Genomic DNA, 72089 nt, shown 5'->3' on the forward strand with positions numbered 1-72089 from the left:
TAGATGTTTTAGATAACTTAATAAGATTTTTACTCGCTATAATGTAAGAATAAGAAAATAAGTCGATCAAAATTACCGCATACAAGAGTTTTTATTTTTGAATTGAAATTTTATAATATAAAATTTATTTAATTTTATCAATTTTTTATTTTTTATCAAATAAATTATAAATTTAATAAAATTTTTTGATAGAATAAAATTAACAAAACTTTCAACGGTCCGCAAAATAAAAATTAAGAAGAAAAATATACAAATATAACAAGTGTAACACCGTCAGTAATTTGGTGAAGAAAATAATTACTCAAATATAAGATAAAATTATGATAGATATAATTAATTTTTTAATAACAAAAAAAAATGTGTAAATTTTTTTTTTCCTTACAACTATCTATCCCATATAAAAAATCTTCCTTATATTCTCATTTATATACATACAAACGCATACATATACACTACCTAGCAAAATATTATTTAATTTTGCCTACATCCGTGATGACCTCAAAATGTAGGATATGGTTATTTTGGGTACTTCCAGCATTATTGGTGGAGTCCTAGAGTTTTGACTGCTGACCTTGAGGTGGCGGACGGCATATTCTACGGCAGCACCGACGCCGGTGTATTTGGTCTGCGCACGGGAGAAACAACGGTCAAAAAGGATCGACTAGTTTGGCATGCGGGCCCCACATCATCACCAATGGAATGGAGGGTGGTGATCGAGCAGAGGGATATGATATACCTTGTCGTAGGGTGGGACCATGTTGGCGATGTTGCGGACCATGAAGGCCTCCCCCGGCGCGAAATTGAACAACACCGACGGGCACACGCGCGAGTCCGCACATGCGAACACCATGAACTGTATGCATTATTCCAGCAAACAGGCCCAAGCTCCCATGTTAGTGAGGTCATAGGAAAAATATTAAACATCACCCATGTTGCGGTCTCACTAATTTATTATTATCATTATTATTATTATCATGGTAGCAGCCCATGCTTTTTAATTTTTTTGGTAACGAGCCCATGGTTTCAAACTAACAAAGTGGCTTCATTGTTGGATGTAAATAATAAAACATTAAAAATAATTATTTTTAATTTTTAGCTAGAGGAATTACTATGCCAATTATAATCGTACGAATAACGATGATGGTTAGAATGACTAAACTGCTATCAATATCTATGATAAGGAGAAAATCTAACACAGAGATGATGAATAAGCATGTAGAGGCTTCTCAAAAAAATAAGCATATGGAGGAGGAGCAGATTTTTGATTAAAAAATCATTATATTTTCAGAGAATAAAGCATACTGATAAATGTATAAAATATTTTAAAAAATAAAAAATAGTATCAGATATATTGTACAATTTTTGTTTTCTAAGCAAAAAGGGATAAAAATGCAATGCAGGTTTATTTGTTTTTATGCCGTGACAATAATAACATAGTGAAAAAAAAGGTAACATTTTTTATCATCATCTAACACATTTAATCAGTAGAAAAGGAAATATTCTAAAAATAACAAGCTAACAAGTTATATATTATCCAAGGCTACGAATTGTTTTCATACTAACCAATAGTGATCATTGATTTGTTTAAAAATAAATGTTTATATGGAAACGTAATGGGTCACAGTGCATAGCAACTACGAACACGGTTTAATTTTAGTCCAGATAATACCATTCTTACCAAAAAAGAAAAAAAATGGTGTCTCCAAGAACCCTGAGATTACCTTGGGGCTCTGGCCGTCTGCGAGGGTGCGGAAGACATCGGGCTTCTTCCTGCACGGCACAGATGTAATTTCGTTAACAATCGGGACTTTTTTGTCTTGAAAAGAGAAAATATCATCCGACAACCAAAAAAATAGATAAAAGCCATTCTCTCAAAGTTGGTAAATGAAAGTATAGAATGACTAAAACGCCCTTATCAGGTAATTAATGTCCATCTTAGTTTTTGCCCTCTCGACAAATTACAAATAGCGGTCGGATATCGATGCATGACCCATTATAAAAACTAAAGATGATACATTTTCTCAGGTTATAAAATTCATACAATAAAAATGCCATTTTCGTCAATTGAAAAATATAATAACCACTCACTCATAAGTTTCCTTCTTAAAGTGCTCGAACCCGGATTGCAACCTCTTGATGGGATCCATCTCCTCCCCCTCTTCAGATTCTGAAAATTATATAGTTACAAACCACGTACATTTTAATATAAGAAAAACAAATATGCTGCCCTCAAAATAATAATAATAATAATAATAATAATAAAACTACTTTCTCCCTGTTCAACAATGGCGGCTAAATCAGAATATTGTTTATGCATGAAACAGTTATAGAGAAAATACGAAATAAAAATACCTCAATCTACTCAACTTAACGATAACATGTCACAAAGCCAAGAGTTTTTCATTGCTGATCCATTAAAAATAGAACAACAGCTGACAAACTACGAAAAGGATGAGATGGAAAACAGAAACAGATGAAGACCAAAGTTCAGATCAAAGAGTATAGATTTATATATACAAAAATCTAGAGTAACCAAGAAATAACATGGAGGGCTTCAAGAGTCCACAGACCTCCCTACGATGCAATCTTCTTCCTCTTCTATTGTGCCGGCTGCTCCTTCTTTTCCTTCTTCCTTCTTCCTCCTCTGAAACCAAAAGAGGCCGTGGGCTGTCATCTTATATGGCGAACCGTTTCGGATGTGCCGCCGGAGCAGGATTAGGAGGGAAGCCCGCGAGTCAGGAGGAGCGGATCCGTCGTTTACGGTTTAAATCTCGGTGAATGGAGTGCTTTTAGCCGTTAAACTGGGGCTCAGATTGCCGTAATCCCCGCTACCGCAAGAGTTAATTACGACCCGGTGGGTCCCAGGCATGCGTGGCAATTGGCAAGCAGCGAAGGTGGCGAATCTCAGGGTATCAGCATATAAACACTTGCCATGTTTGCACACAAACGGGCCAAGGGTATATCTTCGGGGCTTCACTTTGTTGTGCATCAAGATTTAGAATATGCTATTCAGTCCATGAGTATTGCTACTCGGGTTAGGTGCAAAGGAGTTAATCTTGATCGAGCCCCGATTTGGTTAAGCTCAATTGAGATTAATTTCAAACTTGAATGCGCTTAATTTTTTTATGACTATTTGAAAATCACTTTAGGCCTAATTTTGAATCGAGTCTTACACAATTTAAATGAGAAGCTTGTGTATGCTTAACCAAGCCGGAAATTAATTCAAGCTCGAGTTAAGCTCGGTTGAAGCTTGATTTAAAGCTTGACTTCAAACATAGCTAATCCGAATAACATTTGATTGATTCGCATGTCAAATGTTAAAATCTCGATATAATGTAGATCGGGAAAAAAGAAAAACTAAAAATTATATTTGGACTCTATAGAAAACTGAGCTTTATTTAGACAAGCTCCAACAAGCCAGGTGTTTTAAATTTTTGGCTTGGTTGGACACTATTTTTGGGCCTGAATTGATAGTTCAAGTTCCATTAGCTTAGTTTCACATCAAGCCTATTTCTGGTCAAGCTTAAGCCAAGCTTGTGTTGTTCATATATTTTTCCATCCCTACATATGGTTCTCATAAAATGCACATAAACAATTCTCAATTTAGATGGCAAGAGAAAATTAGTACAAATTACAGACCTTGGATTGTCTGCTTGTGAAGTTGCCAAGTTAGTGGTCATGGGCCTAATAAATTTTTCATATGCAATTTACTGATGAGCTAAAGCATTTTCCTGAGCCCAGTGCAAGACATCGAGTTGTCAGGAAATACATGGTAAAGAGTAGGTGGTTACACCGATTTGTTTCACATCTATTTTATCATCAGGCGAGATAAACGGCCACAATGGACCCCACAACTTTGTAGTTAAAATGTGCACTTGTGCATTTGATTACCCAAGAAATTTTTTAATACTTATAATGTGTGCTTGTCTATGTGAACGGTGCATCCAACTTGCACCCCATGTTATGCTACTAATTGCGAGTTTTCGGGGAAGGAAACAAGGTAGCTTACTGTGGGGTAAGTGAGAAACTGCTTGACCTTGGGTGGTGTAGGTGGCAGCATCTAATTTGGTAAAGAGGTTTTATAGTTAGTTCTTTAATAGGATGGGAATGACTCTACCTATCTCTTGACTTGTTTTCTTGGTGCTTGGAATCTCATCACATCTTTTCTTGGCAAAATCATATAAAATAAAAAAAATGAGGTACGTTATACCAAAATATACTGGTCCAGTGCCAAACACGAAAATGCATTGGGCTTTACGCAATCCATTGTTATCCACATCGGGTGGAGGAGTGGGGGAAGCTTGAATGTAGGTAGTGGGCCATCGGTGGGCAAGCAAATTGAGTAATTCTTCGTGCACCGTGCATGCGGTTGAGTAAAAATACATCATCCTATTTTATTAGGTTACATAGTTATTATTTTTTTAATATATATTTAATATTTATAATTTTATTTTTTTATTTAAAATATTAAATAATAAAAATATTTTTTTTATTTTAAAAAAAATTATGTGATATATCTTGCAATCAAATTATGATTTCAAAAAATTATATATTTTTTAAAAAATTATAGAAAAAAAAATATTTTTTTATTAAAAATTTATAAAATTTTTAAATAATAAAAATATTTTTTATTTTTTATGATATTTTGTGATCAAATTATGACTTACTGTTACGTAGAAATCATAATTTGATTGCAGAATGTCATAATCTAGCTATACAATATCATAGGTTTTTAAAAAAATATATATTTTCTTCATTCAAATTTTTAAATAAAAAAATAAAATTATAAATATTAAATATGTATTAAAAAGTGATGATTATATGGTCTAATAAAATAAGATGATGCATTTTTAGTGCCGCATGCGGTGCACAAAGACTCCCTCCAAGCAAATTATGATCAATTAAGAGTAATGGTGAGAAAATTTTCTAGTTGCAATGGAATTGCTCAAAGGAATCTATGGTCCTGTAAGGTAGGACTCTTTACAAGAATTCCTTATGCGGCACATGGAAGGAGGTGATAGATCCTGCCCATCTTTTTATCTGGTAGATGGATCCTCTCAACTTCGGTGTTGGAACTTGGTAATCTATCACTATACTTGTCCGTCGATTACAAGACTGTCCATCTATACCATACATTAATAAAGAGAAATACAAAATTCCGCCGCACGCAAAAAATGTCGAGCAATCGAAAAGGCAAATCTACCCACTGGTGATACATTAAGAATCGTGTTGTACATGGCACGATGCCTCAATGATACTGGAGCTCGATGCATCACAGGTTGTTCCATAATGTATGGATTTTATCATGATTGCAAATTGGACCATTAAGTATGATTGCTGAATTTGAGAGGATTCGAACTCGTTCCAGCTTCTCTTCTTTTCATATAACACAATCGGAAAGGGAGCCAGGAGAATGTTGCTGACAAAAAAAAAAAGAAAAAATCAATCTTCAAATCACGGCCATTCGTGACAATTGCAACTTGATCCTTGCACAAACCAAGTGTGCACTATTCCATGTATTGGGTTGATGTAATCATGGGCCATCATACAATAGACACAACCTAAAACCATGCAAGGTCACGGGGAAAATAAAATCCAACAACTTTAATCATGAATTATGATCATTTTTCCCCTCTTAAGAAAGGTTGCATAAACTAATATCCATTCACCTAATAAGAAAAGGGAACAAGGGTGGACGGAGAAGCTCAAATACAATTCCCAAAGGAAACCAATCTTCAATTTCTCCACTACTTCCCTGAATCGGCGTGCCACCGGGTCTGATGTCGCCATCTTTAAAGCAAGTCCAATCCAATTCATTTCCTTTACTTGGAAGATAAAAAAATAAAAAAAATAAAAAAATAAAAAAATAAAATAACCTTTATCTCTAGTCCGGCACTCTCAGACTTTCGTCCTTTTATAGTCCTCGTGGTTGTTCTTCCATTTCTAGTCCTCCAAGTTCTCTCCTTTGTTTAGCCCCAAACGTTCCATACGGCGGTGGGAGCTGGTGGTGGCCATGGCGACCCAATCCGCGCCTCCCCCGAGCTCTCCCAACGGCGATTCCCAAAACCAAGGTGATCTCTTCTCTTCCCCAAATCCCCGTTTCCAGTATTTGTCTCAATTTAAGTTCTTGTTCCATCGATTCCATTGGGTTTCCAACCTGCAGTAGTTCAAAAAAAGGGGTTCTTTTTCGATTCCATTGGGTTTCCAGTATTTGTCTCAATTAGCATTTTTGGCTCCCTAGTGTCTATTTCATACTGGGTTCTCTTTATATCCAATCAGAATTTGTCTGCATGCTGGATGTTATCGGCTGTGGCGGTAGTGTTTTGATCGATGCATAGGGAAATTAATTATTGGATGAGGAAAAGAAATAATTGCACTGGTTGATGATGGTTTGTGTGGATATAAAGAAGTTGAATTTATAGGCAAAATTGGCACGCATTGGGTAAAAGATTTTTTTTTTTTTGGGACATGTTGGAAAGTGCTCTGCTTGCCTTTGACTGATTCTATTTATTGGCAGGGAGGAAGGAAGGAGTCTGGGTACTGATTTAATTAATTTAAAAAGAAAAAAAGTGGTAATCAGCATCCGTGGATGTCAGAAGAACATAGAAAGAAGGCAAATTTTTATTTGGGTGAAGATCGGGGCTTTATGTAAAAATTACCTTGGGTACCAATGTCCTTAATTTTTTTTTTTTTTTTTTTTTTTTTTTTTTTTTAATATATTTGGGGTTAGAATTCTTGATGCCTACTTTTGTAGACTAGAGGCTTCAGCTGTGATACCTATAAAACAAGATAAACTGGATAGCACAGAGACAGAGAATCTGCTGAACCACCCTCTTTGTTCTTTAAGGTTATGAATACCTTGCTACAGCTGGTGTAATGAAGAAATTTCTTATAGTCTCATGAGGTTACTTAGTTTTTTTCAAACATTTTGAAAGTAGACCAAGCTTGCTTATATTCCAAGATTCTTGAACTACCTCACCTTTTTCTTTCACAGAGTTATGTTGTATCATTTCTGCAAACAACTGCTTCCAATATCATAAAGAGATCAATAGTAACAAACTTGTTTGTATTATGGGTTTAGCTATGTTAGATGTGGCAAATGGTGGGATTTTTCATTGTAAGCTCGAACCCTCCAGGAAAAATGCTGGGCTTGTCAATGCATATATATGATCCATGTAAAATTATCAAGATATCAAGAGTAAACATCCTATGATATTTGGACATTAACATTGGATGCGCCATCTAAACATTAGGGCCCGAGTTATCCAAGACAATGGAGGGGAATGGTAACGATGTCAAAGATGAGACTGCCAATGAAGCTTCAAGAGAACCAGTATTTGCAATCCCCCAACCAATAAGGGAGGACCAAGTGCAGAATGCTGTTAAGTTTCTATCTCATCCAAGAGTAAGGGGTTCCCCAATCATTCACAGGCGTTCCTTTCTTGAAAGAAAGGGCCTGACAAAGGAGGAAATAGATGAAGCCTTTCGCCGTGTACCTGTAAGATTTTTTCTTTCTTTTATTCTTTTTTCCCTAGAGTTCCTTGCACATATCAACATTTTACAACTACCTTTTTTTCTCCTGGTGAGGCGTTCCTTCATGGAGGCTTTCTATAATGTTTTTCACCGTTTCTATGTTTCATATGTATTACAGGACCCTCCTCCAAATGCTACCAGTGTTGAGGCTGCCACCACAAATCAGGGTAAGCTTTTTGAATCCAGGGCATTGTTTTTGTTAACTAAAGTTGGTACTGACACCAAAATATGCAGTCATAAATGCTTCTTAGATTTTATACAATCTTACAAATAAATCTTGTGATTTCTGAACTACTGGAGACCATCACCATCTCCACCAAGTGTTAACAGAAAAGAATTTTTATGCTATTTGCTTTAAAACTTATCACTTTTGTTTTAGTTTCATAGTTTGTATTGCATTCTTTTTGTTTAGTTATATTCCAGTATTTTTTTCATACATTTTATATGTTTGTTTGTTTTACTTGAAAATGAGATTTTAAAACTTTGTTTAGATACTTTGATCCTAGGACTATGGACTTTAGATTAAGTTTGCCATCTAACAAATTTGGATGGATTGCTATAGTTGATTGATATTTGATGAAGGAATTGGTCGGACAGGCATATGTGTTTTTTAAAGTTTTGTGGGATGAAAGCTTCAAACCAGACTCCTGGTTAAAGAAGATAATCTGAAATAACGTTTTGATGTAAACTTTTGTCGAAAAGAAGTGGAATGCTCCATCAATTCATTCCTTGATGGGTGATAAAAGAAGTTTTTTTTTTAAATTTTTTTATTTTTTTTTAAGGATTCAATTCTTAATTGGTTGCTTTGCTTACACCAATGTAGAAAGGTAGTACATGTGTTATAACTAATATAGTGTGGTTCTTATTTCTTAACACACTTTGATTTGATCATCTCTTAGTATCCATGTAAATTGAATAATTTGAACTGGCATTTTAAATCTAATATGGCTGTGATTAGGAGTTTTAGTCTTGCCTAACTGATAATAGAGTCAAACAATGACTTATCAGGAAAAAATCCACCTTAAGCAATACTCCTAATTTGATGAATGCTTTTCTAAGAAAACTTTCACATGATCCAATATAAGTGGCTCCTTTTGTTTGCCTAAAGGATGAAGCCACCTCTTTAATATGATATGTCACCATCCTAACTTGCAAAAACTATTATTCCTGCATGTGTTACGTCTTGGCAGACTGGAAGAAAATAACCAAAATCTCTATAAAATGCAAATAGAAAACAATTCGTCTGTCTCTTGTCCTTAGTCAAATGGCTGATTTGTCTGGTTGTTAGCAGCTATCCAGCCAAAATCATCAACAAGCTTGCAGCCTCAAGCCTCGGTACAAACTCCCCAACCTGCTGCTGCTCCTGCTAGCGGGGTTCTTGTGGCTCCAAAATTGCAGCAATCCAAATTTCACTGGTCCCATGCACTTCTTGCTACAGGGGTTTTAGCTGCTTCAGGTGCTGGTACAGCCGTTCTTTTCAAGGTATTTTTCCATACTTTTACTCATCTTGCAGTTTACTTCAGATTTAAATTGCTGCTAACAATTGTTTCAGGTGCTCACTGGCACATACCATGCCATGCCAATGGTTGCACCTAGCACAAATTGCCACAACACCTTTCAACTCTAATTTTGATATTTTTAAACAAAAAAAGAAATTTTAAATTATTATTATTATTATTTAATTTCTTTTGTTTCATTACAGCCAGTTCATGTGCCAGTGGCACCTGCCATGCTTGCCACCAGCCAGCATGTCCAATGTCACCCAGCCATTAAATCCTTGCTGCTGATTGGCTTTTTCTTTTTTTCCTGATTCAGACTTGGGAGAGATTAAGTAAAAACTATATTTCTGTACTTACAATTTCTTTTAACAGAATGTGGTTGTTCCTAAGCTGAAATCTTGGATCAGAAAGGTTGTAGCAGAAGAAACTGAATCTGATAAGGAAGAAAAACAGAGTTCTAGGTTGGCTGAAGAAGCAGCAGAAGCTGCAAAAGCAGCTGCCTCAGCTGCTTCTGTTGTTGCTAAAGCAAGCCAAGAATTATTAAATGCAAAAAATGAAGGTTATTCACTTCTGCATGAATTTATTCCTTCTTTTGAGATTGTAAATTATTAATGTCATTTTGATCTTGGGTTCCTGACTTTGAGATCTTCTTCTGATTCTTCTTGTTAGAGAGGAAGTATTTTGAGGCTTTTATGGGAGCGCTGGATGTCCAAGTTAAAGAGATGAAATCCATGGGTGATACTATTCGGAAGCTGGAAAGCACAAGGGAAAACAGTTTCTCTCAAGAGAAGCTGATAGAAGAGTATATCCAATCTACAGTAGGGAATGGTAAGTTAATTAAATGGACATGTCATTTTCTCCAAGTATGGCTTTAATGGAATACACTTTTCTGTGAAAAAAATAGTCCACTATCTTGAAGAAGGTATGTAATACCATGCCGAACTAGGTAGTAGGGGGTGTACCTTACGGATTCGGTAATGGTACATGGTATGGGGGGTGTACCGACACTCAGCATGCTGAACTGGCCCTATATTGGGCATAGCAACACAATGATAGGGTGGCACCGGCATGGAGCCCGGTACCAAGATGGCCTACCTTGATCTTGAATATTGATGGCAATTGAAGTCGTTAGTAGTTGGTTCGCAACATTTGGTCAGTAATGATTAATATGTTCAGAAAACAAGACATTCAAAAAAATCACTAAAATTCCATGTGCATTGTTGGCTTTAGGTGAGGTGATAGCGAGCATCAAATAAATAACTTACAAGGCTAATGATAGAAATATTACATTTGATACCTTTTCATGTAGTTAACCTGGGCATAGAAAGAAAAAGTAATTCAATTGAAGAAGTTGCAAATAAGAAGAATGACTAATAATTTTTTTGAGAGATTTTGTAAACTAAAAAATTGAATAAACTGGACGATTCAAGCCAGTTAATTTAAACACTCAATAATATAGTTACAAACTTAGATCCTTGTAGACTTCAGACAAACTGAGACATGGACAAATTTGAAACAGAATAATGATCCAAGGACTCCTAGTCACCCTACAATTAAAATATTACACTCCATGTTTTACTTTGTGTCTGTGCATATATACTTCTAATCATGGTTTTTAAAAGCTGAGATTTTGGTCACCTTGTTGGGTGGTCAAGACTGAGATGAACCGAGATCTTAGTTCTATCTTGGCTAGTATGGAACGGAGGTAAATTTGGAAGGACATGATGTTTTCAGCTATCTTGGCTGATATTTTGGGACCGGAATCTCAGAATGATATGGTAAATCCATTAGCAACTTTAAAGGCATTGATTTTATAATTTGTTAGTTGAAAATCTATGAAGGAAGTAAAAAAGGTGATTAAAAAGATATCATCCAAATATGTTTATATTGTATTTGTCAAGGTTTTCAGTTCGATACTGGACCATGTATGGATAACTTCCTGGTAAAACACAGGTCAATAAGGTATACGTCCCCATACCAACACATGATATGTTGTTGGAATCCAGATGGTATCATGTGATGGTACAGGGTGAACTAAGCCCAGATACCATGCCAGGTTGGTACGGTTTGTTTCATACCAGCAGGTACAGGTGAGCATGCAATATCTTTGTATTTATTGGGTTATTCTGGTAGAGATATTACAGGCCTAAAATTGTTTATAGCTGTATCTCGAGGTTCCTAAAACTGGTGCAAACTAAGATATTGGTTGAGATGAAAAAATTGCATCTAATTGTGTGGTTTTCTAGCATTAAAACTTCTAGGTTTACTATTGCGATACAGAAAGTGTTTTTATACTTGCATTTGAGTCTTATCTGAAATCTCTCCTGTATTTGAGCATTGCTAGATAATGTGGTGACTGGCAAGATGTCCTCACACAAGATTTTTCAAACAATATTATTACTACCACAAATGATGCAATTTTCTCTTAGCTGACTGCCACTTTAAATGTTTCTGTGCAATCTTCAGGACCAGCTAACAATTCATGGAGAACTTCTCAGGTCAATCAACCAGATGCAAGTCTCCCCTCAATGTTTTCAAAGGTAAATTACAAGTTCGACTAGGTACACAGTTTCAACTTTGAACTCTTCAGCTACTTGAGTGTTGTCATTAATCAGTTTGAGTTTATCGACAAATTTCTTACTAGTTCCTTATTCTGTTTTCAGCAAGTCAAAGTAAATGGCATGCCAAATATGGACTTTGGAAGAGGTAGCCATCTGTTTCTTCTCTATTCAAAAAGGAAAAAAAAGTCTTTATGTTGCAATTCGCATTCCCTTCTGCTGCTCATCTTATTTGATGCTACTGAACAGCGAGGCCTTCATCCACACCTGCATCAGTGGAGTCTATACCTGCACCACATGCAAAGCCATTTATGGAGGTATATAATTCCATCCTCTTGTCAATATCTTCATAACTCGAAAAGACAAAGAAAGACGACATCAATCTAGCACTATAATTGCTCGCCTGAAAGAAAGTGATATTCATGTTTTTTGAATGCTGCAATCTTTCCCATTTGTCCTGCATACATGTTTTTATAGGAGACCCATTATAGTGCTTCATCAGAAAACGGTCCATTAGAATCTTTATATGCTGTCTGAGTGTAGGGCCCACTTTCTTCAAGACTTTTTTCCATGTGACCCTCCCGGGAAATTTGAATGGTATAATTTTTTTCTCATTCCCTGCACGTATGTTTCACATTGCTTTCAATCTTTTCATTTGAATTTGTGACACTGAATGCCAACTGTTTTATCTTCTGTACTGGGATCTCAAGTTAACATTTGCTTCAAAAGAAGTTACAAAATTAAATTTCATAAAGAGGATGGATACTCAATTGAGGTTATGACTGTGATGGTCATGAAATTATATGGTGCTTTTTAAACTCGACCTCATTGATGAGGTTCACTTTTGTTAGTAGATGAATAATGCTTGTATAACATGTAAATGGATCAGCAATTATTTTGGATATTTCTATCTGATTTCTGACTATTTGAAACCCTGATATAAGGCATTCTCAAATTGGATCTTCCAAGTCAATAATGGAAAACCATATTTCATATTTCCTGAATGCTCTCTGTTCATGATTTTTTGGAAAATTGTAATTAATTCCAGCACCTACCATTCAACTTTGAGTTTCATTGATGTCTGAGACCACAAATAGACTAGAAGTAACTTAACTGGCATTTCTAAAAAAATAGGATTTGATTGGCAGGTGAATTACAGAAACAGCAATCATATTTGTGCTACCCTCAGATTTCTTTCGCCCCTGGAGTTGATTTCCAGAGTTGCAATTTGAAATAAGAATTACTTAAATATGAATTGAGCCTCTTGCTGGAATTCTAGCTCAATGCTGAGGAGGAAGAATCTCCTCTACAGCATAAATTTCTTGTTGTCTCACTCTCTTGAATTTTCACTGAAGAGAAAAACCTAAAACTTAATTAAAATATATGCATATTTTATATACAGGTAGAAGAAAAGTTCTTTGACATTAATCCCACCTAAAATAGGAATTTAAAGCAATTATGAGATAAACAAAAAAATTAATCTAAAAATTTCAAGGTAAAATAATTTATTTTATGTACCTCTCCCAGGTTCTAAATGGAGGAAATCTCCTGTCAATATTGGTCTGTTAAAAACCGGTCCTCTGAGAATGAACCCCATATCATGATTAAATTGTCAAATGAGAGTCCTGAAGTAGTGAATATGCTAATTGCTGGTTTTTGTCAATTTTTCCTTTCAAGCGATGAACATAAAATGATGCAATCTTTGGAAAGAAACCTTGTTTATCCTTTTATTACGGTCATCTGTTGGATGTGCCATCTATCATGTGATATTGAATCTTAGTTCTCCATTTATGCAGGCCTAGAGCTCGAGATATATTGATGTATGTCTCTTATTCTCGCTGCCTTCTGATTAATATTCATATCCATTCAGCATATATGGATGGCCGATTTAGCAAACTGTACCTCCTTTTTTAGGGATACTGAATCATTATCTAACCTGCTTTTGAGGTTTTTTTTGTTTCACTAAATGAAATATAACCAATTAAAGATCCAGACCAACTTATGGAGTTGCATGGATTCCACACACACACACACACACACCTATCTTACGAAGTTATGTGGACTCTATACATGTACAAATATGAATCAGAGCTTTAGTTCTCTGCTATATCTCAGTTTATTTTAATTTATTTATTTATCTTTTTGGGCATGGAGGGGCATTTAAGTATATTACTTTGCATATATTTATCCTGTTCACTTTAGTAGTTACACACAACAGTTGATATTATCTGCAGACTAGAACAAAAACCTCTTACCTCACCCATTATTTGGGAATTGAGATTGCTTTAATAAGTTTCAATATATTCTCCTGATCATGGGTATTGCTCAGAGAAAGAGAGTTTTTGGGGTGGGGGGAAACCGTTAATTCCACTAGTTTTCTGCAGTGGATTATGGTTGACCTTTATTACAAAATAATTTTAATCCATTTGACCTTTTATTCTAATGTCCAGGATATCAATGACATGCATCCAATCCCTGATCAACCACCAGCAAAACCTGTTTCAGCTCCTAGACCAAAGGTTTGTGCAAAACCTTTTGTGCTTCTAATTATCTAGCATAATATCCTTATCTGTTAAAATATAATTATGCAGCTTTTCATTTTAATATCCTTGGTCATTTTCTTGATATGCAATTGTTTAGCCTTGTTCGAATTATCTGTTATTTGTATGATTAGGATTTTCAAGTATTAGGCTTGTTTTTTTTTTATCCAAAGAAAATGCATGAAAATCGCCACCTTCAGTTTCTTTGACATAATTACCTTTTCTAATTTTGTAGTCATGTTTGTGTATGTGTGTTTGTGTCTCTCTTCTTATATCGTAGCTTCTGAGCATTGTTGTGTATGTGATTATATCAAACAGCCATATTGGGAGGTGCGTCAGCAACCTCAGCAAAAGCCCAGCTATGACCTCCGATCCCAAACAAGCGATGAAGGGTTGAGTTCTGAAGTACAAGAGAGCATCGACCCCTCCTTTCATATGAATGAGAAGACTCATGAGACTTCGGAGGCTTGGTGGAGAAGGAAGACTTCAAAAATAACTGAAACAATGCCCAAAATGGAGGAACCAAAGCAGTTCCCTTATGGAATTGGAGCCAGTGAAGGTCCTAGCCAGCGGAGATGGGTCCCACCTCAGCCACCAACAGTTGCTATCCCAGAAGCTGCTGCTGCCATCAGACACCCAAAACCATCTGCTCAAAAGCCGCAGTCAGGGGATGAGCAGTCGGTGGCGAGCTCTGATGACGGAGAAGAGAGGGGGGTGAAAGCACCTGACTCTGCTGTTCAGGTGGACACCTCCAGTGTTAAAGAAACGAAGCAGACTGAAATACAAGAAGAACAGGCAGATGGTATCGAAGTAAACTGATAGCTCAAACTAAGAGTTTCAAATACTTTACACTGTTTAATCATACTCTTTTAAGGGGAATGACGGGGTAGCCGATAATAATAGTTCTTGTCCCTTGTTTACCATGCATCATTGAGCTGATGCATACTTCATATGCATTTTCTTTTAAACTACCTTCTGAGCTTTATGTAAGAGAAAGGGAGAAAATGGTCTATTTGTTGTTTTTGATGCTTATGTGTCATGTTTCATGGAAATTACCGGATTTAACCAAGGAAACCTGAGGGACATTAGCTGCTGGTTTGCCTCGTTCATTTTAGTAGATGTCAGGGTTATAAGATGAACAAGCAGCGGTTGGTCCATCCTCGCGCTGCATGCGAACTGCAAGGATGTCTTTTGACAGAGCAAAAAAAAAAAAAAACTAAAAGCCATGTTTAAATTGTCGGTGGTGAAGATACTTATAGATGATGAAGTTGTGCAATTTGGCTATAAAAAGTTGTTCTTGGTGATAAAATAGAGCGTAAGTTTGCAGATTTTTCCATAAAGCTTGGCACGCCTGAGGTACTTTGATAAGATGATAGTTGTACAAAATGTTTTTCGGTAGATCTTTTAAGAATAGTTGGAGTTCGCAATGGTGAGGAGAAGAGTAACTATACTATTCGTTGATTTGCGACCGCTTATAGTGATCAATCATAAATGGTCTGGTTTATTTTCCCAGCAGTGGGGTTTGAAGTGATGCGTGTAATTTGATATGGGGTGGAAATTTGACAGCCTCGTAGCACTAAAACAATAATTAGCTCCGAAGCCAATTAAGTGGGCCTGAAAAATAAATGGCTTTAATTCTCTTTTCTCTGCTATTACTTGTCCTTGTTGAATAACTATTTATTTGTGGGATGTTCAGTATCTCTTGACAAATCTATAAGAAAGTAAACTATGGTGGGGAAATTGTTTTTTGACCATACTGTTATGTAAGCGTTACATGAATAAACAACCACAGCAACGAATCAAAAGACCCATCAAACAAAAGTCATAATAAGTATTAGTAAAAGCCTTGTCAGATTATTAATGCAAAACTCCAAACTAGCAGTATTACTAGCTAGACTTAGCTATGACTCTGGGACACATCGTCCAACTCGTTGAATAAGAGCTTCTAATTTTTTTCAAAAGCATGGGAAGCAGAAAATTCAAGTCCATAAAACGTGCTTCCAGGTCTTCCCGAAAACATAAAATGGAAGGGTCACCGTTCTTGCCTTTCTAATTTAAAAGTTATAGGAACATGAACATGATACCTAACTGGATAGACATAAAATGATTATATAACTATGTATAGGGCTTTCCATGTTATGTGGCAATAGGATACGGGGTGACTTTTGGCCACCCTCCACTAAGACCTTGAAGCTTCGAAGTCTCATTGAAGTGCCGGGCAACTTTGGATTAGCCCCCACTAGTAGCAGAGCTTTTGTGGAGCGGCAACTCCGTCAAAATCCTATTATTCTATTGCATGGTCGGCATAGAATCCTTTCCAAGGGAGTAGAGTCTTCATGTAATTAACGATATCATGATGGAATCCAACATGTTGTCTCCCACAAGAGCAAGTCTTCATGTGTTCTAATGGGAACGTTTCGGTGGCATCTCAGGGAGGGTGTAACTTTGCTTTTTGGTCTCTTTTGGTAAGGTATAACTACGCTATTGGAATAGTTTGCTTCATATTTCATCTATTTATTGTTTTTTTTTTTTTTTTCTCCTGTTGTTGTCTTAATGTAGGCCTTATAAGTGACCTTTGCTTAGCAAAATGGTAATTGGCCCTTCTAGAGTGATGACTTGTCACGAATATGTTAATTAGCCTCACTGCTACGTGAAACTTGAATGCAGTGGCAAGACAAATGCTGGATCTAGCATAAAATAAGGCACCCTTAAGCTGAATTTAGGACTTGGATCTCATTTCCTTTTCCCTTACTGAAGGCTAACACTAGTCGTATGGACCACAGTAGATCATATAGAAAGTCATGTTAGCATGTTGCAGCTGGTCTGTTGGATGTGCAAGTCAATTTTTCAAAAAAACTGATCCATGTATAGCTAATACGTTTTCTAATGAAGCAGGGAAAGACCTGAGATGCATTGGAACAGGATAATCCGGGGTGAAGGTGTCCCCATACTGAACTTGGGTGGCGAAATTGCTGTTGGCATGTTAAGGGATCTCACTGTTGAAGCGTCACTGCCTTATCACATGCATTAACTAATGTATCCTGAATCTAATTCCTCAGGCTCAAATATGGCAAAAATATTCTATGGGCAAAAACTTCAACAAAACATTAAAAAACCGGTCTTACAAGATTCAAAATGTCAGAAGGAACTTGGATTATACGTATAATAACTATCCATCTTTAAATTTGTGCGTGAGGGGAAAAAAAGTTAGAGGTGGAGAATATTCCAAACTTGATGGCTTTTGGAGAGAGACAGAGAGACAGAGAGAGAGAGAGAGAGAGAGAGAGAGAGAGAGAGATCTTCTGTCCTAATTTGAGAGTACTAATGTGACTTGTGGTTTGGCAGAGTCTAAGCAATGACCATGAACGCCACAAGGCTGCGTCCAAATTTGACATTTTAAGCATGGAACAGGGACCATCTCTCCTAGTACAGAATCACGTGTGCCATGCTGTAATGCTACCCCTCTATATTTTCGTGGAAAATACTACACTACGTGCATCATGCATGTCATCAATCATAGCTATTTATTCATATAAATCTTATCCATTAAGTGTTCATGTTTATTTATCATTGCACTATTCATATGTGCGGCTACATGAAGTATGGCATGTAGGATATAATTTCTCCTTTGATGTTCCTTCTTCAATTTGGCTTCTTTCATTTGATTAACCGAGCGGGTGAGATGATAGATACCTTGCAAGTGACTGCTTACCAGAGTTCTAGCGGCCAACACCGCGATACGTTAATAAGTCAGCTATAATGGTCGATGGTCTTAAAGATCACTTCATATGGAAACAGAGTGCTTAATTTTTCTTCTCTCTTGTGTGGAATATCTACAGCCACTCCACGGGTCTACAAACATGGGGTGCACATCACGTTTTACTCACTTTCTTGTTTTTTTTTTGTTTTTTTGTTTTTTTCGCTTGAAGATTTGGGCTTGTGTTACACGTCCACAGTTATGGAGCATTCAACCAGTACAAGTGAATAGTATCCTACTGTCCTACCTGTACGATTTGACGTTCATGCCCACAAGTTAAATTAAAAAGAGAGAGAAAAAATAAGAATAATGGGTGATTGTTGTCATGATCCAAGCCCAAAGTTCAATTGAGAAAATTCAAACCCAAGTTCAATTAAAGAAAAAAAAAAAAGAAAAATTGAAAAGAAGGCTCCCGATAGGAGTCTTCTTCTCCGATGAACCACCACGGATCGAAAGTCTTAGGACCACTAGAGGTCCTAGGGCTCTCTATAAAAAGGCCTTCTCCCTTCTTAAGAATCCCTCGTCGGTCTTCCTCCCTCTCTTCCTCCCTGATTTCTCCGATTGAAGCTGCGGCCCCTTGATTCGTACTCACCGCAATTTCTCGCCGGTGGGATCATCGGAGGCTGAGGTAAATTTTTCTTCCTCTTTCTCTCTCCTTTTTTTCGTACCTCTGTGCACAACTGCCGGTGACGGGTGTCGTCGGATTTCGTCGGAGAAGGGACCCCCCTGTTTGGTCTCTTCTTCTCTTTGATTTTCCGACGCCGGCGATCACTGCCGACCGCTGACTTCGGTCTCTTCGAACTCGAGAGGGTTGCCCCTCCTGCCGTCGGCCTTCGCCGTGTCGGCTTCGATCCGGATGGTCGGTCAAAGGGAGGGATCTATCGGTCTCCTGTTTCGGCCAGGGAAGACCATGAAAAAGAAAAGAAAAGGAAAAAGAAGGAAAAAAAAAGAGAAAAAGGAAAAGAAAAGAAAAAAAAAAGAAAGAAAAAGAGAAAAAAAAAGAAAAAGAAAGGAAAGAAAAAGAAAAAGAGAAAAAGAAAAAGAAAAGAAAAAAAAAGGGAGAGAGAAAAAGAGAAGGAGAGAGAGAGATTCTCTCTCTTGGATTTTTTTAAGATTAATGGATTTAAAAAAAATATAATAATAATAATAATAATAAAAGAAATACAAGAAGAGTTTCTATGGATCAATCTAAAAAATTCTGAATGCTGTCATCTAGTTGATCCATGTGAGGACATTGGATTTTAAATATTTTTATTTTTATTTTTTTTAATTTGATAAAATTTTGATCAAAAATATGATATTTGACGTACTAGGTTCAGAGAAGGATTTTCAAAATTCCTAGGATCCCTAGTTTGGATTTTCTTTTGAGATAAGTAGTGTTTTATTTTTACTGAATTTATCTGATAAATTATAAATTTAAATTATATTAATTTATGGTATACTTATAATTGGAAATAATTGTTGAAAAATATTTATGATTGAAGATATTTGTTGAAAATTATTTATGATTGAAGATATTTATTGAAAATTTATTATGATGATGTATGATTATAAAGAATGATATAATTGATTTATTTGAATTTCACTTATTTATATTATTATTGAAATAATATATGAATTGAAAGATGATATGAATTGATAACTTGGCTATGTAAAGGATCCCACCAATGGGGACATATACGTTGGCAAATAATTCATCCTGAGGATTTATGTCACTAGCGAGACCAGTGATATGTCGCCAGAGAGACCAGCGATAAACCGCCAGCGAGACCAGCGGTTCCGAAGGATTTTACTGCCAGATGATTCGTAGCCTACCGTAAGAAGATATGCGGTATTATGACCCTGCCACAGGAAAAATGTGATCATAGTTCATGGTTGGTAAGAAGAACTTAAGAATTTGATGAATTTAAGATGATAAGCATAATTTAAAATTATGATAAATTAAAATTTTATACATGATTGATAGTGTGATGAATTAAATTATGAATTCATAAATTTACATATTGATTTTGTTATTATCAGTAAACCGATATGTACTGTATTATTGTCTGGTTTATTCAGTTAAAGGTATACACTGCTTACTGGGCTATTTAGCTCATGATGAGTTTTATATTTTTCTTTACAGATCCAAAAAATTAGCATGATGCGGGATTTCGGTTGGGAGAGCGATTAAAGATGGAGTTAGCTTATTTGATTTAAGATTTTCTCAAAATTGATACAAGATTTTTATTTTAAGCGTTGACTTTGTCAGACAATTATTTTTTTTCTTTTTGACACTGAGTTTTGATTTGTTATTTGAATTAAGGTTTGATTATTAAAAATCAAAATTTATTTAACTTTATGTGTATGATATCATGATGATGAGATACCTTGCATGCTTATGAGAAAGTTTCTTATGTGTATGCGACGGTTGCCATGACCTTCGACTCACAATCTCAGATCGGGGGCATGACAATTTATATGGTATCAGAGCATAAGTAGATAGATAGAGACATGTAGAATAGAAAGAGCGAGTGATGGGTAGATATTAGAAAATTTGAAAGATTATTTATGATGATTATGATCTGACCTATCTTAAGTAAGTTTATAACTTTATCAAGGATAAGTTATCATTCCAAATTTGTCATAGGTCAATATACCCCCACGACGAATGAAGATTACTTAAGGAGCGGTAGGAGGGACATCAAATCTACTTGGTGATAACACTCCCCAATTGAATAGCGGCACATCTCAGCAGGAGGGAATCATTGACCCTACTGGAAATACTCCGACAGTGCAGGAAGAGCCAAACATGACTCAATTAATGCAAACTCTGATAGGAGTAGTAGAAACACAACAACAGTTACTTCAACAACAACATGCACAGTCACGTCAGTATCCTCCACCGATATCTGGACATGGAGAACATCCAATGCAGAGAAACAACATCGTCGAGTTTAAAAAGCTGGCTCCTTCAGCCTTCAAAGGGACCATCAAGCCATTGGAAGCTGACAACTGAATTATGGAGATGGAGAAGGCATTCGCCGTGCCAGAATGCCATGATGATGAGAAGATTTGCTACACAGCATATCTGTTACAAGATGAGACATACAACTGGTGGCGTATACTTGAATAAAAATATGAACACGATAGAATACTACTCACTTGGGAGAGATTTCGAGATGAATTTTTTGACAAGTACTTTCCTTGAAGTGTCAGAATACAGAAAGAGCAAGAGTTCATTCATCTGAAATAGGAAAATAGATATATTACAGAGTATGAAGCTAAATTTACGGAGTTATCCAAGTTTGTTCCAAGATTAGTTGAAATTGAGCAAGATAGAGTACATAAATTTGAAATGGAATTGAAGACGAAAATTAGAAAACAAGTTGTATCCTATGAGTTAACTACTTATGCCTCAATTGTGAATAAAGCTCTAATAATTGAGAGAGAAATTAATGAAGCACATGCAGAGAGAGAACGGAATCAGAAGAAGAAAAATAGGTTTGGTGAAACTCAAGGACGAAATCAGAACAATAAGGGTCCAGCAAAGAAGCCAGCAAATGATAAGAATCGTGAGAATGAGACGACTAGATGTTCGAGATATGGTCGAAGAGAGTATGAGTCTTCTAATTGCCCATGGAATACTGGTTCTTATTTTAGCTGTGGACAGAAGGGACACAAAATTGTAGATTGTCCCCAAAGGAATGAGAATAGATCCACACAAATAAAAGATGGAGGTTAAAGGCCGAAAACTTAAGGAAGAATCTATGCACTCACACAACAAGATGCTCAGGCCTCTAATACTGTGGTGATAGATATCATTCCTGTATCTGATATTTATGCTTCTGTTTTGTTTGATTCTGGTGCTACAACTTTATATTCACTACTTTTATGAGACAACATGATATAGTATGTGAAACTATGAAAACTAAATTATATGTTGAGACACCAGTAGCTGGTATTTTGAGTACCGAAAGTATATGCAAGTCATGTAATATCAGAATAGGAGAAAGAGAATTACCGACAGATTTGGTGATCCTAGACATGCATGATTTTGATGTCATTCTAGAAATGGATTGGCTTGCTACTTATCATGCCTCTGTGGATTGTCATGGAAAGAGAGTAAACTTTCAAATACCAGGAGAATTAGCATTCAGTTTGATGGAAGTACAGGAACCACCGCTCCACATATTATTTCATTTGTGCAAGCTAGACAGATGCTAAGAAAGGGATGTAGAGGTTATCTAGTATCAATAAAGAATACAGAACATGATGAATTGAAGTTACAGGATATTTTTATTGTAAATAAATTTTTGGATGTATTCATTGATGATTTATCCGGACTACCGGCGGATAGAGAAATTAAATTTACCATTGAGTTGGCACCCAATATCGGTTCAATTTCTAAAGCTCCTTATCGAATGGCCCCTATGGAGTTGAAGGAGTTAAAAGATCAATTACAGGATTTATTGGATAAAGGTTTTATAAGGCCTAGTGTGTCTCCTTGGGGAGCTCCAGTCTTATTTGTGAAAAAGAAATATGGTAGTATGAGGTTTTATATCGACTATAGAGAGTTGAATAAGAATACTATCATAAATAAGTATCTTCTACCTCGAATCGATGATTTATTTGATCAGCTCCAAGGTGCACAAGTTTTTTCTAAAATTGATCTTCGTTCAGGATATTATTAGTTAAAAATCAAAGCAGAGGATATACCAAAGACTGCATTTAGAACTCGTTATGGACATTATGAATTTTTAGTGATGCCATTTGGGTTAACCAATGCTCCAGTGGTCTTCATGGATTTAATGAACAGAATATTCAAATTCTATCTTGATAAGTTTGTTATCGTATTTATTGATGATATCTTGATATATTTAAGAAGCAAATTAGAGCATAAAGAACATTTACGGTGTGTACTACAAATATTGAGGAAAGAAAAATTTTATGCCAAATTAAAGAAGTATGAATTTTGGTTGGACAAAATAGTCTTTTTAGGACACATCGTATCTAAAGATGAAATTTCTGTGGATCCAACAAAAGTGGAAGCTGTGATGTAGTGGAACAGACCTACAAATATTTTTGAAATTCGAAGCTTTCGGGGAATGACAGGTTATTACAGACGATTTGTAGAAAGATTCTCTCGTATAGCTGCACCTTTGACTCGTCTTACTCAGAAAGGGGTTAAATTTGAGTGGATCGAGGATTGTGAACAGAGTTTTCAAGAATTAAAACAACGATTAATTTCAGCCCCTATCCTTACCATACCAATAAGAAATGAAGGATTTACATTATATAGTGATGCATCTAAAAAGGGACTTGGCTGTGTATTGATGCAACATGGTAAGGTAGTGGCTTACGCCTCAAAACAATTGAAATCATATGAACAGAATTATCCGACACATAATTTAGAGTTAGCTACAGTGATTTTTGTCTTGAAAATTTGGAGACATCATTTATACGGTGCATAGTGTGAAGTGTTTACTGATCATAAGAGTTTGAACTATATTTTTACATAGAAGGAATTAAACATGAGACAGAGAAGGTGGTTAGAACTATTGAAAGATTATGATTTAACAATTAATTATCATCCCAAAAAAGCTAATGTTGTTGCTGATGCCTTTAGTAAAAAATTCATGAAAAATTTGGCTATTTTAATCACATATCAAAGTCAATTATTGAAGGATATAAAAAAACTGAAATTAGACATTCGAGTATATGACTCAACAGTACGATTAGCCAACATGAGGGTTCAACCAACACTCATTGAAAGAATTATAGTTGCCCAGAATGGTGATCCACAATTAATGAAAATAAGAGATTCAGTGGAAGCTGGTGTTTAATCTAAATTCAAGATACATGATGATGGTTCATTGAGGTTCGAAAATAGAATTTACATATCCAATGATTCGGTACTCAAACAAGAAATACTTCAGGAAGTCCATCAGATCGGTTATACAGTTCATTCGGGAGGTACTAAGATGTATAGAGACTTAAAGGAAATGTACTGGTGGAATATATGAAGAGAGAGATCGCTCAATTTGTAGCTCAATGTTTGGTGTGTCAACAAGTTAAAGCTGAACATCAGAGACCCGCAGGACTACTTCAACCTCTCGATATTTCAGTATGAAAGTGGAAACATATCACTATGGATTTTGTAACTGGACTACCTAAGTCTTCAAGTAAAAATGATGCAGCCTGGGTGATTGTGGACCGATTGACAAAGTCTGCACACTTTCTACCAATTAGAGTTGGATTCACTTTGGAAAGACTAGCAAAATTATATATGAAAGAAATTGTAAAGCTATATGGAATTCTAGTGATCATTGTATCAGATCGAGACACCAGATTTGTATCACAGTTTTGGAAGAGCTTATACAAGGCATTAGGAACAAAATTGAACTTCAGTATAGCCTTTCATCCACAAACTGATGGCCAGTCAGAAAGAACTATTCAGATTTTAGAAGATATGTTGAGAACTTGTATTTTAGATATGAAAAGTTCATGGGATGAGCATCTACCTTAGATTGAGTTCGCTTATAATAATAGTTATTAGGCTAGCATTGGTATGGTACCTTATGAAGCATTATGTGGTAGAAGATGTCGATCACCGATTCACTGGGATGATGTTGGTGAGTGAAGAATATTGAGTTTCGAACTTATTCAACAAGCAGTCGAGAAGATTCAATTAATCAAAGAATGACTTCGAGCAGCACAAAGCAAACAGAAAAGTTATGCAGATAATAGAAGATGAAAATTAGAATTTCAAATTGGTGACAATGTATTTCTCAAAGTGTCTCCTTCAAAAAGAATCTCAAGATTTGGCATTCGTAGCAAATTGAATTATAGATATGTGGGTCCATTTGAGATTTTGGAAAGAATTGGTGAGGTGGTTTACAGACTTGCCTTACCACCTTCACTTGCTAGAGTACATGATATTTTTAATATTTTTATGTTGAAAAAATATTTATCAGACCCAAGTCATATCGTGAAACTTGAACCCTTGCAAGCTAGAAAAGATCTATCATATGAAGAATATCCGATACGGATCGTGGACCATAAAGAATAAGTGCTGAAACGTCGCAACATTCCTCATGTCAAGGTACAGTAGAGTCGACATTCGGAAAGAGAAGCTACTTGGGAACTAGAGGAAGAAATGAAGCAAAAATATCCCCAGCTCTTCGAGATCACAGGTATGAAAAATTTTGAGGACGAAATTTCTTTTAGGAGTGAAGAATGTCATGACCCAAGCCCAAAGCCCAATTGAGAAGACCCAAGCCCAAGCCCAATTGAAAAAAAAAAGAACAGAGAAATCAGGAAGAAGACTCCCGATAGGAGTCTTCTTCTTCGATGAGCCACTATGGATCGGGAGTCCTAGGACCACCGAAGGTTCTAGGGCTCTTTATAAAAAGGCCTTCCCCCTTCCTAAGAACTCCTCACCGATCTTTCTCCCTCTCTTCCTCCCTGATTTCTCCAATTGAAGCCGCGGCCCCTTGATTCGTGCTCGCCGTAATTTCTCACCGACGGGATCATCGGAGGCTGAGGTAAACCCTTTTTCATCTTCCTCTCTCTTTTTTTCCGTATCTCTATGCACAACTGTCGGTGACGGGTGTCACCGAATTTCGTCGGAGAAGGGACCTCCCTGTTTGGTCTCTTCTTCTCTTTGATTTTTCGGCACCGGCGATCACTGCCGACCGCCGGCTTTGGTCTCTCCGAACTTGAGAGGGTTGCTCCCTGCCACCGGCCTTCGCCGTGTCGGCTTCGGTCCGGATGGCCGGTCAAAGGGAGGGACCTGTCGGTCCCCTGTTTCGACGAGGGAAGACCATGAAAAAGAAAAGAAAAGAAAAAGGAAGGAAAAAGAAAAAGAGAAAAAGAAAAAGAAAAAAAAGGAAGGAAAAAAAAGAAAAAGAGAAAAAAAAAGAAAAGTAAAGAAAAAAGAAGAAAAAAAAAGAGGAGAGAGAGAAAGAGAAGGAGAGAGAGACTCTCTCTCTCTGCTCTCTCTTGGATTTTTTTAAGATTAATAGATTTAAAAAGATATATAATAATAATAATAATAAAAGAAATACAAGAAGAGTTTTTATGGAACAATCCAAAAAATCCTGGATACTGTCATCTAGTCGATCCATGTGAAGACATTGAATTTTAAAAATTTTTATTTTTAATTTTTTTAATTTGATGAAATTTTGATCAAAAATATGATATTTGACGTACCAGATTCAGAGAAGGATTTTCAAGATTCCTAGGATCCCTAGTTTGAATTTTCTTTTGAGATAAGTAATATTTTATCTTTACTGAATTTATCTGATAAATTATAAATTTGAATTATATTAATTTGTGGCATGCTTATAATTGAAAATAATTGTTGAAAATTATTTATGATTGAAGATATTTGTTGAAAACCATTTATGATTGAAGATAATTGTTGAAAATTATTTATGATTGAAGATATTTGTTGAAAATTTATTATGACGATGTATGATTATAAAGAATGATATAATTGATTTACTCGAATATCACTTATTTATATTATTATTGAAATAATATATGAATTGAAAGATGATATGAATTGACAACCTGGATATGTAAAGGACCCTGCCAATGGGGGCATATACGTTGGCAAATGATTTGTCCTGAGAATTTATGTCGCCAGTGAGACCAGCGACAAACCACCAGCGAGACCAGTAGTTCCGAAGGACTTTGCTGCTAGATGATTCGCAGCCTACCGCAAGAAGATACGCGGTGTTATAACCCTGCCACAGAAAAAATATGGTCATAGTTCATGGTTGGTAAGAAGATCTTAAGAATTTGATGAATTTAAGATTATAAGCATAATTTAAAATTATGATGAATTAAAATTTTATACATGATTGATAGTGTGATGAATTAAATTATGAATTCATAAATTTACATATTGATTTTGTTATTATCAGTAAACCGATATGTACTGTATTATTGTCTGGTTTATTCAGTTAAAGATATACACTACTTACTGGGCTATTTAGCTCATGATGAGTTTTATATTTTTCTTTACAGATCTAGAAAATTAGCATGATGCAGGATTTCGGTTGGGAGAGCGATTAAAGATGGAGTTGCTTATTTGATTTAGGATTTTCTCAAAATTGATGCAAGATTTTTATTTTAAGCGTTGACTTTGTCAGACAATTATTTTTTTTCTTTTTGACATTGAGTTTTGATTTATTATTTGAATTTGATCATTAAAAATCAAAATTTATTTAACTTTATGTGTATGATATCATGGCGAGATACCTTGCATGCTTATGGAAAAGTTTTTTATGAATATGTGGTAGTTGCCATGACTTTCGATTCATAATTTTGGATCGGCGGCGTGATAGTTGTGCTCTTACTTGGTGGGTGTTTGTGCCTGATTAGTGCGAGCCCGGGTCCTATCAGATTCTGTTTCTGGCCGGCCAATTTGTCTAGTTGTAAAGCTATGGGGCTCACTCATATTTCTCTGCCAACTTTTTTCCTGCTAATGGTGGGGGAGGAGAGGGTGCAACAAATAATTAAATGTTCCAGAATTTTTGTTGAATCCAGAACTTTTGTTGCTAAGAACTAATTGGGGACATGAGCGTGACATCGTAGTAGCAGCAGCAGCAGCAGCAGTTGTTTTTTTTTTTTTTTTAATTATAATTTAGTATCTCCGATTTCACTGCCCAATATTACTCGGAAGGATTGCTTTGAATAATGAGTGATTCAACTAGAGGAAAACACAAAACATAGAAAAATAAATTTTTTTTGAGGAACATAGAAAAATCAAACTTCAGAGTTTGACTCTTGACATCTGTTGATGTGCATTGCATGGGGAAAAATGAATCAGCATGCTTGAAGATCACCAGTCTAAGAAGTATTTTGACAAAGAAGATACACAGATATATATATATATATTATACATGTATAATATTTGGTTTGACGAAACATGAGAAGCACATGCCGACAAAGGAAAACACATTTTTCAGAAAAAAAAGGTCACTGTCAATTTTGCCTATATAGTTATCATGCCAATTGAAAAAAACATATTTATAAGAAAAAAAAAAAAAGTTAAACCATTAATATTTTTCTATAAGGTCACAACCATTTATTTCCGCATGCACTGTAGTCTGCGATGTCCGTGACTAACAAATAGGGTAACTACCTAAGGTGCTATTTAATATATCACCAATGATGTAATCATTAAAGCGATGTGATCACATAAATGATATAAATATTAGAGTGATATGTAAATACTGAAGTGATATGTAATCACCATATTTGATATATCACTGAAATATCATTAGAAATAAAATTTTATTATATTTAATATATCATTAAATAGTGATAGTGATAATGTGTAAAATATCATAAATAACCTTATACTTTAGTACATAATAATTACTTTACAACTTGATTAAATATTTTTTATTTATAACTCCTCATAAAAATATATAACATTAGTCATAATAATAATATTTATTTATTTATTTATTTATTATTGTAAATATTTATTTTGATGAACTTATTAAAATAATATTACGATAATATTATATATAATCAAGCTTGACTAGGCTTGGCCAATTTTGACCATCAATATCAAGACTGCCTATTAGGAATGATTTAGTCCATCAAAATAAATTGAGAAAAAAAAAAGCATGAAGGATTCGGCATTCATTTATGTCAATTAACCATATCTACCTATACAAATAAAATAGGTATCTAATAAATAAATAAAAAATATTTATATTATTTAACTAAATCTGTCAATAAAAATAAAAAACATATCTAGTAGATAGGCATTTATAAAAAAAGATGAGAAAGATTTTTATTTTCTTCCTAATTTACTGATTAGAAATATTTTTGTCCTAAAATAATTTCAGCACATCACCAGTAAGATGATCACATCATCTAATTCACATCACTAGGATGATGTGCAAAATCACCCCTTACCAAATAGCACCTAACTTAAAATAGTCAAGTGTTCCATGAAAATTAAAGTATGTTTTGTTTGTATTTGGTTCGTATTAGAAATTGGAATAAATTAAGATGAGAATTGGAATGGCTATAGTTTCTAATATATTTTTTCATAGATGAAATCAAAATTGGAATGAGATTCAAATAATAAAAATAAATAAATCTGAATTTTAGAAGATTGAGATATTCCCATCCAATGATCCCAATTAGAATGAGATTTCTCTAATTAAATGATTGGAATGAAAAATACTCATTCTTATTTTCATTTTTAAGCTCAACTTTCTTCAGCTAAATATGTCCTTAAACAGCTACATGGGACATGTTACTTTTCCACTAGTTAATTAAAAAAAAAAATCGAAATAAAATCCTTATCCCTCGTCAACTTCCAAAATAAGCGAAATTCATTCCGTAGAAAATGTTAAAAATCATACTTTTGGAAATCAATAATCCCTCATTACGCCAATATTGAACGTTAACCAAAAATATAGGCATTTAACAATTAACTAATTTATACACGTGGCCGCCCGGTGGTATGATCCGGTATGCAAGCCCCAGGCTCCATCCATGTTATTCCAGGATTCCGTCTTCGTCTTATCCCCCTCCACTTAAAGCTCCTCCCACTCCCATTTTTCCCTTACAAGAAATATATAGCCATCCCCCCTCTCCCTCCCTCTCTCTCTCTCTCTCTCTCTCTCTCTCTCTGCGGGTGATTGAGGAGTAGGAAGGTCATGATGGCGCTGAAACTTCCATTGCCCACGGAGATTGGAGGGATATCATTCTTGGATTCAAGCAGAGGAACCTTCCAACAGCTCAAAGGTGAGATTTTTATGGTTTTTCTTCTTCCAAAGCGAGTGGTTTTGTTTTCTGTTCCATATCTTTTTATAGTACAGGATTAGCTAAACTGCGGTTGCGTTATATTTTACTGCGGGTGGATTATTGTGCGAATTTTTCTGTTTAATCTCATTAGTAATCTGGTTTCTTGGTGGGCAACTGTTTATATTTGGAATAATTTGGGACTTTTCTCGTTGATTTATAAGGATATTTTGTTGGATTATATGTTTAGAGTGGGCAAGATAGTCTGTTTTCTAAGTTTGTCGAAGTAAAATATGTTTGTTGTTCATGATTTGTCATGATGGATACATTGATCCACCTAAATTCTGATAGTTTCGAGTTACTAATTGGATTTACAATGATTAACTCTGCAGAAAAGTTCCTCACAACTGTACTTCTCTCCATTGCAGCTCGATTTGTAGGCTTTTTTTTTTTTTGGAAAAAAACAATTTTTATTGCTTTGTTAGCTGAATAGTGCTTACTTCTTAAAAAAAAAAAAAAAGATGCTAATGAACTGATAATTTTATTTTTACCGTTTGGACGGCAGCATTTGCAAGCGTATGTGTTTCTGAAACACTCAAAAGAGAAAATCAAGTATTTAATGGGTTTTCTCGTGAGGTTTTTTGAGCGATTTAATCATATAAAATTGTCTTTTAGAAGTCTTGGACTTAAAGTCTATACTTTGGTTGTGTTTTCAGTGGGATTTCCTTTGCAAAGGAAGGAGAAGGCTATAGGTTCATCAAGGAGAACATGCTGCTTAATGCAGCAGGATCCACCGCCCGCCTGGCCTGGCCGAGCTGTTGCAGAATCAAGCCGGAAGTCATGGGATGGTCCCAAGCCTATCTCAATTGTTGGATCTACAGGTTCAATCGGAACTCAGGTATACAGCACACTGTACAGATGCAGTACATTTTTATTTACCATATAGCACCTTGTTTTATGTTTATGCATATTCGACCAAATTAAGGTCTGAAAATTTGCATCAAGTGCTTGTACCACCAATTTGAGATCTATAATTTTTTGGGGGGGCAAACATCGGTGCTCTCCTTCATTTTTTAGTTCTATTCCAGTGTGTGAAGTTTTTTGGGATCATGTCCCAGTGATATCTGCTATTTATATTGGCCAACCCTCAAATTCATTAGACCAATATGGTAGCTGCGATTAAGAGCCTTAATGACTTTTCTGTGCATCTTGCTCAAACTAGAGTCAGATATCCACTTCTATAAACTATGGTCGTCAGATCCTCTTATATATTTTCTTCTGATTTTCTATTATGTTTGCAGACATTAGACATAGTGGCTGAAAATCCAGATAAGTTTCGGGTGGTTGCACTTGCCGCTGGCTCTAATGTGACGCTCTTAGCTGATCAGGTGTGCATGAAGTTACTCAAGTAAAGTTGCCAAAGGTGGCGACAAGCAAGCATATCTTGAGAACTACTAAGTTGTCTCATGGGTCTTAACATCTGCTCTTCTTTTCTATTTTTTGAACAGGTCAAACAATTCAAACCTCAATTGGTTTCGGTAAGAAATGAGTCTTTGGTTGGAGAACTAAAAGAAGCTTTGGCTGATGCAGAACACAAACCTGAAATAATTCCTGGGGAGCAAGGTGTTATAGAGGTTGGCCATTATTCTGCATCCCTCCAGTTTTTGTGATGACATGGTTTAATCAAGTAATGTATTTGAATATGATTTTTCAGGTTGCTCGCCACCCAGATGCTGTGACAGTAGTCACAGGAATAGTAGGATGTGCAGGCTTAAAGGTAAGGCTCAAGCTTACTGCTTAACTCTTGATAGTTTTTGTCTCAGACTGCAGTAAACCATACGTTTGATATGAAGGATTGTATTCTTGGTTTAGGTTTTGACATGGTAAATTATCTGAAAACAGCATAGACAGTTGTGTATAGGAAGGAGTTATAGGAGAGAAGATTTTGGCATCAATCATTGCAGCAATATCCAGATATTGTGCTGTTGCTGTCTGGATGGTAATAGTGAACTAAAAGTTATAGATGTTCATAATGGGCTTCTGTTAGTGGAGGCCTTTCCAAAACAATAGTTGATAGCTGCTAATTTCGTATCCGTAGTTGCTAAATATGCTGAGAAAAATAATTTAAAGGATAATGCGGGATTCTTGTTGTGACATCATTAGATTTACTATTTTGAGACATTTTTTTCATATCTGATATTATGGTGGTCAAGATAATTTTGGTTACTGAAAATATTGGTAATAATAGATAAACATCTGTTTACAATGAAATCCTCTTTTTTATTTTTTTTATTTTTTTTAATTTTCAGCCTACTGTGGCTGCAATTGAGGCTGGAATTGACATAGCCTTGGCAAACAAAGAGACTCTTATTGCAGGCGGTCCTTTTGTGCTTCCTCTTGCACACAAGCATAAAGTGAAAATACTTCCTGCTGATTCAGAACATTCTGCCATATTCCAGGTATCTAGGTTTGTTGCTGAAGGAACTTTTCTAAGAAAATTCCAGATTGCAGTTCATTTCTCATTCTGAAATGAAAATATTCTCTGCATGCTATTTCTGTTTACCTGATTTCATGCTCCTATAGAACTGTTTGTTCCTCAAGTTGGTTGATGAAGAATGATGATTAGAAAATGTTCATCTATCTCCAGTGTATTCAAGGTTTGCCAGAGGGTGCACTTCGGCGCATAATTTTGACGGCATCTGGAGGAGCGTTCAGGTGCATTGAAGATCTAAGCTTTATCTACCATATGTGCATCTTGATTTGGAGAGTAATAAGGAATCTGAAATTTTTGTTGCATAAATTTTCATGGAAAGCTTAGATTTTTCAACAGCTTAGTTCTATCGAGTAAAGTTTTGTTTGAAATTTTTTTTTTAAGCTATTAATTGGTGTTCTTCCTTCAGAGACAAAAAGAGAGCTAAGAAAGAGCTTAATAAGTGAAACAAACCAGACTAATTTTGATTTTTGTGTACACAAATTACCTTTTTATGCATAAGTTCTTGATCTGTTTGCTACAGAACAAGCTACTCCCTTATACTAAAGGAGGAAATGATTTAAAATGTGCCCTTTTTGTTTTAATATGATAATCCCTTTCATGTAATTTAAAAGAAGTCATCTTGCCTGCAGTTATGTTCCTGTACACTCCATTTTACAGCCAGGAATTTAGACCAACACTTTTACCTGGTATTTGTGATAGGGATTTGCCAGTTGAAAAGTTAAAGGAGGTGAAAGTTGCAGATGCTTTGAAACATCCAAACTGGAATATGGGGAAAAAGATCACTGTGGATTCTGCTACCCTTTTCAATAAGGTATTATGTCCTTGATGACTTTGCAACAGGCAGCATAAATGTATATTTCTCTAGCTACTCAAGGCCTGCAGCTACCAGCAAGTTCTTTGTTGTACAGGGGTTAGAAGTTATTGAAGCACACTATCTATTTGGGGCGGAGTATGATAATATTGAGATTGTGATTCATCCACAGTCAATCATTCACTCTATGGTTGAGACACAGGTGAATCTCTTATAATTCATCATTACGACTTGCTCTTGGATATTATTTTTCAAGTGATGTCTGACAGCATGAAAGTTGCATTTTTTGTTTCATTTGAAAGTGATTTGGAGCTTAAATTTGTTTATTTGGAGAGAGTGTAGGTCCAGTCTAGAATCAAGAAGTCCTAAATTATTCTATGTTGTTTTCGCAGGATTCATCTGTTTTGGCTCAGTTGGGATGGCCTGATATGCGCCTACCAATCCTTTATACAATGTCTTGGCCAGAGAGAATTTATTGCTCTGAGATTACATGGCCTCGACTTGATCTTTGCAAGTATGGAATTTCTTTTCTCCTAATTACTATGATCCGCATGCACAAGTTTAGTTTTCAAAGCATATAGTTGTGTATTATCATTCACATATCAAAAAAAACTCTAAGTGTACTTTACAGATAATATTATAATGTATTTTATAAATAATATTATACTGACCTAATTATGAGTGATGGCAGCATGTTTTTTCTAGCTTATTACACTTAAATATACAAGGTCTTGTATGCCTTTTGCATCATTCTGAATTAGATCAGAAAGGAATAGTAGGCAGATATGGCTTGGATTACTATTTTTAGGATCAATGCACACCTTTTCCTTGAATCAACAAAAAAATTATCTGTGTAATTTGATTTAATGAAAAATTGTCTGAAATCTCAAAATTGAAGAAAAGTATCATTTTGTTGCTATGCACCAAATCAAAGGATTTCAGCTGTTCTTCTCCATACAATGAAGTCCGGATTTGATCGATAGACAGACTGTATGACAAATAATCACCACATTCTGTGATAACATAACCATGGGTTTGGAATTGCTGCTGAAATGTATTTGGTACAAAAAAGGGATTGTATATTACAGATGATAACACGTAGGCAACTATATGAGTTGAAATTCTTGAATGTGATTCTCTTTTGATTACTAACCATAGCAAAGCCTTGTTCAAATGGATGGTGCAGGTTGGGTTCGTTGACATTTAAGGCTCCTGATAATGTGAAATACCCATCCATGGAGCTTGCCTATGCAGCTGGGCGAGCTGGGGGCACCATGACAGGAGTTCTTAGTGCTGCTAATGAGAAGGCAGTGGAGATGTTCATCAATGAGCAGTATGCACTGTTCTCCTTTTTCTTTAGGGCCTTTTATTATCTTAGTGGCTATTTCCTACTTAAACATCCAGGTTTCATGTTGTCAAGGTTAATAATAACTGCACATGATCGTATGCTACTTAAACATCCAGGTTTCATGTTGTCAAGGTTAATAATAACTGCACATGATCGTATGCTTCTGAACTTATAAAATGCTGCATTATGTTGGTCGGTTTTTTGTTCTGAACAAAAGAAAGTTCATCCCAGATTTCCAAAATCTTCGTGTCAAAAATTTTTAGAATTGACTGGAATATATGTTGCTACGTCTCCTTCCTGTATGGACTTTTCCATCAGAATTAGAGAATGATGCTACTTCCCTTAAATGATATAAATATTTGACAAGCTAGACTATCAGCTAACAACTTAACATTCAGTAAAGAGATTGACATCAGGGGTTTTCATTTAATATGTAAGTATTAAAATTCAAATATTCATCATCTGCTGCATCATCTGGGTTTCAATGAAGGAAAATTTTTCCCTCACCAAAAAAAGAAGGAAAGTTTTTGATACAGCTTTCCATCTTTTATATTTTTATTTATTTCTTTTGCATTGCAGTTTCATGAAATTTGTGCATTCTTGCTTCAGTTGTGTCACTGATTTAGCTGTTATCTCTGTGAATATGGGAGGTAATCTCTTTCCTTAAAATAGATGACTGAATCTTATGATATTTGTATGTGTTTCAGAATCGGCTATCTGGACATTTTCAAGGTCGTCGAGCTTACATGCGATGCGCATAGGAATGAACTGGTTGTCAACCCTTCCCTTGAGGAGATCATACATTACGACTTGTGGGCTCGAAAGTTTGCAGCTAGTTTACAACCATCATCCGGCTTGAGTCCTGTTCCTGTGTAAGTAGTCTGGTTCATCAGCTAGAATGTTGTGGTAGATGGGACATCTTTAGGTACATATGATAACAGGCTCCTGTCAACTCGTTCTGAAAATTACATGAAATGATGAAGCACCCAAGATGTATCCCCACAAGAAAAGATGCAAGGAAAATTTATTTATCTCAATCTTTATATGCATCGACAGAGTTCGATCGAACAAAAAATGAAAAAAAAATTCTATGAAATCATAAAATTACAGCTGAAAAACTGAAGAACGAGATTATTTGTTTGCTTTGCATACATTTTCTTGTTTATCTTTACATTGTCATGGTGTACTGTTATGCCGGGCTGGGATTTTAAGCTCCAAGTCTTGAATGGGCCTGGGAAGCGGGCCGTTTCTGGGCTGGGTCAGAGTGAATACTCGAACTTGGATCACGGCCCTTGTACCCTCGCCCTTGGGTTGGTCTAGGCCTTGACCCAAGCCTGACCCTGACCTATTGGATGCCAAAAATCTGCCTTATAACTGGTTTCATAAAAGTTGACCAACCCGGGATGCTACCATGCAGAAAAGAAACTGGCGAAACAGCAAACTTTGTTTGGTATATCTTACCATGTTTTAGCGACTTTTGGCGTACCAGCCTTCCTTTTATATGACCAAAAAGTTTTTAGATGAAATTACGGCTTGCTTGTTCGAAGTTTTTAGATGAACTGAAGGGAAGAGATATTGGAATCAAGCTTTAAAATCTTATCGTGGCATAGCAACTAAGTTATATGAGAAAAATTACGCAAAGCAAGACATCCTTTTTCATCTTGCTGTCTTTAGCATGATCTGTCACCTATAATCGATTGTGAAGCGAGAGATTAATATAGAGAAATCCAGTGTGCACCATCTTCTTATTGGACCACATAGCATAATTACTAATGCGGTAGTTATTTAATATTGTTTAATTTTATTCTCAAATTTTTTTAACAAAAATATGCTTTTCCTTCATAGAATAAAAAAAAATAATATATATTCTTTGCTGATGCCTTATATGACTACATGTGAATATATATGATATCTTGAACAATATATATAATAGTTATTATGACTTTCTGATATTTTATATGATTTTTTGTGAATATATATAATATCCTGAACAATATATATAACTTCCTATGGATATTATAGTTATTCTGAACAATATATATAATTTCTTAATGTCTTATATGACTCCTGTGAATATATATGATATCTTGAATAATATATATGACTTCCTGTATTTATATGATATCCTATTGGTTATTATAACTAATAGTATATCATATAAAGATATAAAAAATCATATATATTATTCAGAAAATTATATATATTTCTAACTAATAAGATATCATATAAAAATATAGGAAGTCATATATATTGTTCGATTTATCATAAATATATTCATAGAAAATCATATACATTATTTAGGAAGTTATATAAGATATCAGGAAGTTATATAAGACATCAAAAAATCATAATAACTAACATAGTATCATATAAAAATATAAAAAGTCATATATATTATTCAAGATGTGATATATACTCATAGAAAATTATATAAAAAATAATAATATTATTTTTTTTATTCTATGAAAAAAATAATATTTTTATCAGTAAAATATTAAAAAAATTGAATGGTATTAAATATCTGCTCCACCATTAATTCTACTATACGATCCAATTAGACCGTTATATGCTCTAGGTCAGATTGTCTTCACCATCCTCGGTGCACACAGAATTTTTGGATTGATATATGATCAGAACATAGTTGCAAGTTATTTAAACAGCATGAAAGAAATACGTATTGATATTTGATTTATGCACACTACCAAGGAACCTAGAAACCGGGGCCCGGTTTGGAAACCGGGAAAGAGCCTTTATTCCGTACTTATGCTCTCTATTCTTGTATGAGTGGCAAAAACTCCATTGTCCATTTTGGCCCCAGAAGCCGCTTAATCCCCGAGGATAAGTGGGGACCCGTGCTCCTTCACCCGAAAGGATCGGGGTCATATCTTTCGAATGAAGGGCTCACTTTTCTTCACGCGAATCTGCTGTTGGATCATGCAGTCGTTGCTTTAAGAGCTGTGCAGGTGGGTGAAAGATGTATTTCGGGTTGCATTAAGAGCTGTGCAGTGGATGGGTTGTATCTCTCGCGTGAAAAAAAGGATTCGCCTTTCTTCGCATCACCTGCTGGTCGCTTTGAGGTTTGTGCAAGTGAATGAAGGATGGAGTTTGGACCACTCCAAATCTGTGCAGTAGATATTTCGATGGTCGTGCGGCGTGAAGGACGACTAGCAAGAGATCCGCGCCACTCAGCGGTTCATATTAAAACATAAACATAAAAAATATAATATTTTATATTTAATAGTTTCAATTGAAGAACATAAAGCATACGGTTTGATCAAAAAAAGTTTACAAAAAAATCAATTATTTTGATTTTTTTTCTGGTTTGTGCAGGTAATTGAGAAACAGATGTCACGTTGGTATTTTGAAAAAAATATTGATCTACCGTAGAAAAGTGAGATAGATAGATAAATATTGAATTAGTAGTTTATAATTTTTTTTCCTAACTGAAAACACATTGTGCATCAAAAAAGATGAATATCATTTTTTTATAATTTTTTATAGTAATTATATTTATAAATAAAAAATATACTACAGGTATAAAAAATATACTACAGTTTATAGTAATTATATTTTTTGTAGGCATAAATCTTTTTAACTAACGTTGAATATATAATTACAGGTGGAAGAAGAATATCTACATAATTAGATCTGGAGAAAATTTTTTTTATCTCCAAAATAATCATATTTTATTCTTTATCAAAAAAAGTGAGGTGCAGAAAATATTTCTAGTAAACCTAAATTAGATAAAAACCTATTCACAAACAAATTTTAGATAAAAAATATAAAAATAATTATTTCACAGATATTATCATAAATTTATGTTTATTAGGGTAAAAAAAATGGAATGAAGCAAATGCCGATCTATGTCTCATGTGGGGTCCAAAGAAAAATGCTAAATAGAATAATAATATTTTTTATTTTGTCGAAAAAATTTTATGGCAAACTCATCCAATTGTTAGATAAAATATACTGAAAAATCTTAGCAAACATCTCGTTTACATATATTTTTTAAAATATTAATAAAAAATAAAAAGAAAAAGAAGGAAAATAACAATGGACTCGTAAAAAATATATGAAGATATGCACATAGAAAGCGCAGAACTATCTTTTTCATGCTAATGACCTCATAAAAATTCTATGCATCTAATCCCTTAAAAATTGATTTTTCTATAAATTTTTTATAGGAACTAGTGCATAAATCTTGGTTTTTAATTTTTATTAAGCTTTAGGACCGCATACAAAAAATATGCCCCAACTATTTTTTTAAAACCCTAAATCTATCCCTTTCAAATTTTTCCCACCACTGTCGCTTCCCTTATCCCTTTCTCTGCTTCCATTTTTTTTGACCACTGCCCATGCTTCCCACCACCTTTCTCTTGCCAATCTCTTTTCCATCGCTTCTTGCCAATTTCGCTCCACCACTGCTGCTTCCCCCATTCCGTTTGCCATTGGCGATCTCCCCTAATCATCATGTGTTGTCATTATCCTCCATTCTGTTCATAATTTTTCGGCCATCTCCCTTTCTGTTTCTAGTTTCATCTCGAGAGAGGATATTTGACACGGCAAAAGAGTGGATAAGAGGATGCCATCCTCGAAGCCTGTCATTTGGGTTCTCCCTCTAAGCCCCGAAGGTTCTTCTTACGCCAATGACTACACTTTCATCTTCGACCAAACATAAGTATATTCCGTTGCTTTTTTTTTTGCTACTTTCTCAATCTAATAAAACTTCTTTTTTTCTCTTTGCCTTCTACATGATCTATTTCTTCTTCTTTTTTTTTGTCCCGTTGCCTTCTCTAATCCTACCTTCTCCGTAACCCTATTCCCAAACCTTAACATGAGTCCTTACCCTAACCCCAACCCAAGTTCTAATTCTAACCCTAAACCTAACCAAACCCTAATGCTAACCTGACATAACTTCTAACCCTAACTGGCCGCTAACCCTAAGCCCTACCGAAATTCTAAACCTAAACCTAACCAGACCCCTAACCCTAACTTAACCATCACATCCGACCAAAATATAATCCTTATCCCAACTTGATTCTAACCCAACACTCAACCCTAATTTGTTTCCTAACCCCAATAGAACCAATTCAGGCTCGACAACCTGTTAACCCGATACCCACAATCCAATTATAGGATCCGTTAACTCACCAACCCATATTGAGTGATAACAGATTTCTAAACTTGTTAACTCGATCATCTATAATCTATTTTCTACATTTGTTAACCCGACAACTCAATTCTACCAATCGAGGATCTGTAACACATTTTCTCCTCTCTCTTTCTCCTCATCGATTCGTCACCTGATGTCTCCCAACCCCGATCCATGTCTTCTTCCTCATCGCTGGAAGGCTGCTGAAGCTGATCAGCAACCGTGGCATAATTTTTTTTTTGTAGGGCACTGTAGATAGCTACCAAACCTAGGTAGCAACCCTCTGTCCTTTCCTTTCCTTCTCTCTCCATTGGAAGGCTGTTGAACTTGAGCAGCAATCGTGGTTTTTTTTTTAGGGGTAGTGTGGATAGCTACCAAACCTAGGTAGCAACCCTCTGTCCTTTCCTTCCCTCATATGATGTTGCTAAAAAGAGCGGAAGGCTGCCTAAACCTATGCAGCAACCTCCTTTATTTCTAATGAGAAACAAACTATGATAAACTAACAGCTTCATACAAACTGATGAGGAAATACAAGAAACTCGAGAAATCAATAAAGGAATTAAAAAAGAATTTAGTAAAATGCTTAGGACTCACCTCTCTCAATCGATTTTTTTCTGTTATTTTCCTGTCAAATTCCTAGCAAACCACTCTTTTCAATCCCTTATTCCTGCAAAAAACTAATACATCACCCAGAGAATAACAATCAAAATAGAAGCCCAAAAAAATTAAGCAACAACAGTATCAACCTGACCTTTCTCTATCCAGACCGATGTTTTTTGTCTCTGAATCAAAGTTTGAAGGTTCCAACGTATATAGCATGGTTGACCAAAATCGTGTGATGAGACAATCCATCTGTGCTGTTTGCCTTCCTTCTATTCTCTGTTCGTAGAAAACTTCTTCCTCCATTCAAAGCGCATCAAACTTTTTTTCTTTAACCCTCTACTATCTAATCATGAGCTAAGGTACGGATGTGTTATGTCCCTTCTAGATCCACATGCTCTCTCTTTTTTTCTTCATTTCTTTTTCCTCACAGCTAAGATATAGCCTACGCAGACGCTACATGGATGCTGACGGGGCCACACGAAAATGAGAATGCAACATTCCCTGACGACTGGTGCATGCCCGAACAGCAAGGAACACGCTTATTTTTGCTTCCCCTCTCTCTCTCGACATTGATGGCTGTGTACGGAATGCTCTATTTGTAAGCTTCCTCTTTGGCTCCCTTTTTTTTTTCCTTTCTGTTTTTTCAATCGGGCTCTAAAGAGGAGTTCAAAGCTCACCCTTGAGCACAACACGTGTTGCTTAGAGGGAGTTCTGAACTCCTCTTTTATGTATTGTATAGATGAGTCCTTTCATGCAAGAGATTCAAGATATATCCATCAAGAATAATCATGACTAATCCCCATTTTCTCTCATCTTTTTTCAATTTAGGATTGTGTTTGGTAGCTGGCAATCTATCCAAGTTATTGACAATTTAAAGTGGATCCATCAGATTATTGTATTTGATATACTTTTTGGGTGGCAATTCAGATTATCTTGGTAATCCAGATTGTCTTCTAGGAGTGAGGCAATTCAGATTGCTTTGGAAAGAGGTGGCTATCCATATTACTACTTGTTTGAAAATATTGTAAAAGAATTTTTGGATGAAATTACTATTCAAAAAAATTCACACAAAACTCACCCCTCCACCACCTCCTTCGATGGTTCTTACCCTCCCCTTCTTCTTCAAACTCTTTCGTGCCCTCGCTGTCCTCAACCGCCTCCCTTCTGCCCATGCCCTCGTCATCTCCGACCACGGTCTTCACTTCTATGCCGGCATCAATCTCTCCTCCCTTGCCTTCATCACAGCCTTCCCCTCCTCCAATAACCTAGCTGCTGCACCCTCCTCTCGCCAAGCATATTTAAAAAATTTGATTTAAATTTAGAAAATAAAATCAAACTCTTCTTCAGTAATTCAAAATTTTATAAAATTTTATGAGAATATTTTAAAAATTTAATTTTACATTATTAGTAATCTGATTATCATACTAAACATATCAATCAAGATTCTCAATAATTTTACTGCAACATTACCTGCGTGTACCAAACATAGTCATCAACATTACTAACAATTTAATGGTAGTAATCTATTTTGAAGTCAATCCACATTACGTTCCAAGATTGCTTAGTGATGCACCAAACACAACCTAAGATTTGTTTGGATATCCAGACCAAAAATCCTATGGGATTTATAGGTTTTGACAAATGTAACAAGAAAAAAGAAGTATGGATTATGCTTGTATTCCCAATACCCAGAAGTCTTTAGAGTAGATTGGTCCAAATCTCATAGGAAGAAAAAAAATTACCTTCAAAATGATTTGTTGAAATAATTTTTTTCTCCATATGGGACTCAGACCAACTCATATAAAAAATAGCCTTTGATGGTTGTAGATATAGACCTAGCCCAATCTCTAATTCAATATTTTTTGATAGTTGTACTGGTCCAATCCATGAATCTTATGGGATTTTGAGTCCAACCATCCTAACAGACCCTTAGACTTATGAAAATTATAAAGATATAATCGAATATTATTTGTTTAGGACTTGTTTGATTACCCGATATCTTCAAAATGGAGGTGACTCATAGGGATGGCAATGTCTAGGGTATGGATTAGATGAGCCAATACCCATCCTTGCCCATAATTAAAAATCTCATATCTATACCCACCTCAGATCGAGTTTGGTCAAATAAATAGATAGTGTGGATCCGATCAGGTCAGATAAGTAAGACCGATTGGACAGATCAAGTCATATAAGATACTTATCATGCAAACATCTAGAATAATTGTAATTTTAGGAGGATTTAAATTAAAATTATATAGGGTCAAATTTGGTGTCCGACATACTATTATCTATATCTGACTCAAACCCCCTCAATCATTTTACCTAGAATCTATATTTATCTTGGGTTTCAAAATAGATTGAATAAAATCTATCTCATTTGGATCAGATTAGATCGGCTATGATTGCCACCTATAGTGATTTATCCCACAATCTGACCAACTTTATTTTTTTGGAGGGTGTTATGGGGTCGCGCCACCTGAGCCATGGACATCGAAACTCATCCCTCGATCCTAGGGTGGCAGAGATGTAAAGATGACAACAGATCCATTATGAAAGGCCAGGGTGAAATGATTGCACCGGCCTAGGCTAATTGACCTCCAGATCAGGCCTTCATCAGCCTCCAACTGACCTTTAGGTTGGGACTCCGCCAGTCATCAAAAATGAGGTTCCATGGTCTGTGTTGACATGAATTCCGATACAGATAAAATTTCAAATCTCGATTCGAAGATGGACAAACTATGGTTGTGGCCGATCTATATATCGACTGTCGACCTAAAGACGGATCCCCGACTTCTTGTTGGCACCTTTGCCACAGACCCTCTTGCTCGAACCCCGATCCTAGTGTCGGTCGACCTTCACATCAGATTATCGATCTACACCTAACACCTTAATTACCATCAAAGCAACGTTCGAACATCGAACATTGATCCGGGAAGGGCCCCAACCCAAATATCCACTCTTACCCATGCCAGTCACCATATTTGGGAAGGCTGGTAGGAGACCTCTAAGTAGTTCCATCAAATCACATCACTCTTGATTATGGCTAGTTGCATGTCAGATAAAATCCCATCAAATAATGCCATCCTTGAGAACGATTGGTTGTATGTCCGATAAGGTGACATTAACCACCAGAGAATCCGATCGGACATCTTAAAATGGTATGCCCAAGAAAGTGGGGATGACCTCCCATAATTTTTTCCTTTTATGGATCCCACCTCTATAAATAAAGACAAACAAGGGACCCCCAGGATACACAAACTCTTATGTATGCTCCTTCCCACCTATTCTAGATCCTGACCAGAGTATCAGAGGATCCCACTAGAGCCACTCTCGATTGGGGACTTATTTTGTATGTTCGGACGCCGTCATCTTTGCCAAACTCCACCATGCTCTAGTGACTCTGGTCCAAGTTGAAAATTTGCAGCAATAGATTGGCACTAGAAAGAGGACAAGTCATGTACAACCCAACTTGAAAGAGAGTATGCCACGTCGCTCTGTCGCTTTCCATCGATCGTCGACTCGACAAGGTGGAGGTGGGGCTGCCCAATCATCCACCTCACACCAACCAATAGAACTAGAGCAACTGCCTGTGAGATGGAACCCCAGCGATTCGATAATTTGGTTTGTCAAGTCAAGGCGCTAGCAAATACTATCCAGCACCTACAATAGGTCATAGAGCAGCAACAGCCACCTCCGCCCATTCCCCTAGTGTTGCTGTCATGGCATAGCCATTGGGACCAATTCTCAATCTTGGAAGATCCTCCTCGAAAAATGCACCGTTGATCTCCCCAAATTGGCAACCACCCTCCCGCTATGGATCTATCCATGGCAGGCAACACCAGCAGTCTCCTACCTTATCCAATAGTGACTCGACTCCAAGTTATGCCCTCCAGCCAGAGCAATCACACTCGAAAAGGGATATTGAGTGGAAGATCTGTGAGATTAAGTGCCGATTTGCCGAGGTCCAAATGGGTGGTGGAGGGAACAACGACATTTCTAGATTCAGTTCTTGACCACCCTTCATCCACTCCATCTTCCAGGAATCTCCAAGAATCGATCCCGCATCGGTTCAGGATGCTAATAGTGGAACCATATGATGGCTCCATTGATCCCCTAGATCACTTGGAGGGCTACAAAGCTCTCATGATGCTCGAAGGTGCTTCAGACACCTTCTTCTACCTCAACTTTTCTGCAACCTTAAAGAAAGCGATGCGAACTTGGTACTCCGAGCTCCAGCCAAAATCCATTTCCTTCTTCGAGCAACTCGGATAGTAGTTTGTTGCTCATTTTGGCAATAGCCGATTCCAACCAAAGACTTTGGATAGCCTTTTCTCTCTCCAATAAGAAGAAAGAGAATCATTGCGTGACTATGTGGTGTATTTCAACACAGTCATATCAGAAGTACGCAATCTGGAAGAAGCCATCATTATGTCGGCTCTGAAGTGAAGCCTCCACGTGAGCACCCCATCTACTCCCTTGACAAAATGTATCCAAGGGAATACACCGACCTCCTGGCCCAAGCTTGCAAATACATGTAGGTCAAAAAAGGTCGGGTCGCACGTTAAAAAGATCGGACCTTCAACAAAAAAAAAATGTGCACTAGAGGATACTCTCCCGACTCAGGCTGAAGTTGGATCCTCCCGATCATTGAAAGCACCCTGAGTGGGGAGTGCCTTGGTGCTACAATAGTTATGCCCCATTGACTGCTCCTTAAGGTTAGATCCTCATGGAGATCAAGGGTGAAGGTTACCTCCACCAACCTCCACCAATGAAGACCCCCTCGATCTAGCAGAACAAGTGAAAATACTGCCATTTTCATTGTGACCATGGTTGCAAAACTAATCTTGTGTTTGGTTGAGGTCATGAGAGGAAGGATGGATGGGATTGAAAGGATGGATGGTATAGCACCCCACCCAGGATGAATGGTATAGCACCCCACCCCTAGATTGAGCGATGGTACCACAAGACTATAGTTGAGCTGAGCTTTATTAACATCTATCACAAGATATTATCAACCTTGACCATCTTCTGATAACTTGTTCTCATTTAATTCAGTCAACTTTTCATACTGCTAACATAAGTATTTCAATTTAACTAATCATTTCTCAAAATTCAAACCCAAGATTTCATTCATTATACTGTGTTTTGTACATATAGTTCAAAAATAAAATACACTTAACATTTACTGATTACACAACTCAAACATGTATAATACATCTCAAATACACTCTTCTCACACTTAAACTTAGACATTAACAACTCAAAATACATTCCTCTCACAAGCTAACATGAACAGCTCAAACATACCAAATATCATAAAACATACCCTTCTTATTAACTGACATAGCCAGTCTTTTCTAGTACTTATGCTGTTAAAGATGCTAATACTTTACTTCTATAGCTAGCTAAGATATTCCAAAATTATAAACAAAAGAGGTAAGGGGGGAATGAGACCTAGGTCCCAATGAGTAAATAAACCATCTAACAATGAGGAAATAAGAAAGTTTAGCTGTGATACTTATGATAACATAATATACCATACATTACTGATATATTTTCAAAACATGTTATATGCTAAACAAGAATAAAGCCATATAAAAGATCATTTTAAACTAAAAAAATTTGCTGGCTACTGTCGATTACACCACAGCGCACCCCTACCATGTGCAATCAATATGGAGCATCTGATACTACTGAGCCTCACTGGTCATGCTGTTTCTTTAAGAAGATGTTGGCTGTTTTTTGCTGTCTCACAAGTTGATGTTATGGCACACCCCATAGGTTAGATCATTCTTATAAGTAGCCTGCTAAAAAACATACTCGATAAATTCTCAAAAGCTGACAAACTGATGTAAAATATTTTCAAGTCAAAAATGCTATGCTGTCCAAATCGATTATACATATACATACATATTCTGGAGCAACCTGTCAATAAAAAATTATTCCCTATTTTCTTACTTGCATACACATACATAAGCTGTAGAATAATAGATATCTAACTTTCTTCTCAAGTAAATTCTTTTATAGCAAAATACAGTGAGAAAATACCAAAATTAGATGAAAAATCACTCACCTCAGGATAGCTACTACACCATCATGATGCTTAACTCTCCCTAAGCACCCCCTCAAGAGTCTTTTTTCTCTTCTATAATATTAGTAAATACTAATAAATACAATATTATATGATGCTATGCATACTTTGCTTTTAGACTGATTCTTTAGCTCTTCTAACCCTTACTTTTATTCTATTCTATTTTATCCTATTTAGGGTTAGCTAAACCTCAACTTATGCTCAAAAATTTCTAGCAATTCAACCATATTTTATTCTCACAAGTTGTCTTAAATTCAGCCAACACAAATTCTAATCTATTTGTTAAAATAATTCAGACTGATTTCAATAAATTATGGTACTAGTAAATTATCCTCAAATTCTAGTTTAAAATCATAATTTGATTCATCAAAATATCAAATTTGATAATAATTATTCAAGATTTAATTTAAATCTAGTTCAGAGATTGAAATCTTTATCTTAAGTGGTCAAAATTCTACTGAGATCAGCATATGTACCTTTCTTTTTCACAATCAATAATTTTAGTAACTTTTCCTCTTTCAAATCAAAATCTCTATTTCTAGTTGAATTTTTCTTGATTTTTAACTGAAAATATCACCTTCTCTAGCTCCTCTCCCTCTCTATGCTTTCTTATTTTAACTAAAGATTAAAACAACAGCAAAGAGAAAATCAGTGGACAAGATTTGGAATATAATTAAAATAAAGAGCAGCTTGACACCTTGCTTGCCACTTGTTAACCCCATAAAAATTGATAATTAATGCACTTGCTGATGTGTAATCGAAAAAAATTTCAGCCCTTTTCTTTATATAACAAGCTTGTTGAGTTGTTCCTTTGAGATCTCCTTTGAAATCAGAACTTTAGGACCTCTGGGACCCACCTATTTTTGCTGTCATCCTACAGCCGAGTTAGCTTGCCTAGATTTTGAGCCGGCTCACCACATACTGCTGTAATATACACACACACACACACACACACACACACACACACACACACACACACTAATTCATGTAATTTTAATCTGATTTAATTCTCTAATTTTTTTGATTAAATATTCATTTTAATCCAGTTCAACTCTAATTAATTTTTGCACCTTCAGTTCTGCATATCCTATAGATCTTCTCATCAATTCTAAGCTGATTTTTCCTTCAATTTATTAAGTAAATTTTATCATAATTACACTATGCACTCTGATATTTTTCATTATTTTTTTATGCTATTAAGGTTCCAATGCTATGATACAATTCTGCATCCTTTTCTTTCCATTATTCAAGTTTAACTTTTCACATTCACTAAGCAATTCTGAGCAAATTTTTCTCTCTAATATTCACTACTCCTCTTACTTTAAATTTTATGAATCTATACCACAAAATCTGCCATGTATATCATCTAAGACATCTTTACAAATATCAGCTTATTCTATATTCAAAAACCATCAAAATTTAACTTCAATGTTACTATTATTAATCCAGTTCCTCAATCATTTTCTTTCTTAATTAACAGCTAGATTTATGCTTTATTAATGTTCATCAATTAATATTCAAATACTCAAATATATCATGAATGAAATGCTATATCAAATATATAAATGAACACATCATATGAATTCAAGTTCTAAATATTACAAATCACAATATTCTTGGTTCGGGGTGTTACAATTCTCTCCTCCTTTAAAGAATTTCGTTTCAAAATTTTGTTATCTTTAGCTCTAAAATAGGTGTGATTATTTGCTTTTCATTTCATCTTTTCTTCCTCATATGATATTTTCCATACTATGATGCTACCATAAAGCTTTAACTAATGATATAACTCAAAAACACAACTATTTTTCTTCTCTACACTATTTCATCTTCTCCACCTTTATCTTCTATTGGTGGCTGTTCTCAACTAAATCCTAATATTGTATGCACTATTTGTACCATCTTCCTTCAAAATATAATTGCAATCATCAATTTCGCTGACCTCAAAGATAATTTTGATGATGACCATATATTAAAACATAAAATTATACTATTACCTTTCACATTCTCTCTCTAGGAATGCTTTTGTAGATAGAAAATATCATTAAAATAGATTCGAAACCAATTAAGAATACTTTAAGCAAGTTAGACATGAATCAGAAATAAATTTTATATAAAAAGATCATTTGAAGAGTTGGAGTTAGCTCAAGATGGAATAGAGTCAGCTCTGGCATGTTTTGAAAGCTGGCATACAAGTTTGGCACAGCGTCAAGTCAGCTCGAACTCAAGTCGAGTCGGCTCTCTTAGAAAAATAGAAGGCCAATTTTTACAGCCTGAAACCCAAGTCAGCTCGAAAAATTTTTGGGTCGACTCAAAAAGAAAATGAGTCGACTTCAATGAAAATTGAGCTGGCTCGAACACAAAGGACCAAAACAACAAAAAACCATGTTTCTACCATAGAGAATCGAGTCGACTCTTCAATCTGCCGAGTTGGCTTGAAGACCACTTATTCCTTTTTAAGTTAGTTTGCTAGGCAACACTATTTACAATCAATTATGCTATGCATATGCCCATACAATCTATTGGCAAATTCCACCATCTTTGCTCATATATTAGCCCATAACTAACCTCTTAATGATAAAGATACCCTTATTCAATCTTGGACATTCTTCCAAATTATCTTGAGCATTTTAGCATTTATTTCACTATAGCCTTCCTTTCTTAATCATCATAATTCCAACATAAACTAGTACTCAAATAAACTCAAATTAGAATACTTTAGTTATCCAGTATGCATAAATTTATTCTGAACAACTATAATTCATATCTTTCTTATTTCCTCTAATTTTAGTTGCTTTACTCCTCTTGGCTACCATCGACTTCCAACCTTATAAGACTAAAAATTCTCTCTCATCACAATATTTACTTATGATTACATATAGTGCCCACCATGCTTCCGCTACGTCACTTTGATCCATTCATCTTGCTAAATATTAAATATTTATGAAAGTCATTCTTGTCTTTGAATATCCACATTGTACTTGCCAACACTATGTTTTAAATATCTAAGTTCATCCTACTTTCTTTTGACTTGAAACTATGAATCATAACCTTACAAATTCTAAAACTTTTAACATATTGTAATCCTTAATAGTTGCCATCTAGTTCTCTATTTATCAACATAAATCATACCAACTATCATCCATATAGGAGCACTATCCCAACTTCCACCAATTGATAAACAACATTCAGTATAAATAGAAAAAATAAAAATACACATATTCACTTATCACAAAACTATCAACAATTTAAATATACTTGTTTAACTTATGCCCATTAGCCAAAATATTCTTCTCCTAGACTAAGCAAGAGTATAACAGCCGAGCAAAGGTCTGCTAGCATCTTGTGTCCGAGATCACAAGCTACTAGTAAGCCTTGTCCGTCTAACATAACTTGCTATAATTTAGATCATTATATCTCAATTTGTAGAAAAAAATTTGTAATCTTATTTATTTCAAAGATATGCATAATAATTCATAGTATCACAAGAGATTATATCTTAATTTTTGATAACCATCCTACTTACGCTCAAGATATATCATCTTTTAGATTTTAAAGAAATACTTATAATTGAATCACTACTTTTTAATATTATTTGTACCATAATCTCAAGTAATTATAACTCAAGTTCTTATACCATTTAAATCATAATCTCAAATGATCATAAACCTAGGCTCTAATATCAAACATGTAGCACCCCACCCCTAGACCGGACAAGGGTACCACAAGATTATAGTTGAGTTGAGCTTTATTAACATCTATCACAAGATACTATCAATCTCAACCATCTTCTAATAACTTGTTCTCATTTAATTCAATCAATTTCTCAAACCGCTAACATAAGTATTTCAATTTAACTCATCATTTCTCAAAATTCAAACTCAAGATTTCATTCATTATACTATATTTCATACATATAGTTCAAAAATAAAATACACTTAATATTTACTGATTACACAACTCAAACATGTATAATATATCTCGAATGCACTTTTCTCACACTTAAACTTAAACATTAATAGCTCAAAATATATTCCTCTCACAAGCTAACATGAACAGCTCAAACATACCAAATATCACAAAACATACCTTTCTTATTAACTAACATGGCCAGTCTTTTCTAATACTTATGCTGATAAAGATGCTGTTATTTACTTCTATAGCTGGCTAAGATACTCCAAAACTATAAACAAAAGAGGTGAGAGGAGAATGAAACCTAAGTCCTAGTGAGTAGATAAAGCATCTAACAATAGAGAAATAGAAAAATTTAGCTGTGATACTCATGATGACATAATATGTGACACCTGACCCATTTGGGCCTTGGACCAAGCCCAAAATCTAGAAGCCCAAATCCCATTAAAAAAAAAATAGAGAGAACAGGAAGAAGACTCCCGATAGGAGTCTTCTTTTTCGATGAATCCTGGATGGAATGGGAGTCCTAGGACCACCGGGGCCCTAGGGCTCTCTATAAATAAGTCTTTCCCCTCCCTAAGAACCTCCACCGATGATCTTCAAGCATGATTCTTCTTCTTTTCTCCGTGGAAGCCGCGGCCTCCCATTATTGTGTTCATCGAAAATCGAAGGTCGGAGATGCCACTAGAGCTCAGGTAAGGCTCCAACTTTTCTTCCTCTCCCTCTTTTCTTTCTCTCTATGGCTTTAGATCCTCACCGACCATCGAGACCATCGAAAAATCCATGAAAAAGTTGAACCTCTGTTTTGCTCTATTTCGATCGGACCCTTTCCTCTTCTTTTCCGACCACCGATGTCGTCGTTTGCGATGTCTCACCCCTAAGATTGAACCCTCATCCTTTTATCTCTCTTTCCTGAAGATATTGGCCGTCAGTGACCGACCAATGATCAAAAAATAAAAGAAAAAAATGACAGTATCCTATTTTTTCGATCTCTTCTTGATTTCTTGCCGGTCGAACCTTGTCACTAGCCATCCCTTGCTCCACCGCTGCCTCCACCTACTGTCGGACATCCGGCCACACTGCCACCCTTTGCTGGAGTCGAGCCATCGAGCCTTCCCCCCAGTCCGTCCCCTGTTCGGCCAAGGAAGAAGAAGAAGAAAAGAAAAAAAGAAAGAGAAAAAAAAGAAAAAGAGAAAAAAAAAGAGAAAAATAGAAAAAAAGAAAAAAAAAGAATGAAAAATTTTTTTCTCTCTCCTCTCCCTCCTTTCTCTCTCTTTTCTCTCCCATCTCTCTACCTTTCTCTCTCAAATTTTGCTTTCTAGATTCTCTCTAAATTTTCTCTCTCTAGAGTCTTTCTCTCTCTCTGATTTTATCATAGACCATAAGATAAACTTGAGATGAAAATAAGATGACTTGAAATTACTTTGAAATTCATGCAGTAGATTGGATTTCAGCCTGATCTTTATTCAAAATTTATAACATCGATCATGGTTAATCCATATTGAGTTATCCTGATATGATCGCTGATGATCTCGATCATGATTGCTTTATCTGAAGGATACGAAGATTCTCTCTCGACTTTCTCTCTTTACTTTTTTTTTTAAAAATTTTCTCTCTCTAAAAGTCTTGTGGACCAGTGGAGGGTCCAGATATTTAGACAAATCTTGATTTTGGATAATCTTAGGAGAAGTTCTGAATTTGTGATTAGGATCGATTATCGATAATTTTTCCATATATAATTTTTTATATTTGATCAGGATCATGAAGAGATACGATTGTTTGCATAAGATATCAGTAAAATATTTTATTTTTAAAATTCATAAATCAAAAAAGAATATTGATTTCTGTGTTTAGATTAGTCACCGATAAAAGTAAGAATCTTTATACATGATCACCATTATATATATGCTATTTTACTGTTGGTCTTGCATCATTGGTTTTGCATCGTCAGATTTGAGATCAATGAATTTATTATATCTAAGATACTGTTATTTAATTTTGAGCATGAGTATGTTATGTCAATATATATAGAGATTGATGGCATGATTATATAGATATGACATATCTAAATTGATCATAATGTAAGTCGAAATTGATTTGATAAAATCAACACATAATCATTAAATGAAAAAGAGAGATATGGTATGGACTAGTCTTGTCATGTGGAACTGTCTGTCAGGAGCTTATGTCTGGGACAGCCCATCAGAAGCTTATGCCTGGGATAGCTCCCACTGGCTAATAAGTGGATCAGCCGGCCAGGAGCTCATGCTTGGGATAGCCCACCAAGAGCTTATACTTGGGACAACCTCTCACGGGCTTTCGTACATGGGACAACCAGGTAGAAGCTCATCCTGGGATAGTCTTGAAAGATTTTTAAGTGAAAATTGATTCGGATGATGACTGAGGTTTAGACTTGGTTAGTCCAGAGCCAAAAAGAAAAAAGTTAAAGATGATATGATAATCAAAAGAGAAATGAAAGACAATACATGAAACAATTGTTGAACAAAAAATATTTCACCCATTAATATATGATGATGCATCTCTTTTGACAAGACAGATAATTTATAGATATTTGAATTATTTCAGATATTGAATATAAAATTTTATGTTTTATTGCTTATTCTTATTTTTAGATTATATTATTATATCAGTGCGATGTAAAAATTTTTACTGGACTGTAAAGCTCACATCCCTTCATCTTTCTTTTTTTCTCAGAGTTACAGGATGCTCATGATTGACTGTGGTATACATTGACAGGTGAGCAGATGTATAGATAGAGTGTCATGATATCTGATCAGAGAATTAAAATAATTTTAATTATAATTATGCAAGTTTTATTAGTTATTATTAAAATTAGATATTATGGATGTTGAGGTTGTAATGAAATATTTTTGATCTTGCATATTCTTTAGGACTTACTCTAAAGAGTGTGCGGCCATCACGTATCCGATCTGGATGTTGGATTCGGAGCATGACAGAATGGTATCAGAGCTTAGGTTATGATCATTTGAAGACTATAATACAAATGATTAGGATATGATAGAGTAATATCAGAGCTTAGATTTAAGATCATTAGAGATTATGAAGTGATATCAAAATTTTATGTAAGATCAATAGGATGTAACAGAGTGGTATCTGAGCTTAGAGCTTAGGTTATGCTCATTTGGAGACTATGATATAAGTAATTAGGATATGATAAAATAGTATCAGAGCTTAGGTTTAAGGTCACTAGAGATTGTGACATAAGTAATATCAAATTTTGGGATCATGATCAATAGTGTGATAGATAATATCAGAGTTTCAGCTTATGATCATTAAAGATGTGATAGAATAATATTAGAGTTTAGATTATGATCACTAGAGAATATGACTTAAGTGATATTTGAGCTTAAGATTATAATTATTCGAAATTGTGACTTTAGTGATATTTAAACTTGAGGCTATGATCATAAGAAATATGATAGATATAAAAGAAAAGATTCAATAATTGGATTTCAAATTAATAGATACTATGATGAAATTTATGTATAAGTGATATATGATATCCATAATAAAATTGACGAGTTATATCTTAGATTTCAATTAGTAAGGTTGACCTAAATATGAGAAGAGTTGACCTTGAAATGAAATGTAAGATATTGATATGTTATATTGGGTATACTCGATGATTTTAAAATACTAAACTTATATGGGTGGAGATTATAATAATTTTTTTGATTTTGATGTTAATTATTTGAGTATTACAAATTTTTAGACTTAACAGAAGGAAGTTAATTAGGGTATGGTCTAAGAAAAAATTATATAAGAAAATAATATTTTCGAGCGTTGAACCTATAAGAAGATCATATATGAAACTCAAAATTAGATTAAATAATAATAATAATAATAGTAATATATACTTGAATTTTATTATGATAATATAGGATACACGTCTTGATAAAATTTTTGGTTATTTAAAATATCATATTTGACTCTGATTTCTTGATCTTTCAATTTGCATTAAATTTCAAGTCAAAAGTTTGCTTTTAAGTGGATCAAAAGTATTTTAATATTATTATTAAATTAAAAAAAAAATTATTTTAGTATGATATATAAGTTATGATGAAATCTTTAATAAATTATATTTTCATCTTTGGATTAGATTCCTTATATATTTTTTTCTTATGATTATTGAAGATTATGAACTGTAATTTAAGTCAGAATTAAGATTTCTGAGCTGATCTAAGATATCTTGTTATTGTTAAATTTTAAATAACTTATATAAGGGATAAGAATTTGTATGGATTTATCTATTGATGCTAAGAGTTGTGATGAAGGGAGCTTTACAAGAAATAACTAAGTTGATTCTATTTACAAAGATGTTGACTTGAGTTCTTCTAGCTTCTTCAAGTTGGAGTTAATTCTTTTACAAAGAAAGGTTGGTTTGAAAATTGTATAAATGATTGTAAGGCAAATCTAAGGTTAACTCTAATTAATTTCAGATATATTGGATTTTTGAGGAGTGATGAAGCTTATACAATGATTTCAAACATAGGAAGTGGATCAAGATTTAGTTTTGATGTGCTATGCTCAAGGAGCAATAAAGACAATGAAACTTTAAGTTTTGCTCTAAGTTTTAATATAAAATTTAAAGATTGGATCTATCTTTGATTTATCTAACATATAAGGATATTATTGATTTTTGATAAATTTATATAATTTGATAAATTAAGATCAGAGTGTGCAGTAAAAATATGGTGGTTTAAATCGATTAAAAATATTAATATTTTAAATCAAAAGATATTATGGAATACATTAGTTATAAATAAGAAAGAATTTTATTGATAACGAAAGGATGCTACTGATTCTTGATCTAAGCTGATCATAACTGTGCAATTTTTGCTAGTAGATTATTTCATTGCAGATACTACCAAGAAGAATCCTAGATATTTTAAGTATATTGTTAATAGCTTGATAGTTCTGTTATTAGTCCAAAATATTACGGTTCTTCAAAAAAGTTAAGAAATCAATAAGAAGGGATAAGTTTGAGATTTTAAATAATTTTTGTTATAACAAGATCATGAGAAATAAATAATATGTAAGACATTATTGGAAGCGTGAGAATGGCATGATGCATGTATATATATATATATTTAGAATATATCTCAAACAACATAACTTAATTTTGAAGATGAAATTATTTGAAAGAGGAGAGAATGTGACATCCGGCTCATTTGGGCCTTGGACCAGGCCCAAAATCTAGAAGCCTAAATCCCATAAAAAAAAAGAGAGAACGAGAAGAAGACTCCCGATAGGAGTCTTCTTCTCTGATGAATCCCAGATGGAATGGGAGTCTTAGGACCACCGGGGCCTTAGGGCTCTCTATAAATAAGTCTTTCCCCTCTTTAAGAACCTCCACCGACGATCTTCAAGCTTGACTCCTATTTTCTTCGTGAAAGCTGCGGCCTCCCATTATTGTTTTCATCGGAAATTAGAGGTCGGAGATGCCACCAGAGCTCATATAAGGCTTCAACTTTTCTCTCTCTCCCTCTTTTTTTTCTCCCTATGGCTTTAGACCCTCACTGGCCATCAGGATCGTCGAAAAATTCATGAAAAAGTTGAATCTATGTTTTACTCTATTTCGATCGGGCCTTTTCCTCCTCTTTTTCGGCCACCGACGCCACCGTTTGCGATGTCTCACCCCTAGGATAGGATCCTCGTCTCTTTATCTCTCTTCTCTGAAGGTATTGGCTGTCGGTGACCGATCAATGATCAAAAAATTAAAAAAAAATGATGGTACCCTATTTTTTCGATCTCTTCTTGATTTCTTGCCAGCCGAACCTTACCGTCAGCCATCCTTTGCTCCACCGCAGCCTCCACCTATTGTCGGACATCCAGCCATGCTGCCGCCCTTTGCCAGAGCCGAGCCACCGAGCCTTCCCCCAGTCTGTCCCCTGTTCGGCCAAGGAAGAAGAAGAAGAAAAGAAAAAAAGAAAAGAAAAAGAAAAAGAAAAAGAAAAAGAGAAAAAAAGAAAAAAAAGAATGAGAGAATTTTTTCTCTCTCTTCTTCCTCCTTTCTCTCTCTTTCCTCTCCCCTCTCTCTATCTTTCTCTCTCTAATTTCTCTCTCTAGATTCTCTCTCTATTTTTTTTCTAAATTTTCTCTCTCTAGGATCTTTCTCTCTCTGATTGCATCACAGATCCTAAGATAAATTTGAGATGAAAATAAGAAGACTTGAAATTACTTTGAAATTCGTACAGTAGATTAGATTTCAGTCTGGTCCTTATTCGAAATTTATAACATCGATCATGGTTAATCTATATTGAGTCATCCTGATATGACTGCTGATGATCTCGATCATGATTGCTTTATCTGAAGGATACGAAGATTCTCTCTCCATTTTTTTTCTACTTTTTCTCTCTAGAATTTTCTCTCTCTTCATGGATTTTCTCTCTCTAGAAGTCTTGTGGACCAGTGGAGGGTCCAGATACTTAGACAAAGCTTAATTTTGGATAATCCTAGGAGAAATCCTGAATTTATGATTAGGATCGATTATCGATAATTTTTTCATATATAATTTTTTATATTTGATCTGGATCATGAAGAGATACGATTGTTTGCATAAGATATTGAGTGGAATATCTTATTTTCAAAATTCATAAATCGAAGAAAAATATTGATTTCTATATTTGGATCAGTCATCTATAAAAGTAAGAATTCTAGTACATATCACCATTATATATATGCTATTTTACTATTGGTCTTGCATCATTGGTTTTGCATCGTTGGATTTGACATCGATAAATTTATTATATCTGAGATACTGTTATTTGATTGTGAGTATGAGTATGTTATGTCAATATATATGTATCAGAGATTGATGGCATGATTATATGGATATGACAAATCTAAATTGATCATAATATAAGTCAGAATTAATTTGATGAAATCAACACATAATGATTCAATGAAAAAGAGAGATATGGTATGGACTAGTCTTGTCATGTAGAACAGCTTGCCATGAGCTTATATTTGGGACAGCCTGCTAGAAGCTTATGCCTGAGACAGCCCCCACTGGCTTATAGGTGGATCAGCCGGCCAGGAGCTCATGCCTGAGACAGCCCGTCAGGAGTTTATGCTTGGGACAGCCTCTCACGAGCTTTCGTACGTGGGACAGTCAGCCAGGAGCTCATCCTGAGATAGCCTTGAAAGGCTTTTAAGTGAAAATTGATTCGGATGATGATTGAGATATAGACTTGGTTAGTCCAGAGCCAAAAAGAAAAAGGTTAAAGATCATATGATAATCAAAAGAGAAAAGAAAGACAAGACATGAAATAATTGTTGAACAAAAGTATTTCATCCATTAATATATGATGATGCATCTCTTTTGACAAGACAAATAATTTATAGATGTTTGAATTATTTTGAATATAGAATATGAGATTTTATATTTTATTGCTTATTCTTATTTTTAGATTATATTATTATATCAGTGTGATATAAAAATTTTTATTGAATTGTAAAGCTCACATCTCTTCATCTTTCTTTTTCTTCTCAGAGTTACAGGATGCACATGATTGACTGTGGTATGGATTTGCGGGTGAGCAGATGTATAGATAGAGTATCATGATATCTGATCAGAGGATTAAAAAAATTTTAATTATAATTATACAAGTTTTACTAGTTATTATTGAAATTAGATATTATAGATGTTGAGGTTGTAATAAAATATTTTTGGCCTTGCATATTCTTTAGGACTTGCTCTAAGGAGTGTGCGACCATCACATATTCAATCCGGATGTTAGGTTCGGGGAGTGACATAACATACCATATACTACTGATATATTTCTAAAATATGTTATATGCTAAACAAGAATAAAGCCATGTAAAAGATCATTTTAAATCAAAAAAATCTGCTGGCTATCGCCAATTATACCACAGCGCATCCCTGCCATGGGTAATCGATATGGAGCATTTGATACTACTGAGCTGCACTGAGCATGCTGTTTCGTTAAGGAGGTACTGACTATTTTTTGCTGTCTCACAAGCTGATGCTATGGTACACCCCATAGGTTTATGACTCCTATGGGTAGCCTATTGAAAAATATGTTTGATAAATTCTCAAAAACTGACAAACTGATGTAAAATATTTTCTGTTGGGTATAAAATACCCACAGCCGAAGTCCTCAGCAGAATCTGCTCAAGTAGACTCCGCCCGGACTCCTACGGGAGCCGGGCTCCGTCCTCAACATCAGCTGCCGGTAAGCCTTGTCCGGACTCCTACGGGAGCCGGACTTCGCCTTTAACTTTAATTGCAGGAAGACTCCGCCCGGACTCCTACGGGAGCCGGGCTTCGTCCTCGACTCCAACGGCTGCAGACAGACTTCGTCCGGACCCCCACGGGAGCCAGACTCCGCCAGCAACTTCAACCGCAAGTAGACTCCGCCCGGACTCCTACGGGAGCCGGGCTCCATCCTCAACATCAGCTACCGGTAAGCCTTGTCCGGACTCCTACGGGAGCCGGACTTCGCCTTTAACTTTAATTGCAGGAAGACTCCGCCCGGACTCATACGGGAGTCGGGCTTCGTCCTCGACTCCAACGGCTGCAGACAGACTTCGTCCGGACTCCCACGGGAGCCGGACTCCGCCAGCAACTTCAACCGCAAGTAGACTCCACCCGGACTCCTACGGGAGCCAGGCTCCGTCCTCAACATCAGCTGCCGGTAAGCCTTGTCCGGACTCCTACGGGAGTCGGACTTCGCCTTTAACTTTAATTGCAGGAAGACTCCGTCCGGACTCCTACGGGAGCCGGGCTTCGTCCTCGACTCCAACGGCTGCAGACAGACTTCGTCCGGACTCCCACGGGAGCCGGACTCCGCCAGCAACTTCAACCGCAAGTAGACTCCGCCCGGACTCCTACGGGAGCCGGGCTCCGTCCTCAACATCAGCTGCCGGTAAGCCTTATCCGGACTCCTACGGGAGCCGGACTTCGCCTTTAACTTTAATTGCAGGAAGACTCCGCTCGGACTCCTACGGGAGCCGAGCTTCGTCCTCGACTCCAACGGCTGCAGACAGACTTCGTCCGGACTCCCACGGGAGCCGGACTCCACCAGCAACTTCAACCGCAAGTAGACTCCACCCGGACTCCTATGGGAGCCGGGCTCCGTCCTCAACATCAGCTGCCGATAAGCCTTGTCGGGACTCCTACAGGAGCCGGACTTCGCCTTTAACTTTAATTGCAAGAAGACTCCGCCCGGACTCCTACGGGAGCCGGGCTTCCTCCTCGACTCCAACGGCTGCAAACAGACTTCGTCTGGACTCCTACGGGAGCCGGACTCTGCCAACAACTTCAACTGCAGGTAGACCTCGCCCAAACTCTTACGGATACCGGACCTTACTACCGACTCCAATCGAACTTCGGCCGATAAGTCTGGACCCCCTGACAGGCCACAGTAACGGCCACGATTCTGCCCCACCCCCTGTGGCGGGCCCTACGCGGCTCCATTACTCCCTGGCAGGCCACAGTGACGGACAACACTGCTCCACTCCCTGCGACAGATCCTACGCAGCTCCATCACTCCCTGACAGGCCGCAGTAACGGTCACAGTACTACTCCACTCCCTACGACGGGTCTCGCACAGCTCCACTACTCCCTGGTAGGCCACAATAACGGCCACGATCCTGCTCCACTTTCTGCGATGGATACCGCGCGATTCTCCCATCCGCTGGCAAATCGCGATAACAGACGCCGCTCCACTCCCTGCGGCAGACTCCACGTGGCACACCCCGGTGATAGCCACGGGTCCACTCCACTACTCTTCGCAGCAAACTCCGCCTGACCCTGGGCAGCCCACTGCCAGACAGTTACAGATGTCGCCATCAGGCTACTGCCCCCTCCGCCTATAAAAGGGGGGCTCCAGATACGTTATTAAATAAGCTTTCATCTTTCATCTAAAAACTCTGCTAAATTCTCCGTTCGAGCACTCCATTCTTGTTGAGGCAGAGAACTGACTTGAGCATCGGAGGGTCTTGTCGGAGCAACCCCACCTCCGGTTTAGACTTCCTTTGCAGGTCCCGACGGCGACCGCGACTTCCCCGACTCTAGCTTCTCCGGCGCAAGCGGATTTTTGCACCAACAGGATTGGCGCTAGAGGAAGGGCATGTGCCTTCGCAGCACCCTTGTTCTTAAAGGAGCGCTCAACGGATCCACCTCCGGTCATCTTATCCGGCACCCACTCCTCCTTTCGCACAACTACCTCCGGTTATGGTCGCCGACAAGGAGCGGCCGGACGATCGGCCTCTATCGGATCCCGTCAACACCATTTCGGGGGGATCCCAGCGGGAGGCAACCAACATACCAGCTGTATCCCCCAAGCGGTAAAAAGTTGAAGAACCCATAACCTTTATCGAAGAAGACACCCAGGGAGTCCAATTCCCTCATAACGATGCGGTCGTAGTTTCTTTGAATATAGCAAATTACGACGTCCGTCGCATTCTTGTCGACAACGAAAGTTCGGCCGATATCTTGTTCTACGATGCCTTTTCAAGAATGTCTGCTCTTAGCGATCATCTGAGGCCGATTTGCTCCCCCCTGGTGGGGTTTACCGGTGATGCCATTCCGACGGAAGGAATGATAGCTTTGATTGTGACCGCGGGTCAATATCCAAAGCAATCCAGGGCTCTGGTGAATTTCTTGGTGATGAAGGCGCCGTCCGCCTACAATGCAATCCTTGGCCGACCCGGCCTCAATGCCCTCCGAGCTGTCGTTTCGACCTACCATTTGAAGTTGAAGTTCCCCACCAACCAGGAGATCGGAGAGGTCCGGGGAGACCAGGCCCTGGCCAAACACTGCTACAACATCGCTTTGCAAAGAAGCGATCAGGCTGACCCCTGTCCCGTCGATGGACTAGATGCTCGCGATGACCTCACCGAAGAAAGGGACGGCCCAATCAAAGATCTGGTACCAATCCCTTTGAATGATGGGAACGCGGAGCATGTGGCGCTAATCGGCTCCAACCTGGGGGAGGAGGTGCAGACGCGTCTTATTGACTTTCTACGGAGGAATGCGGACGTTTTCGCTTGGGTTCCAGCAGACATACCGGGGATTGACACAGAAGTCATGGAGCATCATCTGGCCGTCGATCCAAAGCATTGACCGACGAAAGAAAAAACCTGGAGTCATGCCCCGGAGAGGCAGAAGGCGATAGCCGAGGAAGTGGATAAGCTCCTCAAGGCCGGATTCATTAAGGAAGTCAATTATCCTGATTGGATTTCCAATATTGTTCTGGTCAAAAAAGCAAACGACAAGTGGAGGATGTGCATAGACTTCAAAAAATTGAATAAGGCTTGTCCAAAGGACAGCTACCCCCTTCCCATAATCGACCAACTGGTGGACGCGACCTCAGGCCATGAGCTCCTCACCTTTATGGACGCGCTCTCCGGCTATAATCAAATTAGAATGGCATCTGAAGATGAAGAAAAGACAGCTTTCATCACTAATCGCAGCCTCTACTGTTACAGGATCATGCCTTTCGGTCTCAAGAATGCGGGCGCAACCTACCAACGGTTGGTGAACAAAATCTTTAAAGAGCAGATCGACCGAAACATGGAGGTCTATGTGGACGATATGCTCGTAAAAAGCAAGTCTTCCAGAAATCATGTCGCCGACCTCGAGGAGACCTTTGACGCTCTCCGAAAGTATAAAATGAAGCTGAACCCAACTAAATGCACTTTCGGAGTAACTTCAGGGAAGTTCCTAGGCTTCATGGTATCGGGGCGCGGGATTGAGGCCAATCCAGAGAAAATTCGTGCCATCCAGGAGATGACCGCCCCAAAGTCGATCAAAGAGGTTCAGCGCCTCACAGGGAGGATAGCGACTCTTAATCGCTTCGTCGCAAGGTCGGTCGAATGGTGCTTGCCCTTCTTTCAAACCCTCAAGCAGCCGAAGAACTTCTGCTGGACCTCTGAGTGCCAACAGGCATTCGATGAGTTAAGGAGTTACCTTAGCTCACCCCCGCTGTTGGCAAAGCCTGAACCTGGGGAGGAACTGTTTTTATATCTAGCGGTCTCTCCCATGGCCCTCGCGGCCGTCCTTATCAAAGAAGAAGCGAAAGTCCAGCGACCAGTCTACTACATTAGCCGCACGCTGAGGGACACCGAGACCAGGTACACCAAATTAGAAAAACTGACCTACGCCTTGTTGATTGCAGCTCGGAGGCTCCGACCCTACTTTCAAGGGCACACCGTGACGCTGCTCACCGATCAACCGATCAAGGCGGTTTTACACCGGGCTGACACCTCCGGAAGAATGGCAAAATGGGCAATCGAGCTCACAAAATTCGACATCAACTACAGACCCAGACCAGCAGTAAAGGCCAAAATACTGGCAGATTTCATAGTAGAGTGCACCATCCCAGAGGAGGTCGAACCTGAGCAAAGCAAAGTTGACGACCTGAAGTCTCAACCGAACTACCCCAACGAAGAGGCCAATCCCTCCGATCGCTTTTGGACCCTCTATGTGGACGGATCTTCCAACATGTCGGGCGCAGGTGCAGGCCTGATCTTGTTCAGTCCGGAGGGAGTCATAGCTGAGTACGCTCTGCGTTTCGAGTTCCCCGCAACAAATAATGGAGCGGAATATGAAGCTCTGATCGCAGGACTAAGGATCGTCAGAGAGCTGAAAATAAGTCAGCTCCGGGTGCACAGTGACTCTCAACTGGTGGTGGGGCAAGTCAGTGGGAGTTATGAAGCGCAGGAGGATAGTATGGTCAGATACCTTGAGAAGGTAAAGGAGCTCACCCCCGCCTTCAGCAGCTTCAACATTAGATAGATTCCCAGGCTGGAGAATACTAGGGCCGATCTTCTCTCTAGGCTGGCGACATCGGCTCCGGCCGAATTGCCCAGAGGCATCCTCTTCGAAGTTCTAAAACACCCGAGTGCAGAAGAATCGCGGCCCGTAATGGAGATCGACCACGAGCCCAGCTGGGTCGACCCGCTGATAACCTATCTTAAGGATGGAGTTCTCCCCCAAGATGCGAAGGAGGCTAGGAAGCTCCGAAATCAAGCCTCCCGGTACATCCTTTATGAGGGCAAATTGTATAAAAGATCATACTCCTTGCCCCTCTTGAAATGTCTCTGGCCCTCGGAAGCTGACTATGCCTTGTGGGAAGTACACGAGGAGATTTGCGGAAATCATTTGGGGGCTAGATCTTTATCCCACATGCTGCTCCGCCAGGGATATTACTGACCAACGATGCATCGTGATTCGATTGAATATGTCAAAAAGTGTGATCGATGCCAGAGGTACGCCAACATCCAGAGGCAGCCCACCACCGAACTCACACCCTTGAGTGCCCCATGGCCTTTTGCACAATGGGGGATGGATATCCTTGGCCCTTTTCCCATGGCATCTGGGCAAAGGAAGTTCTTCCTCGTAGCGATCGACTACTTCACCAAATGGGTTGAAGCCGAACCACTAGCAAAGATCACGGAAGCAAAAGTTCAAGATTTCGTCTGGAAATCGATCGTGTGTAGGTTCGGTCTGCCTAGAACCCTAATCACTGATAATGGACGATAATTTATGGGAGCGAAATTCGCCGAATTCTGTGAAGATCTAAATATCTCCCACAACTTCACATCAGTAGCCCATCCCCAGGCGAACGGCGAAGCTGAGGTGACCAACAGAACCCTTTTGCAGGAGATTAAGATAAGGCTTGAAAAAGCAAAGGAAACTTGGGCGGACGAGCTTTATCATGTGCTATGGGCGTATCGAACTACCCAGAGGTTACCTACGGGGGAGACCCCCTTTGCTTTAGCCTTCGGTACGGAAGCCGTCATCCCAATCGAGCTTAAACTCCCATCGGCACGAGTTGTGGCATTCGACGAGCATCAAAATTCACAAAGTCTTAGAGCCAACCTCGACCTGCTGAAAGAAAGACGGAAGATCGCTCAGGTTCGAATGGCAGCCTACAGACAGAAAGTTGCTCGATATTACAACGCCCGAGTCAAGAACAAAGCCTTTAAAGCAGGAGATCTAGTACTTCGATGAGCTGCTGTCTCGCAACCTCAGGACCGGGGGAAACTCGCCCCAAACTGGGAAGGACCGTATGAAGTCAAAGAAGTAGTCCGACCAGGAACTTATTATCTTAAGGAACTCGGAGGAGCCGACCTCCCGCGATCGTGGAACTCGAAAAACTTACGGGTGTACTACCAATAACTTCATTTTAATTGAAAGTTGCATACCTGCATGTCTTTAAACAATTCGCACAAACTGTGTCAGAAGCGAAAGGGAAACGTCATCCCGACAAAGTCGAAGGTCCGGTTCCATTTAGACCGGATGGGGGGAGAGGCCCTACAACGCCCATATGAGCCCCCACAGCCCTGTTAGGGACAGGAGGAGAACCTCACCCTAACTTGAGCAAAGTCGAAGGCCCGGTTTCATTTAGACCGGATGGGGGGAGAGGCCCTACAACGCCCATATGAGCCCCCACAGTCCTGTTAGGGACAGGAGGAGAACCTCGTCCTAACTTGAGCAAAGTCGAAGGCCCGGTTCCATTTAGACCGGATGGGGGGAGAGGCCCTACAACGTCCATACGAGCCCCCACAGCCCTGTTAGGGACAGGAGGAGAACCTCGCCCTAACTTGAGCAAAGTCGAAGGCCCGGTTCCATTTAGATCGGATGGGGGGAGAGGCCTTACAACGCCCATATGAGCCCCCACAGCCCTATTAGGGACAGGAGGAGAACCTTGCCCTAACTTGAGCAAAGTTGAAGGCCCGATTCCATTTAGATCGGAGGGAGACTGGTGTTGGGTATAAAATACCCACAGCCGAAGTCCTCAGTAGAATCTGCTCAAGTAGACTCCGCCCGGACTCCTACGGGAGCCGGGCTCCGTCCTCAACATCAGCTGCCGGTAAGCCTTGTCCGGACTCCTACGGGAGCCGGACTTCGCCTTTAACTTTAATTGCAGGAAGACTCCGCCCGGACTCCTACGGGAGTCGGGCTTCGTCCTCGACTCCAACGGCTGCAGACAGACTTCGTCCGGACTCCCACAGGAGCCAGACTCCGCCAGCAACTTCAACCGCAAGTAGACTCCGCCCGGACTCCTACGGGAGCCGGGCTCCATCCTCAACATCAGCTGCCGGTAAGCCTTGTCCGGACTCCTACGGGAGCCGGACTTTGCCTTTAACTTTAATTGCAGGAAGACTCCGCCCGGACTCCTACGGGAGCCGGGCTTCATCCTCGACTCCAACGACTGCAGACAGACTTCGTCCGAGCTCCCACAGGAGCCGGACTCCGCCAGCAACTTCAACCGCAAGTAGACTCCGCCCGGACTCCTACGGGAGCCGGGCTCCATCCTCAACATCAGCTGCCGGTAAGCCTTATCCGGACTCCTACGGGAGCCAGACTTCGCCTTTAACTTTAATTGCAGGAAGACTCCGCCCGGACTCCTACGGGAGTCGGACTTCATCCTCGACTCCAACGGCTGCAGACAGACTTCGTCCGGACTCCCACGGGAGCCGGACTCCGCCAGCAACTTCAACCGCAAGTAGACTCCGCCCGGACTCCTATGGGAGTCGGGCTCCGTCCTCAACATCAGCTACCGGTAAGCCTTGTCCGAACTCCTACGGGAGCCGGACTTCGCCTTGACTTCAGCGAAGAAAAACTCCGAGCGAAAAGGAAAAAGGAAGGCAACGGACTATGACAGCTACGATTGGAAAATGGACAGCGATCGAGGTACAGAAAACTCTGTCACCGCAAGGACTGGGGCTCCCACAGGGAGTCCCAGCTTTTGAGGAAGTTTTCAACACAAAACAGGATAACCTACTTAAGGTGACAGAAGCTCGGATCCCCGAACTCAAGCCCTAGGAGGGACCCCAGGCCCGATTGGCCCCAAGCAAGCCTGCAGCCATTGACAGAAAAATGACAACCAGGTATCTTCGAACGGCGTAAAAGTCGAAAAAGAGCTCGGCAAATAACAATCCAACACGAATAAAAGAGATCGTCAATGACCTTGGGACGACGTGAAAAAGAAAAGAAGAAAAGAAGGAAGAGAGAAGAAAGAAGAATAAAGAAGTTCGACAGACGACTACTCGATACAAGATGCAGACGAGGTGACAAAATCTCCTTTTCATTTTTCAACTGACAGGATGTACATTACAAGACCCGGTGGGCCAGAAAAAAAAAATGCATACATCATTGCAAGTCTCGCGAACACGGTTTGGAAAGGATGCACCGGAGGCTGCTTCAAGCTGCAAACTTCTCTTCCCATTTCTGTCCTTCCCAGCCGCGTCGTCCAGTACGTGTGATGGGCTCATCAGCTTTCGCCCCGCCTTGTTTCGCTCCACCTCCGAAGTCCCAACCTCAGGGGGAAAAGGATGGGATAGATTCCCATGGACGGTAAGGGCAACGGCAGCGGCGACGAAGACCTGTTTTAAGAAGAACCGGAGTCACCTTGGGGGCAACGGTGGCGCCAGAAATATGCGTCATCACCGAATACTCCGTGGTAGCCGCCGTCCAAAACGCTCCGGCAAGGTCGGCATGCACTACTTCCACCGCCTCCGCAACAAGTTTTACTGCCCCACCGTCGACGTCGACCGCTTCTGGTCCCTCGGCCCCGACGGCATCAAGGATCCCGCCTCAGCTTGTGACGACAGCTCTGCCCTCTTGACCGGTATCACCCCATCTTGCTACTCCGAAATCCTCGGGCAGAATACCTTTACCGACGGCCCCCGTTATTAAACCTCTGTTGTTGAAGGAATTCTTCCTTATGCCCCCTTTGAAACGACGGGGATCCTCAACGGCCACCTGATGACCGACGAACTCACCGGCCGCTGTTCTCCTCCTCGCCTTCCTCCAGGCCCTATACATCCCTTCGAGGATGGCCTCCGGAGTGGAGGGCATGACGTGGGAACCCCATGGAGAAGAATCGAGGGGCTGAAGACAGCGAGGGCTGGTGCGGAGGAAGTGGCTGAGTAGTTGGGCTCTTAGACGAAAGAAAGATGCTGTCCTTTCGGCAGGATGGAGCCCCGAAGGAAGAGTAGGGGGTTTAAATAGCTAGCGGATCTTAGCACAGTTATGGCGGCGTGTGTCCCTAGGCCAACTGGTGCATGCCACATGTCCCACGTGTCCCACTCGCCGCTATCGAGGATTGACTGTTTCGCAAATTTCTGTAGTGCAACGCTTGGGATCACGTTTCGGCGGAAGTTCCGAAAAGACTCTTCAGGTCGCCCCGATCCGAAAAGACTCCAGCACGCGCATATTTAATGCCAAAATATCTGGGGGCGGCAGTGCACAGGATTCGAGGGGACGATTTCGGCTGTGTCCATCTCTCTCTGTACTTCTTTCGTTCGAAATTCAAACTCGGAAGTAGGGGGACTGGTGTTGGGTATAAAATTTCCACAGTCGAAGTCCTCAGCAGAATCTGCTCAAGTAGACTCCGCCCGGACTCCTATGGGAGCCGGGCTCCGTCCTCAACATCAGCTGCCGGTAAGCCTTGTCCGGACTCCTACGGGAGCCGGACTTCGCCTTTAACTTTAATTGCAGGAAGACTCCGCCCTGACTCCTACGGGAGTCGGGCTTCGTCCTCGACTCCAACGGCTGCAGACAGACTTCGTCCGGACTCCCACGGGAGCCGGACTCCGCCAGCAACTTCAACCGCTAGTAGACTCCGCCCGGACTCCTACGGGAGCCGGGCTCTGTCCTCAACATCAGCTGCCGGTAAGCCTTATCCGGACTCCTACGGGAGCTGGACTTCGCCTTTAACTTTAATTGCAGGAAGACTCTGCCCGAACTCCTACGGGAGCCGGGCTTCGTCCTCGACTCCAATGGCTGCAGACAGACTTCGTCCGGACTCCCACGGGAGCCGGACTCCGCCAGCAACTTCAACCGCAAGTAGACTCCGCCCGGACTCCTACGGGAGCCGGGCTCCGTCCTCAACATCAGCTGCCGGTAAGCCTTGTCCGGACTCCTACGGGAGCTGGACTTCGCCTTTAACTTTAATTGCAGGAAGACTCCGCCCGGACTCCTACGGGAGCCGGGCTTCGTCCTCGACTCCAACGGCTGCAGACAGACTTCGTCCGGACTCCCATGGAAACCAGACTCCGCCAGCAACTTCAACCGCAAGTAGACTCCGCCCGGACTCCTGTGGGAGCCGGGCTCCGTCCTCAACATCAGCTGCCGGTAAGCCTTGTCCGGACTCCTACAGGAGCCGGACTTCGCCTTTAACTTTAATTGCAAGAAGACTCCGCCCGAACTCCTACGGGAGCCGGGCTTCGTCCTCGACTCCAACGGCTGCAGACAGACTTCGTCCGGACTCCTACGGGAGCCGGACTCCGCCAACAACTTCAACTGCAGGTAGACCTCGCCCAAACTCCTACGGATATCGGACCTCACTACCGACTCCAATCGAACTTCGACCGACAAGTCTGGACCCCCTGGCAGGCCACAGTAACGGCCACAATTCTGCCCCACCCCCTGCGGCGGGCCCTACGCGGCTCCATTACTCTCTGGCAGGCCACAGTGACGGACAACACTGCTCCACTCCCTGCGGCGGATCCTACGCAGCTCCATCACTCCCTGACAGGCCGTAGTAACGGTCACAGTACTACTCCACTCCCTACGACGGGTCTCGCACAGCTCCACTACTCCCTGGCAGGCCACAATAACGGCCACGATCTTGCTCCACTTCCTGCGACGGATACCGCGCGATTCTCCCATCCGCTGGCAAATCGCGATAACAGACGCCGCTCCACTCTCCGCGGCAGACTCCACGTGGCACACCCCGGTGATAGCCACGGGTCCACTCCACTACTCTTCGCAGCAAACTCCGTCTGACCCTGGACAGCCCACTGTCAGACGGTTACAGATGTCGCCATCAGGCTACTGCCCCCTCCACCTATAAAAGGGGGGCTCCAGATACGTTATTAAATAAGCTTTCATCTTTCATCTAAAAACTCTGCTAAATTCTCCGTTCGAGCACTCCATTCTTGTTGAGGCAGAGAACTGACTTGAGCGTCGGAGGGTCTTGCCAGAGCAACCCCACCTCCGGTTTAGACTTCCTTTGCAGGTCCCGACGGCGACCGCGACTTCCCCGACTCCAGCTTCTCCGGCACAAGCGAATTTTTGCACCAACATTTTCAAATAAAAAATGCTATGCTATCCAAACCTGTTACACATATACATACATATTCTGAAACAATCTGTTGATAGAAAATTATTCTCTATTTTCTTGCTTGCATACACGTACATATGCTGTAGAATAATAGATGTCTAACTTTCTTCTAAAGTAAATTCTTTTATAGCAAAATATAGTGAGAAAATATCAAAATTAGATGAAAAATCACTCACCTCAGGATAGCTACTATACCATCTTGATGCTTAACTCTCCCCAAGCACCCCCTCGAGAGTCTTTTTCCTCTCTTATAATATTAGTAAACACTGATAAATACGATACTATATGATGCATGAACAAGACTTATGCATATTTTGCTTTTAGGCTGATTCTTTAGCTCTTCCAATCTTTATTTTTATTCTATTCTATTTTGTCTTGTTTAGGGTTAGTTAAACCTCAACTTATAATCAAAAATTTTCAGCAATTCAACTATATTTTATTTTCACAAGTTGTCTTAAATTTAGCCAACATAAATTTCAATCTATTTGCTGAAATAATTCAGACTGATTTCAATGAATTTTGGTAGCAGCAAATTACCCTCACATTCTAGATTAAATCCATAATTTGGTTCGTCAAAATATCAAATCTGATAATAATTATTCAATATTCAATTTAAATCTAGTTTAGGGATTGAAATCCTTATCTTAAGTGGTTAAAATTCTACTAAGATCATCGCATGTTCTTTTCTTTTTCACAATCAGCAATTTCAGTAACTTTTCCTCTTTTAAATCAAAATCTCTATTTTCAACTGAATTCTCCTTGAGTTCTAACTAAAAATATCACCTTCTCTAGCTTCTCTCCCTCTCTATTTTTTTTAGTTTTAACTAAAGACTGAAACAACAGCAAAGAAGAAACCGATGGACAAGATTTGGAATACAATTAAAATAAGAAGCAGCTTGACACCTAACTTGCCACTTATCAACCCCATAAAAATCCATAATTAATGCACTAGCTGGTGTGTAATCAGAAGAAATTTTAGTCTTTTTCTTTATATAATATGCCTTCGGAGTTGTTCCTTTAAGATCTCCTTTGAAATAAGAACTTTAGGACCTCTGAGACCCATCTATTTTTGCTGTCATCCTACAGTCGAGCCGGCTGGCCTAGATTTTGAGTCGGCTCACCACACACTGCTGTAAATATACATGTATATACTAATTCATATAATTCCAATCTAATTTAATTTTTTAATTTCTTCTTTGATTAAATATTCATTTTAATTCAATTCAACTCTAATTAATTTTTGCACCTTCAGTTCTGCATATGCTATAGATCTTCTCATCAATCCAAAGCTGATTTTTTCTTCAATTTACTCAACAAATTCTATCATAATAATACTATGCACTCTGATATTTTCACTATTTCTTCATGCTCTTAAGGTTGCAATGCTATGATACAATTTTGCATCCTTTCCTCTCTACTATTTAAGTTTAACTTTTCACATTCACTAAGCAATTCTCGAAAAAAAAATTTCTCTAATATTCACTACTCCTCTTACTTTAAATTTCATAAATTTATATCATAAAATCTATCATATATATCATCTAAAATATCTTTACAAATATCAGCTCATTCTATGCTCAAAAACCATCAAAATTTAACTTCAATGTTACTATTATTGATCTAATTCCTCAATCATTTTTTTTCTTAATTAACAGCTAGATTTATATTTCATTAATACTAATCAATTAATATTCAAATACTCAAATATATCATGAATGAAATGCTATATCAAATATATAAATGAATACTTCATACGAATTCAAGTTCCGAATGTCACAAATCACAACATTCTTGAATCGAGGTGTTACAGATGGTCTCTATCCATCGTTTGGTTCAAAAAATTTTAGAGAGAATGGATGAAAAAGATAGATTGCCCATCCACACAGACCCATAAATCTACATCCTTCTAATTTGGAAGGATGTATAGAGGATGGATGGGATTTGTGAGGAATAAATTATCATAATGATAAAATTATCCCTTATAAATTATATTAATAGGTATAATTAATTAGTAAATTATTTTTTTATAATTAATTTATAAAATTATTTATTAAAAAATTAAATTAAAATTAAATATCTATATTTTTATATAATTATAAATTATATAAAATTTAAGCATTATATTATCTTATTTTTTAATATAATAAATATTATAAATAGATAATAATAATACTTTTTTATCAAAGGACAGTTTAGTAAAAATATCATTTATTCTTTCTTCCATTCTTTCTATACCAAATAGAGGAGAAAATTATTCTTATCCATCCTTCTATATTTTCTAAACAGAAAGATTTTTTTCTCTCATCTATCCTTCCTTTTCATCTATCCTTCTTTCAATCCATCCTCCATACTAAACAGAGCATAAGTACCTTCAATTGAAGGATGAGATCGAAGCCCTTATCTACCAAAATTATCTCGACAAATTATTCGAGGGCGGTAGGATCGAGCTCCTGAGGAGTAGCCCCACTACCAGCCCAATGAAGATAACCACAACTGCCCGATGGCTGGCATCATCAATGTTCTGACTCTTCGAGGCTCAGAATGCCAAGGACTTCTGAATGAACTATCAATAAGACTTATAATTATTTACTTTTATTAACCAAATTATTCTTCTTCAAATCTTATATAGATTTTGCACAAGACGAACAATGACAAAGAAATATTTTGTTCAAAAAAAAAAGCTTAGCACAAGGTGATTCTAGTCAAATGAAGTTCATTGCAGTAAAAGAAAGAAAAATACAAGCTTGACCATCAATTAAGCCATACATCGGGTTGATGCGATGAATGACAGGACTCGATAATACCAGCTCCATGGCCTATGAAGATACGCTTGCCTTCATGTTGCACCTCTTCTAGGGATCGGGAGACCATGCCTGTGGGGAGTAG

General features: G+C 37.9%; 3 protein-coding genes across 3 annotated transcripts in view; 2 read left to right on the forward strand and 1 right to left on the reverse strand.

The window, feature by feature from the left end:
* LOC105056288 (carbonic anhydrase, chloroplastic) overlaps window positions 1-2696 on the reverse strand; it is a 4399-nt gene extending 1703 nt beyond the window's left edge. Inside the window, exons 1-5 of the mRNA XM_010938430.4 lie at window positions 2571-2696; window positions 2089-2167; window positions 1722-1770; window positions 737-853; window positions 572-625 (exon numbers count right to left, since the gene is read on the reverse strand). Of these exons, the coding sequence (XP_010936732.1) occupies window positions 572-625; window positions 737-853; window positions 1722-1770; window positions 2089-2147 (279 nt within the window). The 5' untranslated portion in view covers window positions 2148-2167; window positions 2571-2696. The remainder of the gene's footprint in view (window positions 1-571; window positions 626-736; window positions 854-1721; window positions 1771-2088; window positions 2168-2570) is intronic.
* Window positions 2697-5912: 3216 nt separating this feature from the next.
* On the forward strand, window positions 5913-15156 carry LOC105056287 (peroxisomal membrane protein PEX14). The gene is made up of 11 exons (XM_010938429.4): window positions 5913-6071; window positions 7254-7498; window positions 7652-7700; window positions 8825-9015; window positions 9405-9591; window positions 9702-9860; window positions 11499-11572; window positions 11696-11738; window positions 11840-11907; window positions 14041-14109; window positions 14449-15156. Exons 1-11 carry the CDS (start codon window positions 6014-6016, stop codon window positions 14947-14949), a joined length of 1644 nt encoding a protein of 547 aa, XP_010936731.1. The 5' UTR covers window positions 5913-6013; the 3' UTR covers window positions 14950-15156.
* Window positions 15157-29443: 14287 nt separating this feature from the next.
* Window positions 29444-35337, forward strand: LOC105036717 (1-deoxy-D-xylulose 5-phosphate reductoisomerase, chloroplastic). The gene is made up of 12 exons (XM_073247955.1): window positions 29444-29650; window positions 30364-30545; window positions 30949-31035; window positions 31156-31281; window positions 31362-31424; window positions 31957-32106; window positions 32295-32362; window positions 32841-32952; window positions 33050-33154; window positions 33345-33466; window positions 34139-34285; window positions 35008-35337. The coding sequence occupies exons 1-12, from the start codon at window positions 29563-29565 to the stop codon at window positions 35174-35176; spliced, it is 1419 nt and encodes a 472-aa protein (XP_073104056.1). The 5' UTR covers window positions 29444-29562; the 3' UTR covers window positions 35177-35337.
* The last annotated feature ends 36752 nt before the right edge of the window (window positions 35338-72089 follow it).

The sequence above is a fragment of the Elaeis guineensis genome, chromosome 13 (genome assembly GCF_000442705.2).
Source record: "Elaeis guineensis isolate ETL-2024a chromosome 13, EG11, whole genome shotgun sequence".
Lineage (NCBI taxonomy): Eukaryota > Viridiplantae > Streptophyta > Magnoliopsida > Arecales > Arecaceae > Elaeis > Elaeis guineensis.

Excerpts from the sequence above, each read along its gene's own strand:
- LOC105056287 (XM_010938429.4), top strand. The coding sequence starts at position 6,014 with ATGGCGACCCAATCCGCGCCTCCCCCGAGCTCTCCCAACGGCGATTCC. Across the intron at positions 7,499-7,651 it reads AAGCCTTTCGCCGTGTACCT|GACCCTCCTCCAAATGCTAC; the intron begins GTAAGATTTTTT and ends TATGTATTACAG. Across the intron at positions 11,573-11,695 it reads TCCCCTCAATGTTTTCAAAG|CAAGTCAAAGTAAATGGCAT; the intron begins GTAAATTACAAG and ends TTCTGTTTTCAG.
- LOC105036717 (XM_073247955.1), top strand. The coding sequence starts at position 29,563 with ATGATGGCGCTGAAACTTCCATTGCCCACGGAGATTGGAGGGATATCA. Across the intron at positions 32,363-32,840 it reads GCATCTGGAGGAGCGTTCAG|GGATTTGCCAGTTGAAAAGT; the intron begins GTGCATTGAAGA and ends TATTTGTGATAG. Across the intron at positions 32,953-33,049 it reads CTGCTACCCTTTTCAATAAG|GGGTTAGAAGTTATTGAAGC; the intron begins GTATTATGTCCT and ends TTTGTTGTACAG.